The sequence below is a fragment of the Trifolium pratense genome, linkage group LG1, assembly GCF_020283565.1.
Source record: "Trifolium pratense cultivar HEN17-A07 linkage group LG1, ARS_RC_1.1, whole genome shotgun sequence".
NCBI classification, from domain to species: Eukaryota; Viridiplantae; Streptophyta; class Magnoliopsida; order Fabales; family Fabaceae; genus Trifolium; species Trifolium pratense.
The window spans coordinates 11,654,503-11,709,840 of NC_060059.1; the positions used below are offsets into that span (position 1 = coordinate 11,654,503).

A 55,338-nucleotide genomic window follows, 5' to 3' on the forward strand; every position below is an offset into this window, starting at 1 on the left:
GTAATTACATGGACTGATCACATATTTAAGCCTAAACTTTATTTAGGAAGAGAATTCAAATGACAGATACGTGATAGCTGACACTGCAAGCCTTCAGGCTTCATCATTACAAGCTGTTTTACTATTTTATAATTTTTCTTTTCTTAAAGTCTTCCTATAAGTATATGATACCGTAACAAATTAGCATAAAATGGGAACAAACAAAACTACTACTAGGTAGAGTATCCTTTCTTTTTCTTTTTTTGGGGAATGAAAACAATACTACCTTCTCTGTTCTTTTGAGGGATTTGCTAGGAACTTCGTAAAAAAATTGAATAGCCAACATTAGAAAAAATTTAATAGCCAACGTTTCATTAAGATTAACGCCAACGTTCACATATATTAATGCCAACTTTTCATAATATATTTTTGCCGCTAAAAAAACAAAACATTCACATAATTATAGAAGTTAAAGAAAATAATTAACGTAGATTTTGTTTAATGTATTAATATATGTACATATTTTTATTCATATATTAATATACGTGTCTATTTTTTTTATAATATCTACGGAGAGCTATATTTTTACACAATTTAATTCAATCCTATGCCATAAACTTTAGGTGTTGTTTAAGTTGTGATTAATTAAGTTTTTAGTTCGAAAATTATAGTACTACATTGCCCAAATAGACAACACATGACTTCTAATAATGAGTGACTACTTACTAACAGATTTCTTAACCACCCAAACAACTACCAACTAACTTAAAAAACTGAAAAACTATCAAAAGAAACACCATTATGTAACAACACGGTAAGGCATACAAATTATTCATTCTTGAGTTCAACAGAAACAAGCGATGAATCGTTCTTGAGTTCAATCGCACCAACTAGAGAGGATCTTGTACCCTTTAAAAATTGGTTATACCATTTTGCAGAGAGCTTTGGATATCTTCTCAACTCTTGATCATTCCTATCGACAAAGTACAGTCCATAGATTGATTTATATCCATCCAGCAACTCGAATGAATCAATAAAAGACCACACAAAATATCCCTTTATATTTGATCCATTTCTGAAAAAAATAAGATGGTGTATCAAAGCATAGCGTATAATTTATTCGATGATAACTTGCTTCAAAGACATTTTTGAGATCAAATTGTTCAACAGATAATAAGAATATAAGATGGAGTAGCAATCACATATATACCTCAAGGAATCCAGCACACTACCGATGTATGCATGCAAGTATTTCACCCTTGATACGTCATGGAGCGATGCATTGCTTGCTGTCCGTTGGCCTAACATGACAAACCCGATTTTTATCGATAATTCAATCCATTGGAACTTCTTATGAAACATTAATTTAAACAATGATATCAAGCGTGATAAATGTTTCACAAAATCATTGTTAAATCCCTTGAGGCTTAAGTTTACAATTCCATGCAAATGTTAGTATAGTTAGTATATTGTTAGAGGGGAGAGAGAAATGTTAGCAGCAGGGATCAAATCTTGGACCTCCGTCTTAAACTCTTTCAGCGTCCTAACCCTTTTACCACAGGGCTACACCTCGTGATAATGTTATTTGTCTTTCTATGACAAAGAAAAACCTTTGGGCCGCAATTTATTATTAATTCTATTAAATTTAAACCTCTATCAACATCCATATACCATTTTCCTAAAAGAATGTTGTAATCAATGAAATCTTGAATGAGAAGTAAACATACCATTTTCATGAATGAATATAGTTGGATTGCCATAAAAAATCTTGAATATATCCAGAATTTCTCGTAAAGCCCATGGTACGACAGGGTACTGAGTCAAGTCAAGTCAATAAAGATAGTTTGTATATAGAAGTAATCTAGTGATTGACCAATTAATTACGATGATAATCATAACTAGTTTTTTAACCGTTAACTCGTCCTCTGTAAGTATAGCCTCTACACCTGCAAAACCACGGAAAACATCAGAATCATAATGAAAAAGATGAGGTGAATGCAATAAGTACATCAGGTTTATATCACTTTAATATTTGAAATTTACTACACTTAAACATAATACAACACATACCGAGTAGCGTCGCAGCCGTGTCTGCAATGAAATCTCTCAGTTTTGACTTCAGCGCATCAGAATTGTCTGTGACATTAAATTTGGTGTAGTGAATTATGCCAATAAAGTCATAGGAACCCTTAACTTGTTCGGATTCATGACTTGTGAATGCTGGAATTCTTGCCCCTGCATTTGCCTTCATAATTTTGGGATAATCTCCGCGAATCAAGGGTTCCATAATCCTGCAACAAAACAGGCACATGAGAGATGAGACTGTCATATCCATATACAGTGTAGTCATAAACAGTAACCAAAAATATTAGAAGAGAAAATCTTACAATCAATGTTAGAATTAGAAACTTACCAACCGAGATAAAAATCGCGGATACGTTGACACGCTGCCCTGTCTTTCTCTGTATTTGTGTGAGGAACTAATCCAAATGTATAAAGAGAGATACCAACAAATCCGTGTTGTTCCTCCTGAAATGTAATTAGTCTCTAGGGAATCAACAAAAGTTTACAAGAAAAGTACTGGTGTGAAAAAAGATTAGGTGATATACCCTGTACTTTCTTCTATACAATCTCACAGCTGAAGAATGCGCTAACAAAACGTGATGAACTACCAAGTACGGTTCAAATGTTGAGTTGCCCTTAGTGCTCTCTATAACACAAAATGGAGGAGAACATCGCTGAGGTGGGGTGATTGCTTGATCATAACTACCTATGGCAAAGATATTGGGCTCGTTCACAGTAGTCCAATACTTGACTCTATCGCCGAACTCTCTAAAACACACATCTGCATAGTTTGTGAAGTCTTTTCTGCATCAACATTCAAGTCATAATTCTCATTTCTGTCAAAAGTTGCAATATAAGGATATTTCTTCCTAATAAACACATTATTTAGGATAAGAAATCTTCAAAACATTGAAGTGTGTTTGACGAAAGATCATATGAGCAAGTGAGGCGAGGAAAATCATAATATTAACTATAAACTCAAATTAAGATGATTAATCACATAGTGACCGACTTTAAGGGAACTAACGAGTAACGAATAGTCTTATTTTATTCCTTAAGATGAAGGTTTTTCCTAGATTTGAGGGTACCGCGCTATATTTTATTCATTATAATGTATACACTATAGGAGCACCGAACATACATGACATCACGACTAAGCCATCCTTCATATTCATCCTCAAGTGCCTGTGGGAGATCATAGTTGTGTAGTGTGACATGTGGTTCGATTCCTGCATAAGCGAAAGACTTGTATTACTTGAACAAACATAAATTTTGAATGAAATCTTAATTAAGGCATGTTTTATCTTGAATGAAATTAAGAAACTCGTAACTAACCATTGTTAATGAGTTCATTGATGAGATTGTTGTAATACTGCAATCCCTTGGGGTTGACAGGTCCTCTACCATCTGAGGAGAAATAAAAGCATTTTCAAACACATTCAGTCTTTACTGCAAAAGTACATAAAGAACATTAAATTTCATTGTTTATCACTGTGTACTAAAGTTTTAAGTTGAGTAGAATACTCGGTATTAATCTTGACCAAGAAATGGAAAATCTATAAGCTTCAAGGCCGGTTTCAACCATGAGCTGCACATCTTCCTGCATCAACAGATAAAGAATGTATCACTAGGAAAAATTAGACAGATAGAAGCTTTGTGTATTGTTTACCTTGTATTTGTGGTACGAATCGCAGGCTAAATCTCCATTTCCTCCATATGCAAACCCTTTGAGTAACAAAATGATAGCATATATGAGAAATGGTTTATAATGCTCAGTTGAAGTGAATGAAAAGTAAAACTTGCATGGTTAAGTTGTACTACTCCATCCTTAGTTACAAACAAAAGTTTACTTTTCTAATTGATTGAATAACTGATGTATCTAGTCTATATCGTCTTGATTATAAGCAAAAGTTTACTTTTCAGATTCATTATTTATTCGTTGAATCTAAAAAGTAAATTTCTGCTAATAATTAAGGCTGGAGGGAGTGCATGCAATATCCAAAAATGAAAAGAAGAAACAAGAAGAAAAGACTTAACCAGCATGAGCAAAGGTATCCCAAATGCTTGGAGTTCTTCCATCTTCATTAGCAGCTCCTTCTACCTGATAAGCTGAGGTACCTGACCCAAAAACAAACTCATCTGGAAAATCATATCTGCTATAGTTATAATCATCATATGCATCATTAGATTCATTACTCAACAACACCCCTATAGCTAAAGCCAAATTTAGAAGCAAAAACAAAACAAGGATCAAATATTTTTCTTGTTCCATTTTTCTTCTTCTTCTTTTATGTTTTATCATACACCAGCCACATAGTACTAGTACTATGTTGTTGGAGTAAAAGATAAGACTGGTGGTGACAAAATCCACGCCGCTAGAGGATAACAATAACAAACAAGATGCATGGTAAGATATTTTGGCATATATTCATTCTACCTACCTTTCTCTTTTATTTAATCATTTTTGCTTTTCAAGATCAGAAGTGCTTACATTAAATGCAATTGAGTTAAACAAGACAATACCAAATCCATGTCATTTTATTCTATTTCTAATTTTTTTAAAAAAATATAGGCTTAATTACTGTTTTTTTCCCTTAACTAATTTTCAAGTTTTATTTTTTTAATCCCTTAATTAATAAATGTTGCAATTTTGATCCCTTAAATTTATTTCTTTCTTTTTTGGTTACGCCCTTAAATTTATTTCTATTAGTCAAAAATGTCATTTTCATTAATTTCTAATCTCAAATGTATAAGTTGGACCAACGTTATAAATGGTCCACCATAGAATTTACTAATTATTTTAATTTTAACCATTTAATTTCTTTGTTAAAAAAAGAACAATTGAATCATGTAAGTCTATATTAGTATCATGTAAGTATATTCTACTTTTCATCATCTTCTCCATCATATTCATAAACTTATTCAAAAAAAAAAAAAAAATTTACAGTTTCATCTTTTTTTCACTATCCTCGTTGATTCTTTACAATCTATACTTTCAACTCACCCAAGTTGATTCTTGAGCTCTGTTGAGGTTGCATTTCTCAACAAACAGATTCATAATTCAACAAAATCAGAAAACAGCCACCCATATATCAATATATCAATTTTCAAAGTACATAAAAATTACACAATCACACATCATTGAACACAAATCAACAATACAAAAATAAATCTCAATTTTTTCCAACTCTTGTTATTTGATTTTGATTATTGATTGTTTTTTCTTGTTCAATTTTTGGGATTAACAGGACCTCTGCCATCTGAAAAAAAAAAGAAATAGATTTCAATGTTTCACATCATTTGCAAGATAACAAAAATAGCATTTAGTAATTAAAAATAAATTCTACTTGGTATCAATCTCGACCAGGAAATGGAAAATCTGTAAGCATCAAGGCCTGTTTCCACCATTAGCTGCACATCTTCCTGCATTGTATAGATTATAGGAAAATGAAGTGAAAGCAAGCATATGTAGCAAAATTACTCAAACAAGGGACCAAGATTAGAAACAAGTGATGGATCCTTCTCATTCTCAACAAGTTCAATAGAACTTGTTCTTCCCATCAAAAACCATTTGTACCATTTTGCAGAGAGCTTTGGGTATCTCTTCAACTCTGGATCATTGCGATCGACATAGTATAAGCCATAGCTTGCACTATATCCATCCAACAACTCAAACACATCCATAAAGGACCATGCAAAATATCCTTTCACATTTGATCCATTTCTGACAAAATTTAACATAACATTAATTAGCATTAGAGACGGTATTAAAATTCTTAGTAAGTCGGGGTTCAAGTCCTGACAAGAAGAAAACTATTTCAGAGATGAATTATCATACCTCAAAGCATCAAGCACTGCACCAATATATCCATGAAAGTATTTCACCCTTGACAAGTCTAGGAGTGACGAATTGCCTGCTGTCCGTTGACCATTTTCAAGAATAAATAGAGGAGGATTGCCATAAAGAAGCTTGAATTTGTCGAGTTCTTTTTGTAAATACCATGGTGTTACAGAATACTAAATCAAGTAAAAAGCTTGTTACTTATATACTATGCTACATTGAAATGATATTCTTAAAATTTCAAACATCTTTGTTTTCCTATATGCAAAATCTTCTTTTTTAATTCCTGTAAAAAATTTATGACTTTTAGTTCACAAAATATTTCCAATCAACACTTTTGGTTTCTAACTTTCTATACGGTTAAAACTCAAGCAACGTGGCAACACATACTCTCTTAATAATGTTGAAGGGCAAATTCTTATCTACCCATCACTGTAAAATGGGTAGAGTAGCCCATCTGAGTTGGCAGTATCAAGACCATCCATTTATTTTTCATCATTTATGTTATAAAAATTTTATAATTTACAATACTAGTAACTCAAAATAGTTTAATTGCAAAAACACCCACTAAATTTTAACACTAAATTTTCATTCCATCCATCTTCATGTTTGCAGCAATCAACTTCTTCAAACTCCTGGGTTTTTTTTTTTTTTGAACTAGCAAAATTTTATTAAAAAGCACTTTGAGTACAAGCAATACACAAAGGACACATGATAGGAACTGTTGGAACATGATGAAGGAATAAGAGGAAACTTGGTATTGAAGTAAACACATTTGTTAGAACCATGTGTAGTGTGAATTGAAAAAAGGCTCTTTGAGTCCCACATTGGAAAAATCACACCACTTGGTAGTGTTTATATATCACAAGTTGGCAATCCAAGGGTGTGCCCTTGGGGTACCCACTTTTGTAAGAAAGGGAGACCACACACAATGTCGAATATCACACGCGCGCGCCGCCGCCGCCGTCCGACCGGCCGGCCGGCTCGGTTCGGGCTGGGCTTGGGTGATATATTAATTTTTTAATACTAAGAAAAAGAAATTTAAATTCAAAATTTCTTTTAGTGTGTCCCTTAATTCGCACATGTTAAATGTGCTTAGACCAAGTCCTGAACGGATTTCTATCTGATAAACGGTCAAAGCCTGCGTGTCCTATTTTTTGGCCACGTTTTGAAATGTTAAACGGTCAAAAATGAGGTGTCCCACGTTTCCTATTTTTGTGCCACGGTTTTGAACTTGGACTGAGCAACTTCAGCTCCTGAAATCTCTCTGATTCCAGCCCCCTCCTTGCCTATAAATACCACTTCTCATTCTTCAGTTTTTTCACACTTTCTTTTCTCTGCATTCTGAGAACTTGGTGTTATTCTGACCGATACTACAGTGCAGTAATTTATCGGTATTTTTCATTAAAAACGGCTGTTTTATCCTGGGGACTTCGCGGTCGATATACTACAGTGCACTCCTTCGAGTAGTTCCGCGAAACGTCTTAAAGAAAGCGACCTAGTACGCGACTCAGCCAATAATTTAATTCGTTGCCAATTTTGAAAAATCTGTTTTCTGTTTTTTAAAAAAGTCAGTAAACCGTTTTTACAACAATTTTAAGACGTTTCGAAAATATCATGGCAAACGAAGAGATTATTGGTAATTCATCTGTCGGTGCTACCGAAAGGCCGTTTAAATTTGAGGGCAATCATTTCAAACGTTGGCAACAAAAAATGTTTTTCTTCCTGACTCTTAAAAAGTGTGCCTACGTTTTGAAACAGCCCATTCCTGTGGTTCCTGTTGAAGCTTCTGCTTCTGGAACTAATGAACAGACCGTTAACACCAACGGTGATGCTGTATCTGCCGAAAAAGACAAAGGCAAGGCCACGGCAGAACAGCTTAAAGAGAAAGCGCTGCAACTAGAAATAGATAGGCAGCTCTGGATTGATAATGATTATGTTTGCAAAAACTATATCATTAATGGATTAGAGGATGATCTGTATGATTATTACAGAACCTATAATACAGCCAGTGATGTGTGGGAGGCTCTTAGCAAGAAGTATGATACTGAGGAAGCTGGAGTGAAGAAGTATGCTGTGAGTAGGTATTTGAAATACCAGATGGTTGATGAAAGGTCAGTGGAAGTGCAGTCACATGAACTGCAGAAAATTGCTCATGAGATAATAACCGAAGGTATGCCTTTACATGAGCAGTTTCAGATTTCTGTTATTATTGATAAGCTGCCCCCTAGTTGGAAAGACTTTAAGAATCAGCTCCGTCATAAGACAAAGGAATTTTCCATTGAGGGTCTGATTACCCGTCTTCGTATAGAAGAAGAATCCCGGAAACAGGATATGAAAGAGGAAGAAAAGATATTGGTTGTTTCTAACACCAATAAAAAGAAATTCGGTGCAGCTCTGAAGCCTACGGGCAAACCTTTGAAAAATCAGAATCAGAGCCGCGTTCAAAACCGAGTTAAGAATGGTAACCCAGTTAGGGGCCATATTGCTAAACAACATCAGCAACAACCACCTCCTAGAAATGACGCTGTTGAGCCATTTTACTGCTTCAATTGCTGGAAAACAGGTCATATATCAAAGAAGTGCAGAAATCCAAAGAGGCCTAAACCGGCTAATCTTGCACATATTAATGTGAATGTGGCTGATGAGCCATATGCTGCTATGATCACCGAAATTAATATGGTCGGTGGTACTGATGGATGGTGGATAGATACAGGCGCTACCCGCCATGTCTGTTATGATCGTGCTATGTTTAAAACATACACGAATGCTGAAAATAAGAAGGTGCAGATGGGTAATGCTCATACATCTGATGTTGCTGGTGTTGGAGATGTAGTTCTGAAGTTCACATCTGGAAAGACTCTTATCTTGAAGGAAGTCCTTCATGTTCCTGAGATGAAGAAGAATCTTGTTTCTGGTTTCCTCTTGAATAAGGCTGGGTTTAATCAAACTATAGGGGCTGATATGTACACCATCACTAAGAATGGTATTTTTATTGGGAAAGGGTACGCCTCTGATGGCATGTTTAAGCTGAATGTTGATGAATTTATTATTAATAAAATTTCTCCTTCTGTTTACTCTTTGTGTGATTTTAATATTTGGCATTCTAGACTTTGTCATGTTAATAAACGCTCAATCTTGAATATTAGTAACTTAGGATTAATTCCTAAACTTAGTTTTAATGAAATAGAAAAATGTGAATTTTGTAGTCAAGCTAAAATAACAAAGAGCAAACATAAGTCAGTAATACGAGAATCTGAACCAATGGACCTTATACATTCTGATATATGTGAACTAGATGGAACCATGACTAGGAATAACAAACGTTATTTTATCACTTTTATTGATGATTGTTCAGATTATACTTTTGTTTATTTAATGAAAAATAAAAGTGATGCTTTTGATATGTTCAAAATTTTTGTGAAAGAAATAGAAAATCAATTTAATACGAAAATCAAGAGACTTCGTAGTGATAGGGGAACCGAATATAATTCTAGTTTATTTAATGATTTTTATAAACAACACGGAATTATACATGAAACGACTGCACCATATTCCCCTGAAATGAATGGTAAAGCAGAAAGAAAGAATAGAACTCTTACTGAATTAGTAGTTGCTATTATGTTAAATTCCGGTGCCGCTAAACATTGGTGGGGGGAAATAATTTTGACTGTCTGCTTTGTTTTGAATAGAATTCCCAAATCTAAAAGAAGCGAATCTGCTTATGAAATATTAAAGAAAAGACAACCAAACTTGTCTTATTTAAGAACTTGGGGATGTCTAGCCTATGTCCGTAAACCGGACCCGAAGCGAGTTAAACTCGCTAGTAGAGCCTATGAATGTGTATTCATTGGTTACGCAGCAAACAGTAAAGCATATAGGTTTTACGACCTAAATGAAAAAGTGATCATAGAATCTAATGATGCAGACTTCTATGAAAATAAATTTCCCTTTAAATCAAGAAATAGTGGGGGCACTGAACAGGATAATATTCCTGAGTCGAGTCACTTACCAGTGATACCAAATGATGATAGCAATGACGAAGTACAAAATGAACTTCGTAGAAGCAAACGTGTAAGAGTGGCTAAAGACTATGGTCCAGACTATGCGACTTTTACATTGAATGAAGATCCAGCAAATCTTCAAGAAGCCTTGTCATCGATGGATGCAGATCTTTGGCAAGAAGCTATTAATGATGAGATGGATTCTCTAGAATCTAACAAAACATGGCACTTAGTAGACTTACCTCCCGGTTGCAAACCAATTGGTTGTAAATGGATTTTGAAAAAGAAACTAAAACCCGACGGCACGGTTGAAAAATACAAGGCTCGCCTTGTAGCCAAAGGTTTTAGACAAAGAGAAAATATAGATTTCTTCGACACATTTTCACCTGTCACTAGAATAACGTCCATTCGAGTACTTATTTCAATAGCAGCTATTTATAACTTAATTGTACACCAAATGGACGTTAAAACTGCTTTTTTAAATGGTGACTTAGAAGAAGAAATCTATATGGAACAACCCGAAGGGTTTGTTATACATGGACAAGAAACTAAGGTCTGCAAGTTAGATAAATCTCTGTATGGTCTTAAACAAGCTCCGAAACAATGGCATGAAAAGTTTGATAACTTAATGATATTGAATGGGTTCAGACTCAATGAGAGTGACAAATGCATTTACTATAAAAGTGATGGCAACATTTGCACTATAATATGTCTCTATGTAGATGACATGTTGATATTTGGCTCAAACCTTTCTGCCATAAATAATGTGAAATCAATGTTGAGTAACAACTTTGATATGAAAGACCTCGGAGAAGCTAGTGTGATTCTTGGAATAAAAATCACTAGGTCTGAGAAGGGGATATCCCTAGATCAATCACATTATGTGGAAAAGATCCTAAAGAAATACGGTTACTTTAACTGTAAACCTGCCTGCACACCTTATGATCCCAGTGTAAAACTGTTTAAGAACACTGGTGATAGCGTAAGACAAACAGAATACGCGAGCATCATTGGTAGTCTTAGGTATGCCACTGATTGTACTAGACCCGACATCGCCTATGTCGTGGGACTCTTGTGTAGGTTTACCAGCAGACCCAGTAATGAGCATTGGCACGCTATTGAGAGAGTCATGAGATACCTGAAAAGGACCATGAATCTCGGATTACACTATCAGAGATTTCCAGCTGTACTTGAAGGGTACAGTGATGCTGATTGGAACACCTTGTCAGATGATTCCAAAGCTACTAGTGGCTTTATATTTAGTATAGCCGGTGGAGCTGTATCATGGAAGTCTAAGAAACAGACCATTTTGGCACAGTCCACTATGGAATCTGAAATGATAGCACTAGCAACTGCTAGTGAAGAAGCAAGCTGGTTGAGATGCTTGTTATCTGAGATTCCCTTATGGGAAAAACCTATGCCTGCTGTCTTGATCCATTGTGATAGTACTGCAGCTATCGCTAAAATTGAGAATCGTTTTTATAACGGTAAAAGACGTCAAATTAGAAGAAAGCACAGCACAGTGAGAGAGCTCATCACTACAGGTGCTGTGAGAGTGGATCATGTACGCACTAATGATAACCTAGCAGATCCTTTGACGAAAGGACTGGCTAGAGAGAAAGTCCAAAATACATCTGTCAAGATGGGACTAATGCCTATGAAGTGAATTACTTATGATGGTAACCCAACCTAAAAGACTGGAGATCCCAAGAATTAGGTTCCAATGGGTAAACAACAAGTTGTGAGTAATATGAGATGAACATGCAAATTGAGAAGCATGAATCCTGTAATGATAAAGGTTGAGTTAGCAAAACTCTTAATGGAATCTATACTCTATAGGAGTGGAGTACATCAGGAGTACTCTTGATAGAATCACCTATATGAATGTGGAACTGAGGCCGGTTTCTCTGGAATTTCGGGGCGAATTCCTAGAGCATTCATGAAACTGGGATAGACGTGCAGGGCCATTAATGCACGAGCCTTAGAAAACACCTTAAGAAAGGTTGTGTGCTGGTTTGAGGAAAATCTGAGATAGAGTTCCAAGACTAAACGTCACTCTTGCTTAATCAGGCTCTTACTGGCTACGTGAAGGTTCCAAGACTTAGCTCACCTTCGCTTATGCACAATCTTACTGAAACGTTTAACGTTATGACTGAAACAACTTTTTTAAATTCAAGTGGGGGATTGTTGGAACATGATGAAGGAATAAGAGGAAACTTGGTATTGAAGTAAACACATTTGTTAGAACCATGTGTAGTGTGAATTGAAAAAAGGCTCTTTGAGTCCCACATTGGAAAAATCACACCACTTGGTAGTGTTTATATATCACAAGTTGGCAATCCAAGGGTGTGCCCTTGGGGTACCCACTTTTGTAAGAAAGGGAGACCACACACAATGTCGAATATCACACGCGCGCGCGCGCGCCGCCGCCGCCGTCCGTCCGACCGGCCGGCTCGGCTCGGTTCGGTTCGGGCCGGGCTTGGGCTTGGGCTTGGGCTTGGGCTTGGGTGATATATTAATTTTTTAATACTAAGAAAAAGAAATTTAAATTCAAAATTTCTTTTAGTGTGTCCCTTAATTCGCACATGTTAAATGTGCTTAGACCAAGTCCTGAACGGATTTCTATCTGTTAAACGGTCAAAGCCTGCGTGTCCTATTTTTTGGCCACGTTTTGAAATGTTAAACGGTCAAAAATGAGGTGTCCCACGTTTCCTATTTTTGTGCCACGGTTTTGAACTTGGACTGAGCAACTTCAGCTCCTGAAATCTCTCTGATTCCAGCCCCCTCCTTGCCTATAAATACCACTTCTCATTCTTCAGTTTTTTCACACTTTCTTTTCTCTGCATTCTGAGAAACTGCTTTCTTTCCTCTCTAATTTTTTCTTTCTTCGAAAATTACTTTGTTGTTTCATATTGTGAACGGTTGTAAACCGTAGAATTGATATTCGTATATCAATTAGAGTGGTTCGAAATTTTCGACCATACTTGGTGTTATTCTGACCGATACTACAGTGCAGTAATTTATCGGTATTTTTCATTAAAAACGGCTGTTTTATCCTGGGGACTTCGCGGTCGATATACTACAGTGCACTCCTTCGAGTAGTTCCGCGAAACGTCTTAAAGAAAGCGACCTAGTACGCGACTCAGCCAATAATTTAATTCGTTGCCAATTTTGAAAAATCTGTTTTCTGTTTTTTAAAAAAGTCAGTAAACCGTTTTTACAACAGGAACAATTAGAACCCATCAGAAAAACAAAAAAGAAAGCAGTAACAATGAACCACCACACCTCTCCCTAAACACAGCAACCTAACAACAAGAGAAGCAAAAAATGGGTAATTTTCGTTTTAATTGTTTGTCAAAATTTCGAATCTTGATATGCCATAAACTGAAGTGAAATATTATAGAGGTTTTGTGGAGCATGATTTTACGAATCTAATGAAACAAATTTCGTGTTTTTTGGACAATCATAGAGGGAGAAATCTAAAAAAAACTTTTTCTTTCATGGAGTTCAAAGATTTACGAATTTCTCTGTAAACCTCACTTTTTCTATGTTTAAGACTTGATTATTTTGTGTTAAGATTATTAGAAATGTTATTTCGGTCGAAACCCACAAAAAATCATACGAAACGGTGCTGAAAAACGGATTATACATGTGCTGGAGCGCTACCCCGGATTTTGACCCGTTTCTGGTTCGTGGGTCGACCCGCTAGAGGTTGAAGATGATACTATTCATGTGTTTATCAAGCCTACTTGCGGATTAGAGAGAGTGCTAGAGAGTGTGATTGCTACAAGCGTCCGTTTTTTATGCCGTTTTTTGCGTTAGGTTCGATTTAACGAGCTTTATTTTAGTAATATTTTTTCTAAATTTTTTGTTGCGTCAAAGATATTTTTATAAAATATAACACCTTATATTTAGTTAATTAAATATTTTTAAAAAATAAATTATTATGAAAAAAATATGTTACAAATATAATACTCTCTCCGACAATTATATAAACAAAAATTCAATTTTTATGTTCATTGAGTAAGTGATATATCTAGTCTAATATATAGATAATATACATTAGGGTGGAGGGTTCGAACCTTGGTTATTTCACTTATCTATTTTAAATGTGAAATTTCTCACCACTACACTATTTGATAAAATAAAATAAAATAAATAAAGTATAATATTAACGAATAATTATCTTATAAAATTATTTGTATGGTTATAAAATATTTGTTATCTTATACTATATTTCTATTATTAAAATATATTTTCATAAACAAAATTATTTTAATATATATATATATATATATATATATATATATATATATATATATATAATTAAAGTTCTTTTTTTTTTTCTTCATATAATTAAAGTTCATGTTCTAGTAGTAGTCCCTTTATGGGCTAGAAGTAGCACTAATGTTTTATCTTCACCAGTCAATTAGCCATTCATTAATCATCGTGCCAATTAAAGTTAACTTCTATTTTAAAGATTAATCGTCTAGTAAAGTTAAATAATCCTCGTTAATTAATGATTTACCCAACAAAAATCATTTAATAAAACTCCCTCTCTTAAATTTTAAGTTACGTTAAAATATCATGTTAAAGAGTATTTCGGAGTATTTATTAAGCTTAAGCATGCTAAAAAAAGAAATTTATGATAAATTAATGCTAAAAAGATGACCTTTTTTTTTTTTTAGGGATGCACGAGTTTGAAGATATACTTCTTTATTACTCCCTCCGTACCACAATATGTCGTTTTAACCATATTGTACAAATTAAGAAATGTAATTAATGTTGTATGGAAAATAAAAAATTATGAGTTAGTATACAAAGTTGTCCTTCATTAATGGTATAGAAAAGATAAATTGAAGAATTGAAAAAAGAAAGAGTAATAAATAGTTAAGGATATAAGAGGAGAAATAACATTAAATATTTTATTTGTAATGTAAAGTAACTTATAATTTGGTAATGTAAAGTGACTTATTATTGGTTATGTAAAACTCCGAGCGGGGCAATTCCCGCGAGGATCCGCTCTGACGGATGCAAATTGACATCCCTAATGTGGCCTATAATTTAGGGCTTACCCGTTGGCCCCATGTTTTCACTATAAGAAAACATCAATTTACCGACAAAATTTATTGACGGTTTAGGCCCTCTGTAAGTTACTGGCGGCCTAAGCCCCCAGTAAATGAAACAAACCGCCAAAAACTTAAAAAAAAAAAATATTTAAGAAAAAGTCTTTAACTTACTGGTGGCCTTAACCGTCAAAAACTTATCAATTTTTTTCTTTAAACTTACTGGCGGCCTTAGCCGTCAAAAACTTATCAAATTTTTTATTCTAAAAATTGAGAGATACTAGGAGGGGAAAAAAATGAGAGGAGTTATTATATTTTTATACACGTTTCAGATTCATCAAGTACCCACCACCTCTCACAAACACACTCTCTCTATGCCAAAGTTACTCTACTGCAAGTCTGCAAAACAGGCTAGGCGGACCGAGCCCATTAGGCTAACGAAACTCATCCAGTCCAATAAATATATCTCTAAGAATTTTAACAGCCTGGAGCTAGCAAAATGGGCTATCCTGAATGGGCCGGGCCGTCTAGCCTGATTATCCCCGGGTTTGGGCCTTGAAAATTCTAGCCCGAATTGTTTTCGGGCTTTTTAGCCCGGCACGATAAAGTCCGGTTAAAATATAGGCTAGCCCGGATGGGCCATGGGCGGCCCGCAAGCCCAAATAAATTTTAATAAAAAAACTTAAAACATAAATATAAGTAACATGTTTTCGATGATTTGAACTTAGTTTATACTTTATATTATAAGAGTTTCTTTTGCCACCGTACGAGTTTTTCAAATATCATTCGTTACTTGAGTATCGAACGGTGTATTTTCCTCAAATTTCTCATTTTTACTACTTAAGTAGCGGATGAGTAAAAAAATAGGGCGCACGAGAAACTCGTAAGTAGCGAATGAGTAAAATTAGGGTCGCAAGAAACTCGTAGGTAGTGAATGAGTAAAAATACGGCGCACGAGCGTAGGTAGCGGATGAGTAAAATAAGGGCGCGCAAGAAACTCCTAGGTATGAGATGAGTAAAAATAGGGCGCGCGAGAAACTCGTAGTTAGCGGATGAGTAAAAATAGGGCGCACGAGAAACTCTTAGTTAGCGGATGAGTAAAAATAGGACGCGCGAAAAACTTATAGGTAGCGGATGAGTAAAAATAGGGCGCGGGAATTATTGATCATATGATTTGATCGGTTTGTTGCTCGTACTCCTTCGTGACAAAAAAAAATAGGTTGTTTAATAATTTCTCATGTGCTCTACTATGATTTACATTAATTTGATTTTCTAATTTTGGTATGCACAATATAGTGTAGTTGTTTTTTAGTTATTTATAATGTTGAGTTTGAGCACTAAAAGTAAAAATAAAAAATCGGGTCGGCCTGAAAGCCCGACAACCCGTAACATAACTAATTGAATCTCTAGTTACTATTAAAAGTAAAACTTTATATTTTTGATTAATTGAATAACTGATGTATATTATCCATATATTATATTAGATATATCACTTACTCAATGAACATAAAAATTGAATTTTTGTTTATAATAATTGTCGGAGAGAGTATTATATTTGTAACATATTTTTTTCATAATAATTTATTTTTAAAAAATATTTAATTAACTAATATAAGGTGTTATATTTTATAAAAATATCTTTGACGCAACAAAAAATTTAGAAAAAATATTACTAAAATAAAGCTCGTTAAATCGAACCTAACGCAAAAAACGGCATAAAAAACGGACGCTCGTAGCAATCACACTCTCTCGCACTCTCTCTAATCCGCAAGTAGGCTTGGTAAACACATGAATAGTATCATCTTCAACCTCTAGCGGGTTGACCCACGAACCAGAAACGGGTCAAAATCCGGGTAGCGCTCCAGCACATGTATAATCCGTTTTTCAGCACCGTTTCGTATGATTTTTTGTGGGTTTCGACCGAAATAACATTTCTAATAATCTTAACACAAAATAATCAAGTCTTAAACATAGAAAAAGTGATGTTTACAGAGAAATTCGTAAATCTTTGAACTCCATGAAAGAAATTTATTTTTTTAGATTTCTCCCTCTATGATTGTCCAAAAAACACGAAATTTGTTTCATTAGATTCGTAAAATCATTCTCTACAAAACCTCTCTAATATTTCACTTCAGTTTATGGCATATCAAGATTCGAAATTTTGACAAACAATTAAAACGAAAATTACCCATTTTTTGCTTCTCTTGTTGTTAGGTTGCTGTGTTTAGGGAGAGGTGTGGTGGTTCATTGTTACTGCTTTCTTTTTTGTTTTTCTGATGGGTTCTAATTGTTCCTATCATGTGTCCTTTGTGTATTGCTTGTACTCAAAGTGCTTTTTAATAAAATTTTGCTAGTTCAAAAAAAAAAAAAACCCAGGAGTTTGAAGAAGTTGAATGCTGCAAACATGAAGATGGATGGAATGAAAGTTTAGTGTTAAAATTTAGTGGGTGTTTTTGCAATTAAACTATTTTGAGTTACTAGTATTGTAAATTATAAATTTTTTATAACATAAATGATGAAAAATAAATGAATGGTCTTGATGCTGCCAACTCAGATGGGCTATTCTACCCATTTTATAGAAATGGGTACCCAAGTTGTCACCATGTTGAAGGTTCATATTTATCAACACGTGTTTTTATTTTATATGCAGGAACCGGGGTTCGAACCCCATATACTCCAACATTTATTCACCTTTAACATAGAATAATAATAATAATAATAATAATAATAACAATAAATATTGGGATTTAGTATTTTTTAAGATATTATTGTTACCTCTGCATTTGAAAACAGATCATCATCTGCAATAATCAGAAAATGTTGAGTAACTTATCCTGCTTGATCAATTGTTGAGAAATAGTGATGCATTAGCATTGAATAGATGCTAATTAAATTGAGTATGAATATAATTAATATGATCATTGTTAATCTTTGACCAAGTGCTTACAGATCAAATTTACAGCCATGTCTCCATTGAAGTCTCTGAGTTTGATGTTGAGAGCGCCATAATTATCTGAGATATTCATATTAATATAGTGAATTAAGCCAATAAAATCATATGAACCTTGAACTTGTTTAGATTCACAGCTTGTGAAGGTTGGAATTCTAGCACCAATATTTTTCTTCATGGAGATTGGATAGTCTCCATAGATCAATGGTTCCATAATCCTGCAATTAAGTACGCGTGTAAATTTAAATGACATATTTGAAGGCTATGAAGCATGGATGTCTCAACCTGCCCTAGGTATGACACTCTTAGGACACATGTCCGACACCCCCCATTTAGGCGTCCAAAGCGACACAAGAAACTGTAGTGTTACTAACTTACCAACCAACAAAAAAATTACGGGCTCTTTGAGTTGCAACCATGTCTTCTTCTTTATTTGTTTGAGGTGTCATTCCAAATGTATAGATAGATATACCAACAAATCCGTGTTGTTGGTCCTACAAATACAAACCAAATCATACCAACTGACGAAAGTATGTACGCAAAATAAATAAAGAAGTAAACATCATATAATATCAACAAGAAAAAAGAATTGATGATGTATCCTACCCTATACTTTGTCCTGTATAATCTGACAGCAGAAGAATGAGCTAACAAAATATGATGCACAACCAAGTAGAGCTCAAATGTAGAGTTGCCTCTAGTGTTGTTTGTTATAGTACAAAATGGAGGAGAACATCGTCGAGGTGGGCCATTTCCCTGATCATAACCACCGAATGCATACATTGGGTTCATTCACAGTTGTCCAATACAACACTCTATCGCCAAATTCTCTAAAACACACATCTGCATAATCTGTGAAGTCTCTTCTGCATTTACATATCCAATTTATTTAATTTTTTTCAAATCACTTGTCACTAATTTTAGTGACAGATTTTTCGGCCCCTACTTTTGAATTAATTGATCATGACTTAATTTCACTAATTTATTAACGCAATGTGCAAGAGATGAGGAATGTATATACATACATGACATCACGACTAAGCCATCCTTCGTATTCATCTTCCAGTGTTTGTGGAAGATCATAGTTATGCAGTGTGACATGTGGTTGGATTCCTGCATTTCAAAGGACGTGTGTGTAAAACTTTTTTACATTGATAATGTATATAAATTTAACGCATCAAAATATGTCTGATATTTTTTTATTTTAGTATAATGTTGATATATTTAACTAACCATTTCTGATAAGCTCATTGATGAGATTGTTGTAGTAATCTAATCCTTTAGGATTGACAGGTCCTCTGCCATCTGAAGAAAAATATATAGATTTTTCAATGTTTCTCATCATTTGCAAGATCGCAAAAATAGTGTTTAGTTATTAAAAATAAATTCTACTTGGTATCAATCTCGACCAAGAAATGGAAAATCTGTAAGCATCAAGGCCTGTTTCCACCATGAGCTGCACATCTTCCTGCATTGTATAGATTATAGGAAAATAATTAAATTCGTTATAATGTTTGAATAGCTTATGCCTCATTTTTTTTATTTTATAGTAAAAACTTATAAGACTCTGTTTGATTTTAGAGGGGAAAAAAAATCCTCAAATGGGTGATCAACAAATTAAGAAAGTAGTGTTGATTTATTAACCTTATATTTGTTGTACCCATCACAAGCTACGTCTCCATTTTCTCCATGCACAAAACCTGTTTTATTTAAAACTACTTAATAAGAGTCTTATACTACTAACTTAGAAAGAACGAAAGAAAAGCTTATTAAATACTTAATTCAGCCATAATTATAAGCAAAATTTTATTTTTTTTAAAATTTATTGAATAACCGATATATCTGGTATGGTGGAAAGGAGTATAGTTTTTAAGCAAAATGCATTCATAGGTCCTTTAAGTTTTCCGTTTGTATCAGATAAATCTTTTAAGTCTTTTATGTAATAAATAAGTCTTTTAAGTTTAATATTTGTAACAGATAGATCCTCAAAAAAATAGGACTTATTTGTTACTTAAAAAACTTAAAGACCTATCCGATATAAATGTAAAACTTAAAGGACCTATTTATAACTTAAAAAAACTTAAGAACCTGATACAAACGTAAAACTTAAAGGACCTGTGAATGCATTTTGCCTACTTTTTAACAAAAGTTCCAAAATCATCCATATCCATATATGATAGTATAGTATATAGTTAAAAGTTAAAACATATGTATCTGAAATAACTTATGTATTTAGTATATAATAATTAGTTAAAGAGATGATAAGAAGAAATGGAGGAAGAAAAAGAACCATCATGAGCAAAGGTATCCCATATGCTAGCAGTTCTTCCATCTTCATAAGCAGCTCCCTCCACCTGTTTGATTTTCTCTCTTTTTCTTATCGATGCCATGTTTCATAACAGTATAAAAAGAGTTATAAGAAAGAAAGAGGAAGCTGACCTGATAAGCAGATGTGCCTGAACCAAAAACAAAATCAGCTGGAAAATCACTTCTGCTATACTGATCAGCACCACTCAGAACTCCCAAAGGTGAGTTTAGAATGAGAAGTAACAAAGTCACCAAGGTAAAAGATGTTTGTGATTCCATCATCTTAATTTGTGACATCTTCTATATCAACTCATTCAAAAGTTCAGTTTTATTAATGTCTTTCTTTTTTTGGGTATATGCAATTATTAATTTGATGTTGACAATGCCGACAGAATAATGAATCCAGTAAGATTAGTTTAAATCATTGTGTGTGGAAATAGGCACCGAGAGAAGAGAAGGACCACTATAATAAATACTGCCAAGGACATTGTTTCTATTGAGTATTGGGTTTAACTCATCCTTACAAAACCGGCTTGTAAAGTGAGGATTGCCTCTAGTTTATAAACACTTAGTCAGGCCGTATCGCAACCGATGTGGGACTTCTTAACACCCCCGCTCGCGCCAAGCGCTATGGGCTTGAGGGGCGGATATGAATGGTGGAGGGCCCGATCAGAAACCTGATTGCAGGCGGCCCGACGAAATGGCCCAGCGAATCGTGGATAAACTTTGATATCATCTTATAATTGAGTATTGCGCATAACTCATCCTTACAAAACCGGCTTGTAAAGTGATGATTGCCTCTAGTTTATAAACACTTAGTCAAACTATATCACAACCGATGTGGAACTTCTTAACGGTTTCAAAATTTGGCTCTACTGTAGTCTGTATCAGTACTGACCCTGTAAGGTTAAATGATCACAAGTTACATAATTTTTGTATGGTTCATGACATGTTGACTAGTGTTTTTATGATAAAACCAGTAATTTTATATTGATAATAATATGTTTTATTTTTTTAATAATTTGATATTATAAATCTCAAAATATTTTTATTATTTTTCTTCTTTAACTAATATTTCAAGAGCACTAATTAACATTTTCTATTTTTTGTCCCCGTAAGCATAACTCAGTTGATAGGAAAATTGCATATAATATGCAGGTATTGGGGTTCGAAAACCTCGTACTACCACTAATTCACTTTAAAAAGTGAAATTCTAGTCACTAGGCTACTTGACAAAAAAAAACATTTTATTTTCTTTTATTTTTTTTAAAAGGGGAGGTGCAATGGATCAGGATTCACTGTTGTGGGATTTTCCCACAGTTTTCCACAATAATCGTAGCCATTCAATTCAGATAAGACGGACGGTCCAAATGAAATACACAGTTAAATAATCTGATCCGTTGATTCAGATCAGACGACCTACAGATGTAGTTGTGTAATGCAGTTATAGTAGGAACTAGGAAGTCCATTTCTCAGGTGCAAGGCACAACCCATCGCAATGATTGAACAGCATAAAATCTGATTACTTAAAAGTTTAAGAGTACTATAAGAGCATGGACCCGGATTACAGATAAAAATGAAGAGAATCAACCCTTTTAGTGGCAGCAACCTAGAAATAAAAGCCCCCTATATTATATGTAATGTTCAAGAAGTAAAAGCAAGCAAATGTAGCAAAGAACATCACTAATCAATGTTGTCTCGGATGCAAACAAAATTACTCAAACAAGGGACCAAGATTAGAAACAAGTGATGGATCCTTCTCATTCTCAACAAGTTCAATAGAACTTGTTCTTCCCATCAAAAACCATTTGTACCATTTTGCAGAGAGCTTTGGGTATCTCTTCAACTCTGGATCATTGCGATCGACATAGTATAAGCCATAGCTTGCACTATATCCATCCAACAACTCAAACACATCCATAAAGGACCATGCAAAATATCCTTTCACATTTGATCCATTTCTGACAAAATTTAACATAACATTAATTAGCATTAGAGAAGGTATTAAAATTCTTAGTAAGTCAAGGTTCAAGTCCTGGCAAGAAGAAAACTATTTCAGAGATGAATTATCATACCTCAAAGCATCAAGCACTGCACCAATATATCCATGAAAGTATTTCACCCTTGACAAGTCCAGGAGTGACGAATTGCTTGCTGTCCGTTGACCATTTTCAAGAATAAATAGAGGAGGATTGCCATAAAGAAGCTTGAATTTGTCGAGTTCTTGTTGTAAACCCCATGGTGTGACAGAATACTGAGTCAAGTAAAAAGCTTGTTGCTTATATACTATGCTACATTGAAATATTATCTTAAAATTTCAAACATCTTTGTTTTCCAAAACTTTTCCTATTTGCAAAATCTTCTTTTTTAATTCCTGTAAAAAATTTATGACTTTTAGTTCACAAAATATTTCCAATCAACACTTTTGGTTTCTATACGGTTAAATCTCAAGCAACGTGGCAACACGAACTCTCTTAATAACGTTGAAGGTTCGTATTTATTAACACGTGTTTTTATTAATTTCATCATTATTTTTTTTATATGCAGGAACCGGGGTTTGAACCCCATATACTCCAATATTTATTCACCTTTAACGTAGAATTTATAGCCACCGGGCTACATGACAAAATAATAATAATAATAATAACAATAAATATTGGGATTTAGTATTTTTAAGATATTATTGTTACCTCTGTATTTGAATACAGATCATCATCTGCAAAAATCAGAAAATGATGAGTTACTTATCATGCTTGACCAATTGTTGAGAAATAGTGATGCATTAGCATTGAATAGATGCTAATTAAATTGAGTATGAATATAATTAATATGATCATTCTTAATCTTTGAACAAGTGCTTACGGATCAAATTTACAGCCATGTCTCCATTGAAGTCTCTGAGTTTGATGTTGAGAGCGCCATAATTATCTGAGATATTCATATTCATATAGTGAATTACGCCAATAAAATCATATGAACCTTGAACTTGTTTAGATTCACAGCTTGTGAAGGTTGGAATTCTAGCACCAATATTTTTCTTCATGGAGATTGGATAGTCTCCATAGATCAATGGTTCCATAATCCTGCAATTAAGTACACGCGTAAATTTAAATGACATATTCGAAAGCTATGAAGCATGGATGCCTCAACCTGCCCTAGGTATGACACTCTTAGGACACATGTCCGACACCCCCCATTTAGACGTCCAAAGCGACACAAGAAACTGTAGGGTCACTTAACTTACCAACCAACAAAAAAATCACGGGCTCTTTGAGTTGCAATTGTGTCTTCTTCTTTATTTGTTTGAGGTGTCATTCCAAATGTATAGATAGATATACCAACAACTCCGCGTTGTTGGTCCTACAAATACAAAACAAATCAAACCAACTGACGAAAGTATGTACGCAAAATAAATAAATAAATAAATTAAGAAGTAAACATCATATAATATCAACAAGGAAAAAGAATAGATGATGTATCCTACCCTATACTTTGTCCTGTATAATCTGACAGCAGAAGAATGAGCTAACAAAATATGATGCACAACCAAGTAGAGCTCAAATGTAGAGTTGCCTCTAGTGTTGTTTGTTATAGCACAAAATGGAGGAGAACATCGTCGAGGTGGGCCATTTCCCTGATCATAACCACCGAATGCAAATACATTGGGTTCATTTACAGTAGTCCAATACAACACTCTATCGCCAAATTCTCTAAAACACACATCCGCATAATCTGTGAAGTCTCTTCTGCATTTACATATCCAATTTATTTAATTTTTTTCAAATCACTTGTCACTAATTTTAGCGACAGATTTTTCGGTCCCTACTTTTGAATTAATTGATCATGACTTAATTTCAATAACTTATTAACGCAATGTGCAAGAGATGAGGAATGTATACATACATGACATCACGACTAAGCCATCCTTCGTATTCATCTTCAAGTGTTTGTGGAAGATCATAGTTATGCAGTGTGACATGTGGTTGGATTCCTGCATGTTCAAAGGACGTGTGTGTAAAACTTTTTTACATCAATAATGTATATAAATTTAATTTAACTCATCAAAATATGTCTGATATTTTTTTATTTTAGTATAATGTTGATATATATTTAACTAACCATTTCTGATAAGCTCATTGATGAGATTGTTGTAGTAATCTAATCCTTTGGGATTGACAGGTCCTCTGCCATCTGAAGAAAAATATATAATTTCAATGTTTCTCATCATTTGCAAGATGGCAAAAATAGTGTTTAGTTATTAAAAATTAATTCTACTTGGTATCAATCTGGACCAAGAAATGGAAAATCTGTAAGCATCGAGGCCTGTTTCCACCATGAGCTGCACATCTTCCTGCATTGTATAGATTATGCCTCATTTCTTTATTTTACTGTAAAAACTTATCAATTAGAGATGAAAAAAAACCTCAAATAGGTGAACCACAAAGAAAGTAGTGTTGATTTATTAACCTTATATTTGTGGTACCCATCACAAGCTACGTCTCCATTTTCTCCATGCGCAAAACCTGTTTTATTTAAAACTACTTAATAATAGTCTTATACTACTAACTTAGAAAGAACCAAAGAAATCATTATCAAATACTTCCTCCGACCATAATTATAAGTAAAATTTTATTTTTTTAGAGTCATTGAATAACTGATATATCTGGTATAGTGGAAGGGCACCGTATACTATTTAATAAGAGTTCCAAAATCATCCATATCCATGTATGATAGTATATAGTTAAAAGTTAAAACATATGTATCTGATATAACTGATCTATTTGGTACTATAATAATTAGTTAAAGAGATGATAAGAAGAAATGGAGGAAGAAACAGAACCATCATGAGCAAAGGTATCCCATATGCTAGAAGTTCTTCCATCTTCGTAAGCAGCTCCCTCCACCTGTTTGATTTTCTCTCTTTTTAATCGATGCCATGTTTCATAATAGTATAGAAAAAAAAAAAAAAAAAAAGAAAAAAAAAAAGAGAGTTATAAGAAAGAAAGAGGAAGCTGACCTGATAAGCAGATGTCCCTGAACCAAAAACAAAATCAGCTGGAAAATCACTTCTGCTATACTGATCAGCACCACTCAGAACTCCCAAAGGTGAGTTTAGAATGAGAAGTAACAAAGTCACCAAGGTAAAAGATGTTGGTGGTTCCATCGTCATCTTAATTTGTGGCAGCCTCAACTATAATAGGAAGTCAAGTCAACATGTTCTATATCAACTAGCACGGACTTGTTTTAAAATTTGGCCCTACTGCTGTATTTGGATAAAATAATAGAAGTTACATGTTTTTTTATGGGTCCTGACATGCTGACTAGTGCTTTTTAGGGTCCTAGTTAAGAAATTAAAATAATTAAATTCTATATTGAAAATAATAATTTTTATTATTTGAATTACATGATTGCAAAAGTTTTGGACCAAATTTAAAATTTGAAAAATATGGACCAATTTGAAAATTTTCGGGGAAAATTTACAATTTTTTAAATTTAGGGTCAATTTGTAAAATTTTAAAAAATTATAGGGGTCAATTTGAAAATTATAAAACATATGGGTGAAAGGAATTTTAAATTCAAAGCTTTTAGGTGTCATTTGAAATTATTTAAATTTAGCTTGACAAAATACTTTATAAATTGTCGCCAAATCCATGAACGTACAAGACTATAAATACCAAATCCATGTTTTTTACTCGAGTAGTCTAGGGCATTACACCTTTAAACCTCAATTCCTATAAAATGTGATGTCCATGTCGAGTTGTCGACTGAACTAAGTTCACTGAGACAATATGAAATCCATATTATTTTAGTCTATTTCTAAGTTTCTAAAAATATATATAATACATTGAAGTGTTTTTATCAAAAATGAAGAGAATGTGGCAGCACCGTAGAAATAGGAACCCCCTTACTCAAACAAGTGACCAAGATCAGAAACAAGTGATGGATCCTTCTCATTCTCAACAAGTTCAATACTACTTGTTCTTCCCATCAAAAACCATTTGTACCATTTTGCAGAGAGCTTTGGATATCTCTTCAGCTCAGGATCATTGTGATCGACAAAATATAAGCCATAGCTTGCTCTATATCCATCCAACAACTCAAACACATCCATAAAAGACCACGCAAAATATCCTTTTACATTTGATCCATTTCTGACAAAATTTAACATAACATTAACTAGCATTAGAGAACATATTAAAATTCTTAGTAAGTCAGGGTTCAAGTCTTGGCAAGGAGAAAACTAACATAATATTGTAATATACTAACAACTAACAATTTGCCATTAAAAAAAAATCTTAGTAAGTAAAAATTATGATATGAGTGGTGACTAGCTAATGGTGGTGTCCCTAAACGCGTGCAGGCGCCACTACATATAGGGTTTATTTTGTTTCGGAGCACCAAAATATTAACTTAGTATAAGTGTGTAGGCATAAGTGCTTGTGTTACTTATGAAAATAATTGGATACAATTGATAATAATAATAATAATAATAATAATAATAATAATAATAATAATAATAATAATATATTATTATTATTAGACACAAATTTCATACTTTGCATAAGACACTGAAAATTTCAGAGATGAATTATTATCATACCTCAAAGCATCAAGCACTGCACCAATATATCCATGAAAGTATTTCACCCTTGAAAAGTCTAGGAGTGACGAATTGCTAGCTGTCCGTTGACCATTTTCAAGAATGAATATAGGAGGATTGCCATAAAGAAGCTTGAATTTATTGAGTTCTAGTTGTAAACCCCATGGTGTGACAGAGTACTGAATCAAGTAAAAAGCTTGTTACTTATATACTACTACATTGAAATAATATTCTTTAAATTTCAAACATTTTTGTTTTTCAGTTTGCAAAATCTACGTTTTTAATTCATGTAAAAAATTTCATACAAAAGTGTTCACAAAATATTTCCAAAAGTATCACATTCATGTTGTGTGTGTTGATTCAAGATATAAAGGACTTGCTCTCTCAAGCCAATGTTACTCTTTATCACACACTTAAAGAGGAGAATCAATGTGCAAATTTCTTTGCTAAACTTGGAGCCTCCTCAGATGCCGAATTCTTATTTATGTTTCTCCTCCGGAAGGTGTTCGTAATAATAAGAATCTTCTTTCTTCGTGAATAGTTTTTCTTTTTGTTTTGTGTTTTTTTCCTTTTTCTTTTTAGCTTCCTTACTAAAAAATAATTCCAATCAACAATTTTGATTTCTATACAGTTAAATCTCAAGCTACGTGGCAAACGGAAATCCACGCGAACTTTCTTATTATCGTTGAAGGTTTCTAAATTATTAACACATTTTTTATTAATTTCATCATTACTGATTATTTATAATTGAAATGATAATAATAATAATAATAATAATAATAATAATAATAATAATAATAATAAATATTGGAATTTAGGATTTTTAAGATATTATTGTTACCTCTGTATTTGAAAACAGATCTTGATTATCTGCAAAAATCAGAAAATGATGAGTTATTTATCTTGCTTGACCAGTTGAGAAATAGACAAATAGTGATGCATTAGCATTGCATAGATGCTAATTAAATTGAGTATGATTATAATTAATAGGATCATTTTTAACCTTTTGACCAAGTACTTACAGATCAAATTTACAGCCATGTCTGCATGGAAGTCTCTGAGTTTGATGTTGAGAGCGCCATAATTGTCCGAGACATTAATATTCATGTAGTGAATTACGCCAATAAAGTCATATGAACCTTTAACTTGTTTAGATTCCCAGTTTGTGAAAGTTGGAATTCTTGCACCAACATTTTTCTTCATGGAGATTGGATAGTCTCCATAGATCAATGGTTCCATAATCCTGCAATTAAGTATGCACGTAAATTTAAATGACCTATTTGTAGGCTATGAAGCATGGATGCCACAACCTGTCCTAGGTATGACACTCTTATGAGTTAGGACACATGTCCGAAACCCCCATTTAGGCGTCCAAAGTGACACAAGAAACTGTAGGGTCACTAACTTACCAACCAACAAAAAAATCACGGGCTCTTTGAGTTGCTACCACGTCTTCTTCTTTATTTGTTTGGGGTATAATTCCAAATGTATAGACAGATATACCAACAAATCCGTGTTGTTGGTCCTGCAAATACAAACTGAATCAAACCAATTGACAAAAGTATGTACGCAAAATAAATAAATAAATTAAGAAGTAAACAATATATAATATCAAGAAGAAAAAAGAATAGACGATAGCCTACCCTATACTTTGTCCTGTATAATCTGACAGCAGAAGAATGAGCTAACAATATATGATGCACGGCCAAGTAGGACTCAAATGTAGAGTTGCCTCTAGTGTTGTTTGTTATAGCACAAAATGGAGGAGAACATCGTTGTGGTGGGGCATTTCCCTGATCATAACCACCTAATGCAAATACATTGGGTTCATTCACAGTTGTCCAATAGAACACTCTATCACCAAATTCTCTAAAACACACATCCGCATATTCTGTGAAGTCTCTTCTGCATTTACATATCTAATTTATTTAATTTCCTTCAAATCATTTGTCACTAATTTTAGCGGAAGATTTTTCAGTCTCTACTTTAGAATTAATTGGTCACAAATTAATTTCAATAATGTTTATTAACACAATGTGCAAGAGATGAGGAATGGATATACATACACCACATCACGACTAAGCCATCCTTCATATTCATCTTCAAGCGCTTGTGGAAGATCAAAGTTATGCAGTGTGACATGTGGTTGGATTCCTGCATGTTCAAAGGACGTGTGTGTGTAAAAAAATTTCACATCGATAATGTATATAAATTTAATTTAACTCATTTAATAGTGTCAGATTATATATTTAACTAACCATTGCTGATAAGCTCATTGATGAGATTGTTGTAGTAATCTAATCCTTTGGGATTGATAGGTCCTCTGCCATCTGAATAAAAATATATAGATTTCAATGTTTCTCATCATTTGCAAGATCGCAAAAATAGTGTTTAGTTATTAAAAATTAATTCTACTTGGTATCAATCTCGACCAGGAAATGGAAAATCTGTAAGCATCAAGGCCTGTTTCCACCATGAGCTGCACATCTTCCTGCATTGTATAGATTAGAGGAAAATAATTAAATTCTTTATAGTAAAAACTTATAAGCCTCTATTTGATTTTAGAGGGAAAAAAAATCCTCAAATGGGTGAGCCACAAAGAAAGTAGTGTTGATTTATTAACCTTATATTTGTGGTACCCATCACAAGCTACATCTCCATTTTCTCCATGTGCATACCCTGCTTTATTAAAAACTACTGAATAAGAGTCTTATACTACTTTAGAGATTACACTTTTTAGCTTCACTCAATAGTCCACTATTAGCAGCATACATATCTATAATAGTATTATGAATAAATTGGTCTCTTCAAAACCATACCATGAAGCTGAACTCTATGATGGGCATCACCCATTTAGCACAAGCTTTGAAAATAGAAGGGTTCTAGAAAATTGTGGAGTTGAGGTTGTAGAAAAAGCTCTTATAATTGTGTTCCAAGAATAAAGATTTGGGTTTGGCATTCTGGTGAACAGTTTGTAAGCATAGTTAATGTTGTTCAGATAGTGAGGCACAGAAAGTGAGGACGCGTGTGGAACCAGTTTTGATGATGTGAGGGTAAATTTGGTGGAAGTGTTTGATGGTTGTGCAGTGATTTTGGAGCATGGTGAGACATGGGTGGTTAGAGATGAATTTGGATATGGAAGGTGGTAGTGGTGGTGGTGGTGGTGGTGATTGAGAAAGTGCAGAACAATGAGTTAACATTGTTTGGGGTAGTTGGTGTTGTTCAATGTGAACTACATCTTTGTTCAATGTTGCTGGTGCTGTGATGAGAAGAAGATGGAAAAATGGGTTTGTTCTGATCTCTTTGTTTGGAGGAAGAAGAAGGAAAAAAATATGTAATTTTTACTTTGATTATTTTTATTTTTATAAAAATGGGTTACCTGTTACCAAGGTATTTTTGTCTTTCATCTATTTTTTTTTTTTTTGTCTTTTGGGGACTTGGTCAAATCCATCCAATGTGGCACTGCCACAATGCCACGGTTTATTTTGCGGACAGATCTAGTCATAGACTAAAATCTATGGGTTTAAATTTTACACGCGCGTGTAACAAAAAAAAATTATAGGGATGACTCAACTTTTTTTAAAGTTTATGTAAATAGTTTATGCAATATAAATTAGATTTTATGCTATTTTATAAGTTCACATCAGTGAAAAATGTAATTTTATAAGCTATTTTATCATAAACTACCTTAATAAATTTATAATAATATATAAAAATTGCATAAGCTGTTTACGTAAGCTCTAAAAAAAATTGGGTCAAACGAGCCATAAAACCTAAATTTGCCAATTTTACATGAACTAAAAGCACATTTTACCCTTAAAGATAAGTGGTCAAATGTAAAAAAAAAAAAAAAAAAAACTTATTAATAATCAAAACTGTGCATTGAGACGTCTTAAGTGATCAAAAGTGTCACTTAAAAAAATTTGGAAGGAATGCTAAAGAGACTTTTACTATACTCTCAAAGAAAGACTTAACAAATACTATGTCCCGCAACAAAATTTCATTTTTCAGATTTATCGATGTAGCTAATATATTTAGAGAGACTATTTCTTATTATAGAAGTTCCAAAATCATCCATATATCCATATATGATAATTAGTTAAAACCTGTTTTCCAATATTTGAAGGCATACTCAACAAATTAAAACATATGTATCTAGTAGTAGTATAACTGGTGTATCTTATATATGATAATTAGTTAAAGATATGATAAGAAAAAATGGAGGAAGAAACAGAACCTGCATGGGCAAAGGTATCCCATATGCTAGCAGTTCTTCCATCTTCGTAAGCAGCTCCCTCCACCTGTTCAATTTTCTCTCTTTTTCATTGATGCCATGTTTCATAACAATATAGAAAAAAGAAAAAAGAAAAAAAAAGTTATAAGAAAGAAAGAGGGAAGTAGGGAACTGACCTGATAAGCAGATGTGCCTGAACCAAAAACAAAATCAGCTGGAAAATCACTTTTGCTATACTGATCAGCACCACTCAGAACTCCCAAAGGTGAGTTTAGAATGAGAAGTAACAAAGTCACCAAGGTAAAAGATGTTGGTGGTTCCATCGTCATCTTAATTTGTGGCAGCCTCAACTATAATAGGAAATCAAGTCAACATGTTCTATATCAACTCATTCAAAAGGTTGTGAGGGGTTTATTAGTTTAATGTCTTTAACTTTAAGGAAAGTGTTAATTTTTATGTTCACTATGCCGATCGAATAATTAACTAGTGTCATGAGAATGACCGCTATAATACTACCAAGGTCATTGTTTCAAAATTTGCCTCTACCGGTGGCGGTAAGGTTATGTGATCACAGTCAAATGATCTTCTTTTTTCTTTTTTTTTAATTAGTATTTTAGTCCCTTAAAGATATTTTAGGTTTCACAATGGTCCTTTAAAGAAAAAAAGGTCAGGATTGGTCCTTTAAAGACACATTCGTTTCTCAATTGGTCCTTTCCGTCAATTTTTTACAAAAAACGTTAGTTTTAGTAGACTGAATAGTGGATGTCATTAAGTGTAAGTGGTCCACCAAAAACCTTATTAATTTTTAAAATTTTAACAATTGAAATTTTTTGTTATATTTGGAGTTAAAATTTAACGTAAAGGACCAATATGACAAAAATATATGTCTTTAAGGGATCAATCCGGGTCTTTTTTTCTTTAAGGGACTAATCCGGATTTTTTTTCTTTAAGGGATCATTGTAAAACCTAAAATGTCTTTAAGGGATCAATAAACTAATTAAGTTTTTTTTTTTCAAAGGAGAGGTGCAAATGTGGTTAGGTGTGGAATTTGTGTATTCTACTTCATTAGACATTCCTTGTGCCTTTGAAATTTATTAAAATTTTGTATTTATGTTTTTTTTAAGAGAAAAAAAAAAGTCAAATGATTAAATTGCATAAGATCAGTTAACTTTTAAAGTTAAGAAGCTTTGATACTCTAAAATTGTTGAAGTTTCATTTTATTGCATAGGTAGCTAATTGAATTAAAGATTAAAGAAAATGAAGATTCATGGTTCTAATAAAGTAAAAAAAAAAAAACTAAAACATAACAAAAAAAGTATTGTGTTAGATACTGTATCTCATAGTGATATGTGTCTGATACTTGTTGACATGTATCAGCGAAGTATTTAGTGATTATATTTTATTTTTTCAATAAAAAATAGTATACATGTTTTTCGATATGTTTTTTTTTATGATGAGGATGAAAGCGAGAAGATTGAACCACAACATATATGACAGAACAGTACAAAACAAATTTTATGATAATGAATGTTTTTTTGTCATCATACTTGAAAAATATATGTTAATTAAACATATAATTTTTTATGTTATTTCATATTTATAAGCTAATTTAACCGTTAATTTTACTAAACATTATAAATTCAATCAACTAGTTTATCTTTGATAAACTAACTTATAAGTTCATTTGCTATAAATTAACTTATCAGTTATCCGTTATTTTTTTAATCAAACAGATCCTTAATAGGTAAGAAATCCATATTAAAAATGTTCTAACTTGATCCTACAAAATATTTGTATGAGTTTGAAATGAATTAGAAAACCGAATCTTTACAGATTTCCAACAACAAATAAATAAAATGACACCACATTTAAAATGTCAAAGAGATAGTTATAGGATGTCTAGAACAGTTACTAAATACATCTCGTTTTTATCAAATAAAGTTTATATATTAAACATTAGTATATAAATTCATTCAAAATTTCTAAAATAATTAAACAAACTAAAATTTAGCAAAAACAAAAAGAGTTTAATTGTTGTGCACCGTCGGTGTAATTTTTTTTTACACATACATCCAATGACATGTTGCCACATCATTTAATGAATGTGACACATCATGTGTTTTTAATTACCATACATGATGTGTTGGTATATTATTGAAAGAATGTGCAAAATAACTTTACACCGACTGTGCATATAAATTAAATTCAAACAAAAATCACATGATGAAAAGTTTCATAAGGACACAATATTTATAAGACGAAAACTTTATTTATTTAATACAAAAATATTTGAAAAAAGAAAAAGAAAAAAGAAGGGGGTATAAAACTCACAACCGTCGATGTAATTTTGTTTTACACATACATCCAATGACGCATTGTCACATGATTTAACGAATGTAACACATCATGTGTTTTTAATTAGCATACATGATGTGTCAATATATTATTGAACACATGTACAAAATAACTTTAGACTGACGGTGCATATAAATTATATTCAAATAAAAAGAGATTAGTCCAGTCCAAGTCCCCACCTTCCCTTCTTCCTCAAACAACAACAAGTAGTGGGAATGTGAATAACTTCCGCATACATCGCGCGTACTGTATCCACTTTCAAACAACCGCTATGATTTGTTAGAAAATAATCAAAGAAAAATCATTGACTTATAGTCAACCTCTCAACCGAGCTCACATGAACCCGCCCTTTCCTTATCCTCTCTCCCCACTAACCAAAATCAAAATGACTATGCCGTGACGTTGGAAAATTGAAAATTCTGTAAAATGCTTCTTCCCTAGTCACTCGCTTTCTTCACCAGGAGAAAAAGTACGAATACACTGTCATCGTGACGTTGACGGTAACAGTGACGGTTTCTTAGAATGGCGTCGCCACCGTCATCTCCGTCTTCTCCTCCTCCTCCTCCTTCGCCTACTCCGTCGTTATTACAGTCCAGTTTCTCTCATCTTCCTGTCATGTCTATGAGGAAGAAAATCGTTGATAAAATTCAACAAAATCGCGTCACTCTCATCATCGGCGAGACCGGTTGCGGTATAACTTCTTCCTCTACTGTTGATTTTTTTTCCGCTTGATTTATAATTTCGTTCTGCAATCTCTTTTGTCCTTTTTGTTTTAATTATTTTTTGTCTTTTTGATGTTGTTACTTGTGACCCTTGATATTTTACCGCAAATAATCAGAGTGATTAAATTTGTAGTTACAAAATTAATACGCTTGTGGTTTAAGAAAAATTACTTTTTAATCGTGGTCCATGAGTCCTAGTTCAACCGACAAATGTGGATATTGTTAGGTTGGACGCCTTTAACTGGTTTGAACCCCGGGACCTTACAGTTGCGTGTGTGAGTTTCATTGGTGTTCGCCAATCGCCACTATGTCTACGGACAAAATATAAATATTAACACGGGTTTTACTGAAAGTTTACGAAATGGAAATGGAAATTCAGTTTAAATTGTTGAAGAATTCCCAAAACTACTTTTTAATTGTTGCTGCTTTTGATAGTGTGTGTGCATATATTTCATGTTTGTATGAGAAGTTAAATTACAACTCCATGTCCATATTGTTGAATTTATTTTGTTACAAATTTAGCTATAGCTATTTTTAAATACCGCGTTGAAAAAATGCCATTCATTGGATTTTTATCCTGTACATTTTGACTTTATATGTATAAAAATCCTTATGTTAAATTTTGGTACTGTGGTCTTAACATACTCTAATTTAGTAGCTTCCAAATACTATGATAAAACCAAATTTTTGTAGTTACCATACCATAAATGTGGTTACTAGTAGTGCGGATTATTGGATATGATTGGCGTTTACTAAAAATATCAACGAGTGACGACTGCAATTTGTCTCGCAACATCGAGTTTTTTTATGGCTTCGTAAATGCGATTAAGGTTGCATCAGCTATATTTGTTGCAATTCTCCGCAATATTAAAGATCATGATGTGACTGTGATTTAAAACCTTGGATATGATGTGGTGTCAAATAAAGATATTTCCTAACACCTTTGAAATCTGTAGACATTGACAATAAATAAAATAAATAAATAGAAAAAAATCTACATGCGTATATTAGGGAAATATAAAATGTCAGGAAGGTTATGGATCTTTTGAAATACGCTGTTATGCTTTCATCCCTTCATCTAGTAAAATGGGTGCGCACGCAACTGAAAGGGTCGTTACTAGTTCCTTTCATGCACTTCTGTTCATTTACCCATATGATTGAAAACTACCTGGATTTTTTTGGCGAATGCCAGTTATCATCTTTCAATGTTGCGGATGTTTTAGCTTCCCTTTGTTTGCAGGGAAAAGTTCACAAATTCCTCAGTTTCTTCTAGAAGAAAACATGACACCCATTTTGTGCACACTGCCTAGGAGATTTGCGGTCGTTTCTGTTGCCAAAATGGTTGCGAAAGCTCGAAATTGTCAATTGGGAGAAGAAGTTGGATATCATATCGGACATTCACGGCACTTATCAGCTAGGTATTTTAAACATATTCACTTAAACTGGTTTTTTTTTTTTTCCGTCAAAAATGTGTGATAGTAGTTTGATGACTTCCTTCTTCTTATCCTTGGTCGTGTTTCCCCGTTGCTTTTGTAAATGTAAAGTCTTGCATATTTTATAGAGTAAATTTTGATCTGTATGTATCTGTTGGAGAGGTCCTTGTCTTGACATATTTTATTTATAAAAAAAATGGTAGAATAAAATGTTTGACCGGGACGCAAAGATATTATTATCCATTTATCATTACTTAATACTTACATGCATGCTTCACCTTATGAGAATAGAACTCTAATTATTAAATGCATAATGTGGCACTCAATTTAATTTTAGTTAAAAATCCCATTTTAACTAAGAAATTTGGCACTAATTTTTCTTGAATGTATATTTCTTTCGAGTGAAAGACATTCATACGCTGGACTAAAAAAAAAAAAAAGACATTCATGCGAGAAAGGTGTTATTATTCATTTATTATACTGACATACAATAATACAAGTTTCATGTTATAGCACATTATCTATCGACTCCTTACATGGTAGTATGTTACAGTTTGTCTACATTGTCCTCTGTCATAGGGAAGCCGTTTTAAGGAAGTGGCACCTATGACCTATCTTTTTCCTTTTTGAGTTCTTATCATCATCTCTTACCTGGTATGTATATTGCTGTGCTGCAGTTCACAGATTGTTTTTAAAACTGCTGGAGTGTTGTTGGATGAAATGCAAGAGAAGGGCTTGACTGCACTGAAGTACAAGGTTATTATTCTTGACGAAGTGCATGAAAGATCAGTGGAATCTGATCTTGTACTAGTGTCTGTAAAGCAGTTTTTGTTAAAGAACAATGATTTAAGGTTAGCATCTTGGTTTTGTTAGTGTTGAGGGGATATTTGGAAGAGTGAATTAAAGAGAGTTCTATGTGCATATTTGTAAGAAACTAATTTATATATTTAAAGATCTGGAGTGACATAATGCAATTGTTTGTTTAATTACAGTGACAGCATCTATTCCTTAGTCACTATGTCTTTCTAATTATCCAAGTAATAAGAGGATCCTAGTCAAGAAGTCCATTTGTTTCTGTTTCCTGGACTGCTAAGCGGGACTTCATTGAAATCATAACCTCTCTTTTCAATTTAAGAGGCAAGTGTATGTTATGTTGATCAAATATTATGCTTTTGCAGGGTGGTTTTGATGTCTGCTACTGCTGATATTTCAAGATATAGGGACTACTTTAGGGATCTTGGTAGAGGCGAACGAGTTGAAGTGCTTGCAATTCCTAGCTCAAATCAGAACATGGTTTTTCAGCGAAGTGTTTCATATGTTGACCAGGCATGTATATGTACTCTAAGAATTTTCTTCTCCTCAATTGAATAATGGCACCTTGTTTGTGTTATACATTTTGAATTTGAATGGTTTTAAATTTATACTTCACCTTCAGAATTTTTTTGGGCTCTGAAACATATTATGGACATTTGATATACTCCTGATCCATATGCTCATTGCTCACTTATGTACTGCGTGTTAAAGTTAGCTGTTCTCTGCAAAGATTACCCACTAACTTGGAGGATTGAGTTTCTGTGTGAGCTATGATACTGTTGACGATCATGTGATAAAAGTGATTATGGTGCTAATCTTCTTTCACAGGTAGCTGAATTGCTTGGGATAAGTTCTGAAATAATGCATTCAAAATATTCTTCGTGTCTTAACCCTTCCATGTCCAATGCTTACATTAAGTCTGAATTGCACATGCTTATTCATAAGCTGGTGTTGCATATACATGAGAATGAGCCAGATATTGAGAAAAGCATTTTGGTATTTCTTCCAACCTACTATTCACTGGAGCAGCAATGGAGACTTCTGAAACCACTTGAATCAACTTTTAGAGTTCACATCTTACATGGTAGCATTGATACCGAAAAAGCCCTCATGACTATGAAGATTTCAAAGTCACATAGAAAGGTCAGTTATTTCAGCAAGTAGTTTAGTAAATAGTAGAAAGTTTTTAACAATATGAAAGGGCATGTTTGTAGCGCAGTGTCACTAACTTCATGTATGGCAAAAAATATACAAAATTAATTTACAAATTTTAACTGGGAAAAAATGCTGTTAATGGCGAATTATAGTTTTGCAAATTGATTGTTGGTGTGTTGAATTATCATATTTACTGTATTGTAATCAAAGTATTCAATAGTTTTATGTAATATCATTTATGTAAAAGATATATTTTCTTTCATATTTGTTCTTTAATATTTCTTTTAGTTACCTTTGGCTGGGTGGAATGCTGGAATATTTTTTTCAGAAGATTTTTCCTTCTAAAATTATTTCCAAGATATAATTTCTTCTACAGTCATTCACAATATATGATCGTGGTTTCTGTTTGTCAGGTAATATTGGCTACCAATATTGCTGAATCTTCTGTGACAATACCTAAAGTGGCTTATGTGATTGATTCATGCCGATCATTACAAGTCCATTGGGATAAGTCCCGGAAAAAGGACTGTGCAGCACTTGTTTGGGTTTCCAAATCTCAGGTACAAATTATTTTATTTCCATATTTTCTTTTGTTTTTACATTTTCCTTAGTTTCATTTGACATGATATTGTAGGCAAAACAACGTAGTGGAAGAACTGGTCGAACGTGTGACGGCCAAGTTTATAGGTTGGTTCCTGGGTCGTTTTACAATGATCTTGAGGATCATGAGAGTCCAGTTATTCTTAAATTATCATTGAGGATGCAAATTCTTTCTTTATGTTGTGCTGGATCTAAGGCCATCAATGATCCCAATGGTAAGTTAGTTCATCCTGATTTCTCTGCCGAAAATAGTGTTCTACTAACACATCACTTATTCCAGGAAATTGTTTTTTAACCCATTAATATTGTGAATATTTGTGTTGCTACTAAAGGTAACTGCAATGTTAATAATTGTGGACATTGATTAACTAGGGGAGGCTATAAATTTGACGTAAAATTTATGTCCCTGTTTAAACTTTTATGTTTTTGTAAATTAAGAACCCAACTACAAATTGCCATCTCCATGATTTATGTCCCTGTTTAAACTTTTCTGTTTTTGAATAAGGAATAGAAAGATTGTATGGTAAATCAGTCTACAGACTCTACATGAGAGTATTTATAATCTGTATGACATTTAATACAAATGCATTCCAATTCTGATGATGTTATCTTGACTGATTGGTTTGATGGCAGTTCTGTTGCAAAAAGCTCTGGATCCACCTGATTCTCAAGTTGTTGAAGATGCATTGGATTTACTTGTTCAGATGCGTGCACTAGAAAAGACACCTAGGGGCCGATACGAACCTACATTTTATGGTCGATTACTTGCTAGTTTTTCTCTGTCTTTTGATGCATCTGTTCTAGTCCTCAAGTTTGGAGACATTGGTATGATACGGGAGGGCATCCTGCTGGGTATAATGATGGATACACAGCCTTTACCTGTTATCCATCCATTTGGAGAGGATGAATTGGTAATGTCTATGATTTGAATCAGATGTACTGTTTCCAAATGCTCTGATTCTTTGGTAATGTTGTGAGCCTCAACTCATCTAATTAAATCTTTGTATTTTCATCAGTTTGCGAAGTACATTGATTACTATTATGGTGACCGGACAATCTTAGCTGGTCGAAAGGAGATGGAATTCATGGCTAACTTTTGTGCATTTCAGTTTTGGCAGCACATTTTCAAGGTAAAACTGTATGGCTTTGCTGTCGGTGTTTGTACTATCAAATACATTGCCATTATTCAGTATCTGCATTAAAGTGTCTTAGTGAAAGGTGGAAGACTATTTTAAATTTGTAAAATTGCACTTATTCATGAAATTATTTTATGTACTGCTCACCAATAAATATTCTTCTCGTTGTGGGGAATAATACACATAATTAGAGGACTGCTTTCACATGGGTTTCTGTGAGACCTACATGCGAGAAACACCCAAAAGAGACTAGGTACTAGAAGCTGCATCGGGTCTAGGAATAAGATTTGCCTCTTCTGTCTGTACTGTAGCATTTGAGCTGTATAGGTCTTGTGAATTTATGGTGAATATATTCTTTAATGCGCAGGATGAGTATCGGCTTGAACATTTAAAGCAGGTTTTAATGTCTGTTGATGTATATCCTGACACACAGCTTATGCCCAAGCTTGAGGAAGATTGGTGTTCTTTCCATAATCTCTACCAATCATCTCTGCATCAGGTGTCAGAAATTTGTACGTATCTATATTATTTGTCAGAATATGTACACTTTTGGATTTCTTTTTTCAAATGGAAGTGTATCAATCTTTGTAGATGTAATTTAGTCCACTGTTTCTTAAAATGTTGATCTTCTAACAATCCTTATTTTGGATCTTTACAGATAATGATATACTAAATACAATCCATCGGTTCCGGCCAAAATTTTTGAGCTCCTTTCATGGTCTAATACCCTATTATGATCCTTATGAATTCAGTCATACATGCCTGTTCAAAAGGCAGCCAGATGGACATTCAGATATCAAAAGTCAGCCAGATGGACATTCAGATATAGTTTCTGTAGATGAGGAAGACTTTGAACTATCAAATGGAACAAAGAAATGTGTTGCTGTTCCGTATGTTACTTTGAATAACTTGAACAGTTATGAAGTGGCAAAAATGTTTGCTGTAATTGTAAAAGAGGTAGTATGCTTTCGAATCTTGCATGTAAAATATTCATTATGAAGTTAATTTTGTCTTTCTAAAAATAGGTGGGTTTTATTTTCTTGCATGAAATAGACAAGAGCTCAGTTCCCAGATGCTTCTTCTGGGCAAGCACCAGAAGATGCCGATTATGGTAATTTCCACGTCAACAGGGACATTTCTCCTTGTGTATATTTCATGCGTGGATCCTGCCAGAGAGGCAACTCGTGTTCATTTTCACACACATTTCAGGCTAAGAGACCACAGTGCAAGTTCTTCTTTTCCTTGCAGGTGACTTCATCATGATGCTACCATTATTAAGATTATAGTTATCATTCAAAATTCATCGTTTGAGTTTGACTACATTATGACACTACCATTATTAAGATTATGGTTATTATTCAATGTTCATTGTAATAGGGTTGCCGAAATGGAGACTCTTGTTTATTTTCACATGATACAGACCAATCAGCAGCGTCAGCCCGTCGAAACTCCTGCCTGCCAGAAGATAATGCCATGAATTCTGCATCCCTTCTGAATTTGTTTCCCAAATCTAGAGATAGATCCATTCTGATATTGGACGACACTTCTTTGCATTTCACCTCATCCCTTGCTTGCCACTATGATCCATCCAAAATAATTTCAACTACAAGTTTGTCAGAAACAACCTTTACAGAACCATCCCTTACAGGAGCCAGAATTTTATGGGGTCTATATCATCCGTACCAAACAATCATAGCCAAAGAAGGGAAGACTCTTATTCCTTGGAATGAAGTCCAATGTGTACTGTGGTTTCCTTGCTTCGATAGCTACGGTGAGGATTTGGCTGGAAAAAAGAACGTTGTGCAGAACTTCTTCGAATATCTAGCCATTCGATTTTTGGCTGATGATTTGCAGGAGGTGCAAGTTATCATAACCATGAATAATATCAGATTTTCCCAACTTCAGGTGATTGCTTGTGCTTGTGATCTCTTACCATTTAATGGTGTTATAAAATAATGTTATTTATCATTTCTGTGACCATGATTATCACTTGATAAATTCCCTAATTGGTCTGTGCGCTCATATTCAGAAGATAAAGCTTTCTGATAGATAGCATTGAAAACTAATATCAACGTATATGTTCTCAGAAATTAGTTGTCAACGAAAATGCACTTAAATCTTAACACAGCCATTCGTTAAGATGGTAGCAATAGTTATTGAACCTCTCAATCTACAAGATCCATAGAGGAAAAGTCAAAGAAAAGAGAGAAGGTTTGGTGAAGAGAGCAATGTTCTGTGATAGTTTTATACCTTCAATACTCTAGAGTGAATTACAAAGAGAGGCAACAGGCCTTATATACAATGAAAGAGATAACTGAAGGGCGATTAACTTAGTTAGATAACTAACTATGCAGCTGGTGTAACCAACTTCTGACACACATAACTGACTAACTAACTGAAAGTAAATTCAACTAACTAAATGCAATTTTGCGGTTTCAGGTAGAGAAGTTGGGAAGAGACTGTTTCTTTATCCTTACAGACTCGTTTGCTTTTGACGAAATAAGCTTTGGGATATTACAAGACTGTGTTACCAATCGGCGGCCAATGGTGGTGTCAAGGTCCATCTCATATGTTTTTAACCTGCAGCCTCCGAATGATGAGCTTTTCGGTGACTATGCTGCTACTATGAAAAAACATCTGCATAAAATTCAAAATAATTAATCATGGGCTTATGGTATGTATGAGCTTTTCTCGAGGCACAGCAATTCTAGGCAGATATGTCTATAGTTCTTTCTTGACAATTACTTTATGAAATTCTATACTAAGTTTCTATTAGTTTATGTTAGTAACATACTCATCAACATATATCTCGCTCTTTTTTATGGATGAAATCTACGAGTTCCGCTAAATTATTGGCCTCTCATGGTTTTTTTTTCTCCTCTGAATTTTACTTTTTTGCCCTTCAATGAATTTTTTTTTTCAAGGCAAAAAAAATTGGTTTTTGTTAACCAAATTTTTCCTGAATTTGAACTAGAAAAAATTTCAGTTTCTACAAACCGAAATTTTTATAAAGGGCAAAATTGGAATATTTGGAGGTATAAAAGATACATGAGGGGCCTAAAAAAAAAATCTCATATGTAGTATTTTTTTTTTTTAAGACGTGTTAGAGAGTATGTTAGCACTCGTTATTTAGCTCAGCTCATAGTTTCTTGTATTTTATCATTTTATTCTTATTCATTATAATTTTTTCCGTTATCAAAAAGCATGATGCAACTTTTTTTTTATCCAATTTTAAGCCTTACATTATCATAACCCGTAGGTTTAGGCTCCGTTTGGAATTGCTTATTTTTTAGCTGATGCAAGTTAATTTATAAGTTCTCACCAGCAAAAATTGGAATTTTTTTTTTCTACCCCAACAATTGTCAATCTACCCCAACGTTAATTTTGAATGGATGAATTTGCCCTCATATATAAACTAAAACCTTGAAGAAAAAAATTTGGTTACCGGAACACTTTGAAAAAAGTGTTCTGATATGTAAATTTTTTTTTTTACCTGAACACTTTGAAAAAAAGTGTGTAGGTATGTAAAATTTTTTCAAATTTATTTTGTTACCTACACACTTTGGAAAAAAGTGTTCAGGTATATAAAATATTTCTAATTTTTTTTGTTACCTGAACACTTTGAAAAAAGTGTGTAGGTATGTAAAAATTTTCCAAATTTATTTTGTTACCTACACATTTTAAAAAAAAATATGTAGGTACGTAAAAAAATAGGCTATTTTTGGAAATTTTATATACCTGAACAATGTGAGAAAGAATCCCTTCAATTGTAAAAATCACCGGAGAGAGAGCATTGTGTATCCGCATCATTAAAAAGGCATCTTTTCATATTTATTTTTTTGACTTTTAAATAAAAGGTCTAGATTTTACTAAAAAAAAATAATTAAGTGGATTCTCCTGAACGATCCGTTTTAAGATAATTTTTTAATTACTTGAACTCAATATCGGTAAATATATCTATTTTTTTTTTCTTATTTTACTTTTTTTTTATAAAATAAAAAAGTAAAATAAGAAAAAAAAATATTCCTTATATTATTAAGAATACGGTGGAGTATCTTTTACAAATTAAATACATCCTATTCTTTTTTAAGAACTAAAATGCAATCTTAAATTCTTAATCATATTCAACAATATTTTATTTGGTCATATATAAGTAAATTTTTTTATTTTTTTTTAAGATTTATTGAATAATTTATATATTTAATTCATAATATATTTTTTTATAAAATATTTAATTTATATTATAAATCAATACACAAATTATTCAATAAAATTTTTTTAAAAAAAATATATTCATTTATAATGAAACCCTGAGAAAGTAATTATTATTATTACTCCCTCTAGTCCTTATTATAAGGAACAGTTTAACAAAAACACACAGACCAAGGAAACCTATTTTTTTTATTAAAAATTCTAAAATGTTATGTTTAATTCCAAAACTAACCTTGGTCTTAATTGATTGTTGTCTCTTGTAATTATCAATATACTAAACCACTATTCTTAATTCCAATATAACTCCTCCTATACATGGTGGTAGACCATTTATGTGACTCTTTGTTTACTAAAATTTGCCTCCAATTTTTTTGTATAGGAAATGTGTGTGTAATTAATGTTAAACATTGGAATAGGTTATATTGGAGTATACCAATTCAATTTAATAAGGGTATAAAAGGAATTACTTATTTAATAAAGCATAGATTTAAGGAGTGTTTCTTATATAAAGGACCAAAAAAAATTCCAAACTGTTCCTTATAATAAGGACAGGAGGGAGTATTATTTTTTTACAATAGAGTTGAGGATGAAATCTAGAACCTTATTTCGTTTTTGTTTATCCCATGCATGTTGGAACAGTTGAATGGGTGGAGTGGAGTAGTGTCGGGCGTTATGGCGGGACCTATTTCTATGTCAACAATCTCGTAAACACACAATACTGTATCAATTCCGCCAACCACATTCAACCACCTCTCTCTCTCTCTCTCTCTCTCTCTCTCTCTCTCTCTCTCTCTCTCTCTCTCTCTCTCTCTCTGATCTGTTGCTGTTCCATTTCAACACCACACTCTCTCTCACCACCATTTCAACAAAGTCAACCTAATTACCCAAACAAAACAAATTCATTCTAGAATCTTCTTTTTTCTTCTTCTCATGACTCAATCCATGTCTCACAAACCCTCCATAGACTCATGCGTATTACAGCTTCGTACATGGAGACCCTTTCATCTCCATCACCAAACAACAACACCACCACCACCACCAACTTTAGATGGGTCCCACAACCTCAACAAACGCCCTTGTCTCTCCGACCGAACCACAACATCCTTTTCCCTCGACCTCTCCAAACTAACAATCGCCGACGATGATAAACAACCCAATTACAAAACCGCAAATTACCGTCTCATCGCTCGAAAACGACGCCGTCGCGGTTCCAGATCTGTTTCCGGCCGAAGTAGCGATCGTAGCGCCAATCGACGTTGTTGTTCAGTTGGGGCTTCTGCTGCTTATGGGACTTGCTCTGATTTTCCGGTGGCTATGGGGACTGATTCAAGTGGGGAACTTTTTGGGAATGGGGATGCTAATTGGAGTTCTGATGTTGGTGAAGCTAAGAATTCTAGGGATGGTGGGAGTGGTGAAAAGGAGAAGGAGAATGTGGGTATTGGGTTTGGGGTTAATGGGTGTTCTGAAGGGAATGGAAATGAATCTGGGTATGGGAGTGAACCGGGTTATCGCGGCGATGCTGAGTTTGGGTATGGTGATGAGTTTGATGAGGAAGAGGATGATCATAGAGTGTTGTTTTGGGGTAACCAACTTGGAGGAGGTAAAGTTTTTTTTTTTTTTTTTGCGTTGATTGCTCTAAAGGTTTAATCTTTTCTGCATATCTTTGATTCATTTCTGAGGGCATCCTTGTTTACTAGTGGGGTTTACTGTTGTGGATGATTTAACATCTCTGGTTGGATAAACAACTTAATTAAGTGCTTATATGTGCTCATGTATAAAGTTTTTTTATAACAAAAGATGAAATAAAGTCAAATTGTTTCATATCTATAAGTTGTTTTAATAAGCTATCCTAGAGAACTTATGGAAATAAGCTTAAAACAATTTATGACCATGGGCATTGGATTATTTTTTAGCTTATGTGAAACAACTTAGGCAAATAAATAAACTTTTATGTATTATTATAAGATTTTCAAGGTTGTTTATGAGAAAATAACTTATAAAGATACAATTTTTGTCGGTGAAAACTTATCAATTGACGTAAAAGTTTCTTTATTTGCATAAGCTATTTTCATAAGCTCAAAAATAAGTCAAATCCAAACGGGTATCATAAGTTGTTTCCATAAGCTTTGTCAATCAGTTTTGCAAGTGCTTATGCAAGTACATGAGCTCAAATAAGTCAATCTAAACAGGGTTGAAAAGAGAAATTGAGGTGTACAGTGTACCCAAGAAATTATCTTTTCATTACTGTTATACTAAACACCTCAATTTTTAGGAAACTGTACTCTTAAATTTCCCACATTATATACCCCCAAAGCAAACTTAGGCTTAATATTGTTCTGCCATTGGGGGGTAATGCTTGCATTCCGGCGTGCCATGTGATTTGATGTTTGGTGAAGCTTCTTACTGGTGGATGAAAGGATTATTAATCTTTGTATCAACTTTTTGAGTTACCTTTCTGTTGAACTTTAAAGTTACAACAACTTGCTGGCAAACACAACTCTTCCTCCCTTCTTCAATTGTATAGTGTCTGACAATGGAAATCTAGAACATATTTTGGTCGATCAGTCCCCTTTAGTCAGGCTTCCTATTTGTCTTTGTTTTTGAATGATACTGATTCTCACTTCCTAGATAGATACTCAGAGAGATGGTTGGAGAGTGTGCCAAGAAAAACATTGCTTGTAAATAGGTAGAGACCTGCCATACAAACTCAGCAAAATCATGTTTTAAGGTTTGAGATTTGATGTCTCGGTGAGCACAAGTGATGGATGAAATAACACAATCACATTGTTGTTGGTAGTGTTGTAAATTTGTACTTTTGGCTGGAGTTAGGAATTAGCCATAATGTGGTGAGTATTGTTGAGAGAGACATTTATCTAGAAGTCCTAATATGAAGTTATATGTTATTTTTTGTGCCAAATATTTAATTATGATTTTTGAAAAAAGAGGTTGTTTGCAAATGGCAATGGCATTTACTGTTTTTATACTAACTTTACGTAAAGAAAAAGTGTTATGAACATAGCAAGTTAATCACTGGAAATATCAGAAACACATTTAAAATATTATATAATAATATATATTGTATTTTTGCAATTTATATTTGTTCCTGGTGACACTTTTCTCCCTTGTTTGCAATTTAGATTTTCTGTTTCAAAGAAACATTCTTAAAATATTTTGAATGTCACTGTTCTATAGCATGTAAACTCAGCTTTATGAAGATGAAAATGTTAAGATGGAGGAATAATTAGGAGGGGAAAAAAGGGGAGCTTACATTGTAGAAAGAAAAAAAAAAAAACAGTAGAATCTAATCTTAGGTAGTTTTGGCTGTATCGGGTAGCTCCTTACAAAGCTATAGATCAAACCATTGAAATTTAGAGGTGAATGTGTAATATTTGAACTTATAAATGATAGATCGATAGGGATTAGGTAATCATGGGCCATATGTGATCTATATAAACTGACTCCATCCAGTAGGATGAGATTTTATTCTTCTTCTATGGATCTATAGCATGCCATGAGAGTTTAAATGGAATTTTCACTTAATATGATTTTCTGTCATTAGCATTATGTTTTCCTGATTAAACTTCTGTGATCCTCTGCTGTAAACTTTAAAGTGCCTGCTGAAACAAACCGTAATGGAAAACACTATATATAGCGAAAAATGCTTCACGAAAAACATCACGACACATATTGAGCTGCGTTGCACCCTTTTCACTTTTACTTGAACCCACCCATGTTTTCCTCTAAAGCAGAGATCTAACGGCCACAAATTATTCGCAGTGATTTCGTGATAAAGTTGTTCGCTGTAAATAGCACAGCTGAACCGTAATATACAAGTAAAAGCGGATGATTTGAAAGTCTCTATATTTTTATTGTCTTGTCTGATTATAGTTTTGAGATTTTGTACAATAATATCTTCAAGCCATTATCTACTAAGGCCTTTGTTGCATATAAAATTTAGTACTGTAATTGGCATTTTTCAGAGATTAACTTGAACCTTCATTGTACCAGCTGTAGATTCTAAAATGGAGATGGTTGGGGAGAACACCTTGCTAGATCAAAAATCTCATCATAGATGCCGTCGTAGAAAGAATGATTGTAGAATGATTGATGCTCTTAGGTGATGATTGCACAAAATTCTGTCTTTCCTTCAAAAGGAGGCTGGGAGTGGGACTGGCTTCTTTTGTGCATGAACCCCTGACTGACTATGCGGCTTTTAGAGTATCACCTCATCCGGACTCATTCGCCGAATCAATATCCTGAGTATTTTAGATACCATATGATATAGTTTTGGGATCATTCATGTTCTTAAACATCTGATCCAACTATTGAATTGATGTGCTTATTATAAGGACGTGCGAGGAGAGGAACAAGGAATGACGACTGAAAATGTCGAGCTTTGTTTTGTTGTATGAGATGTGTTACATGTGTACCATTTTTAATCTCAGCCATACAAATTCTCAAATTTGAAAAATGAAAATCAAAGTATGCTCAAGTTTGGGTACGTCCTTTGTTTTCAGCTATTTGCTGCCTGATATTTGATTGAACATAAAAAATTGCAATTTTCAACTGCGCATGGATTCAAAATATCAACTTTTGACTAAGGTGTATTTGTTAAGGTATACTTGGAATCAACTACAAAAACAGACCTTGCTATTTTTCTCAAATATAAACATAAGATTAATATAAATTGACTTTTCATTTTCATACTGATTCTAGAACCAACCAAGAGCTTGGCGCCCTCCGAATTTCTAAAAATATTTGCTCGGATTTTAGAATTCGAGTGCTCCCAATACATGTGTTACGTTTGGATTCTAGTATCTGAAATTTTGTTTTGATTTCTAGAATCCAAAACCTATTCTTGTTGCACAATTCTATTTTCTTAAGTTATTTATGTTATTTCAAATATGAATATTAAACCTAAAAAGAGATTAATTTACAGATTATAAATGGATGGTTTATTATATTTGAATTAAATGGAAGTGTTCTAAGAGTTATAAGGTCCAGGTGAGTTTGTTCTAATAAAAATGAAATTGAACCAGACAACTTTAGTTGTATTGTATTTAACTTGAAAATTGTTCATAGGATTGGATAAATCGAGGGCAAGAGATTGAACAAAAATTGAAAGTTTTGTCCCTCATTAAACCACATAACAATTTTTTGTCTCAAATATAAATTGTCTAAAATATGAAATATCACAAACCACATAACAATTTTTTGTCTCAAATATAAATTGTCTAAAATATGAAATATCAAAAGACCATAAATAAGCTTATTAGATAGGTTGAAATCCGAATTTCTCACTTATTTACCCTAAAGTGTGTGAGTTTAGATTAAAAAAAAATAAAAATCAAAGGCACCAGATTTGATCGAGTGGTAACGGGTTTGAGTAGTAATGCAAAGGTTCGATCCTCAGCTCCGTCGTAAACAAAAAAATTAAAAAAATATATTTCCACTCTAATTTTAGGTTTAACTACATATTTGGTCCCTTACGTTTATTTTAGGTGTCAATTTGGTCCCTTACGTTTAAAAAGTATCAATTTGATCCCTTACGTTTATTTTAGGTTTCAAGTTAGTCGTTTCCGTTAGTTTTGCCACTAACACCGTTTGAACAATACACGTGTCAGTGTGTCCAAATGTCACGTGGCAGTCCACATATGCAAATTGGCTGCCACATGTGACAAAATTTACGGAAAGAACTAACTTGAAACCTAAAATAAACGTAAGGGAACAAATTGATACTTTTTAAACGTAAGAGATCAAATTAAAACCTAAAATAAACGTAAAGAACCAAATGTGTAGCAGTGTAGGTAACCCTAATTTTAAAAAATAAATTAAAAATTGAACAAAACAATACTGAAATAACGACGTCGTATAGGAGCAGCATTAGACTACTACCGGTAAACCGAAACGAAGAAGAAAAAGTGATCAGCGGAAGAGATGACGAAAGGGAAAGTTCTGAGTGCATACCGGGCACTGTTAAAAGCCACTCGGAAATCATTCGCCGGCGATACTCCGATGCTGCAGGGATCTGCGGTAGAGGTTCGTAAGAAATTCGAAGAAAACAAGAATGTCACCTCCGAAGCTGAGATCCAGAAGCTTCTCGCAGAGGCCGACGAGGCCGCCGTTTTCATCACTACCATGATCGTCCAAGCACCACTCAATACTGATACCAGCAGTTACTGTACGGTTTCTTTTCAATTCTCTCTTTCTCTTGTTCAGCACTCCACCTGTTTGATAATTTGTTTCTGTTAGATTTTTATGTAGGAGTTAAATGAAAGAGATTAATTGAAATTTAGAAGATTAATTTCAGCTTATACAGGAAAATCTATAGTTTAGAAAATGTATAGTATTTCCCTTTCTATAAGTACTTGTTGAGAAGTTTAGCCAAATTGGTTCTTAGGCCTTGTTTGGATTAGCTTCTAACTTATTAGAGCTTCTTAATTGAATGAGTTTATAGTTATTCACTTACAAAAGAATATCCTTATAGGATTAGGATTATAAGGGCTCGTTTGGCCCAGCTTTTTTTGAGCTTATGCAAACAGTTTATGCAATATAAATTAGGGTTTATGCTATTTTATAAGTTCACACTAGTGAAAATTGTAATTTTGTAAGCTATTTTATCATAAACTACCTTGACAAACTTATAATAATATATAAAAATTGCATAAGCTGTTTGCATAAGCTCTAAAAAAAGCTGGGCCAAACGAACCCTAAGTGTTTAAAGAGAAGTTAGAGAGTTTCTGAAAAATAAAAGATACAGAAGCTGATTTTAACATATGCAATAGATTGTTGATTACAAAACTCAATATTATTACTAGGTTTTTAAAAAATATTCTTCATAAGTGGTTGTTGACAAGTTTATCAAAACTAGCTCTTACTTGTAAGTCATAAAAACTCTTATAAGTTCAGAACTGTTTTTTGAGAAGCTAAATGAAAGTTATGAAAATTGAGGTGCAAAATTTTATTTAAGAGAAACTATTAATTAGAATATTATAACTATTGTAAAATAATAACTTTAGTTATTCTTTTTGTACGAGTGTTAGTTAAAACTTCATCCAAACTAGTTCTAATTTTTTTGTGTTAATTTTGCAAATTTATTGTTGCAGTAGTGAAGCCTAGTAAAGATCATGCGGGAGCAACCTTTGAAATTCCTTCTGAAGAAATTATTCAGAAGTCAGGGTAAGGATAGAAGCGAGGAGGTTAGAACGAAGTGTTTTCTCTTCCCGATTGTTTATTTTTGCTTAGGAGCAATAAGTAATGATTCTAGTGTTTGGCAGTACTTGAAATTTTCGCTTAGATTTCTTCATTTGGTAGTTTAAGTCTACCTTTTAATCTGATGTATGATTGTGTGATGTAGCTCACCTCTTTTAATGTGTTTTATACTCATTTGGGTTTTGGTCCCCCACACATAGTTTGTCAGCGTTATAGTTTTGTCGTGAGGACCAATCTGTCGTGAAAAAATGGTGACTTACGAGGATTGAACCCTGATGCATGAAAAAATGAGGATTTATATACCTTAATTATGAGGAGCCAAAACTGAAATGGGAGCAAATATAGTTACTCATAGTCTCGTGCATTTAGAATAACAAGAACAGAAAAAACATTAGAAGTACTAAAATTCAAGTGGGTGAAAGCTGGAGGGATCTTTAAACTTTTCAAATTTAAGGGTCTGTCTACACCTCCCCTCCCCTGGGGTGGCTCGAGGCTTTGAGGTGTGGTTGTGAAGATAGAACATATAATTATTGATCTCCCTGGCTCCCTGATACTTTGTAAAAAAATAAAATTCAAAATGCACTCCATAACCAATGTCTACTTATCATTTGTAATAATTAACAGTCTTACTTGATTGACTTTTCAAAACAATCAATAAACAGTAGTGCATATGTGGTGGTGATTGCTGAATTCAGGTTCAGACTCGAAGTGTCAGTATTCAATTTTGGGAGTTATATATGTGTTAGAATTATACTTTAGCTATTTTTAACTATAGATGTTGCTTAGGTCATAATATGATAATAAGATCGGTGTAAAGTTACTGCTGCGATCACCAAACTTAAGATGGGAGTTTATTCGATGACAAGCAAATGTGGTTGATTAAACTCTAATTTGAAAATCCATTTCTTTAGCTAATTCCCGTTTATTTGCGAGTATTCCTAGTTGTGTTGTATTATTAATATTAATGAAATAGAGTTTGCTGTTGTTTAAAAAAATATAGCGTAGGTCATAAATAGAGTTCCCAGTTTTGTTGTGAACCAACAACCTACATTCTCATGAGGAACAATCACATGCCCTCGCTGTACAAATTGCATATACCATAATCTGACTACTGACTAACTATTTGGTCCTTGTTTACAAGTAATTTGCATAAAAGTGAGAAAATATTGCTATCACAGTTGGTTTTTTTTTTTTTCACGCACTATCACAGTTGGTTAAGAGTGTGTAATTCATGGTTTTCTGCTGTAAGTTTTGCATTACAGCTCTTTATTACTGTGAAGAATAAACATAGGATGAAGTGCTAACTCGAGCCTGTAGCATTTCATAGATTGTCACTTGTTCAAAATACCGTGAAATGTGAAACAATGGGTAAGTTGGCCATGCCAGATTGAAACTTCTGTTAGAAAAATATCATGACGAACCGAATTGATATCCAGAATAGGAAATAGTTGGAAGGAAGTCATGTTGCACACTATTGATGAACTGAATATCCACTCTATTTAATGACATTAATTGAACCTCGTTACCACTTGCTTATATATAATATATGGCCTGTGATAGGGTCTAATTTTTGGCTTTTAAGTCAGGCAAATACTAATCAATTTTTATACTCATTTTCTATTTTGTAGAAAAGATGCAAGCATGAAAAGAGACCTCGTGTATTTTAAACCAACACGAACTCTATGTGCTATAGTATGTAGTAAGATCAAAGGCCAGATTTGGATGCTTAAGCGTCGACTTCTTTTTATACTTATCTTATCGCGACTTCATTTTCATTGGCCTTTTGGCTTACTAGTTAAGATACAATCGGTGGCAATGGGAACATCTTCTTGTTAGCTGAAAGTTATTTGTTTCCATAGGTGCAAGGAATAGAAAAGTTACAGTTATTCAAATAATTGATGTCATTGATATCGAACAATACAAAAATAGTTGTTTCATATTTATTTATGAAAACTGTTACTATGGGATGAAAGAAAACAAATGATAAATAGGAAAAAGTTTAAATATGTTGCTAAAAAAATTAGATATCTTAATCTTACATCATTTAAGAAGTAAAAAATATCCATAAATTTAACCAAGGTTTATCGACACCGTTGGAGAAGATCATCAAGGCCTATTTGGCTTCGATCACAAAGCTTGTTTTATTAAGAAGCTATATCTATATGTACTGTGCATTGATTGTTAAATAGCAAGCAAAACAAAGACACTGGTAAAACAACTCTATTCTATTAAAAAAAATAAAAAATTAGGTTGTGCATTTGTCATCAAACAAATATAATGAACAGTTGTGTCTTCCCGTGAGTATAACTCAGTTGGTAGGAAAATCGTATTATATGGTCAGAGATCGAACTTGAAATTCTCCACTTAATTAGTCACCTCACTTATTCACCCCAAGGATGAAAGTTTTAACCATTAGACTATTTGACAAACAAACTAAACAGTTTTGCAATTAACCTTTTATGTTGCACTGTTTACTTGTGTTGTCTGTAATGTGTTTGAACACAATTTTTGTTTTTATGAATTTTTTTTGTTAGCAGTAGCAAATTGATGAAACTTATTGCAATTTTAAATTATCCTTCCGAATGAACTGTGCAGAAGCACTCAGAACATCTCCAATGCTAGTTGCTTGTTTAGTTTCTTCAGCTTAGGGTTTCTTATTCTGTTTTGTCAATGGAGGAGGATGAATTGACAAAAATCATGTAATGTTGCTTAAATAAGAAATGAAGAGAGAGGATTGCTTATGACTTATGAGGGAGCAATGAAGAAATATTCGAATAAATCTTAAACATGGGAACCAATTTAATATTTTAATTTAAAATAAACTTAAATGTGAATATTATAAAGTATTAAAGTCTGACACGTGAAGTCACCGAAGAGATCCATTTTAAGGAATCAAAAATTGAATTAAATTAATCAAGTGTTGCTAAAATGTGATAAGGCATATGAGGACCACTTAAAAGTTTTAACAGAGACTTATACTATAGGAGATTACCATTGGTGATGCTCTCACAATACTATAAAAATGGAGCATATCTTGTTCTTATCCCAGATTATATTTATGGAGATACTTACCTTCTTTTCTAATAACATGCTACTTACTTTTTCCACCTGTCTATTTCAAATCACCTTCCATATACCTTTTTTAGTTGAACTCACTGGTTTCTTGCCTATGTAACAACCTACCTCAGAAAAGGTGCATTAATGTGAGACATAACAACCACAGTATGCATATGCTTTGAAGGAACCTATCTTTATAAACCTCATCATACAGCTCTCTAATTCCACTAGAACTCTACAAGGTCATTCCTAACTTCTCCATCCTCTTTTTGTACTGTTAAGTACCAAACTAGCACACAAATACTTCTTCTTTGGTCTTTCGCCGAAATGGTCAGAAGAAAATCACACCTTACTTTACTGGTTACATTTATTTTTCTTTCATACCTTGCAAATACTAGCCAATTGGTATTTGCAAAAGAGAAAGACAATGTAAAAGATGCTTGCAAAGTAACTAGGTATCAAAACCTTTGCAAGCGCTCGCTAGCACCGTTCTCTAACAGTGCTGGAAGAAGCCCCAGCAAGTGGGCAAGGGCAGGAGTTTCAGTTACAATCGGCGAGGTTGAGCATGTTCAAACATATCTGGCAAACTTAAAGAGACACGGGCATTTAAGAGGAAGAAACAAAGTTGCGCTTTTAGATTGTGTTGAGACTTTTGCAGATGCCCTTGATGAGCTTCATAGGTCACTGAATGTGCTCAGAAGACTTAGCAGAAACACATTTGGTACACAAATGGGGGACCTTAATTCATGGATAAGTGCAGCACTCACAAATCAAGATACTTGCCTCGATGGATTTCAAGGCGAAAACGGTAGGAAAATTAAATTGCTGCGAAATAAGGTTGTACAAGTCTATTATATAACCAGTAACGCTCTAGCTCTCGTCAACAAACTTGCCACTACAGGACTAGGAAGCATTTCTGATCCATAGAAGTTATAAATAAGATGTTTCTTCAAGGAGCTATAATAAGCTTATAAGTTGTTAATAGGTTAGTGATAGTCCTCTCAGCAAAAGAAAACAAATGGTGCAGACACTCCATATGCATGCTGCTAGCTATTTTGAGTCTTCTGCTATTGGTATTTCGTAAATCCTATAGGTGTTTATTGTTGAATAATTCGTTGTGATCAATTTGTACTATGATGGTGCTTGCTCTTTGTAATTATCATTCATGTTATACAATCCTAAGCAAGGTTGTTAAAATTGTACAATTTCACGAGTCTAAGTATCAATTTCAAATTGACTCGGTTGTTAATTCAAATTTTAGTAAACTCGAAAACGAAACCGAGTTTACTCGGCTAGACTCATAGTGAATTCAATAACCGAGTTTATCTTTTTCCTTCATCTTCACATTCGGTTTATTTTCTTTGTTATCTTGAGTTTTTCATATTAGTTTTTCGCTTTATAATTAGTTGAAAATTTAAATTATTGATACATTGATATTATATAAGTATATATGTCAATTCCGTAAAAAAAAAGTATATACATCAATTGTCATATATCTTATTTTTAATATGAAGTAAACTTGTACAGCGATTTCACATAGACAATACAGTATGAGTTTGCTTAAACACTTGAATTTAACAACTTTGATCCTAAGAGT

The 55,338-nt window shown here is 33.4% G+C and overlaps 5 protein-coding genes and 2 pseudogenes across 10 annotated transcripts; 4 read left to right on the top strand and 3 right to left on the bottom strand.

Moving 5' to 3' along the window:
- Positions 1-587: 587 nt before the first annotated feature.
- On the bottom strand, positions 588-4,478 carry LOC123922823 (annotated as a pseudogene).
- Positions 4,479-5,113: 635 nt separating this feature from the next.
- On the bottom strand, positions 5,114-20,624 carry LOC123922892 (annotated as a pseudogene).
- Positions 20,625-21,710: 1,086 nt separating this feature from the next.
- Positions 21,711-31,527, bottom strand: LOC123923282 (hydroxyisourate hydrolase-like). 4 transcript variants are annotated; one of them, XM_045976000.1, is made up of 12 exons: positions 31,223-31,469; positions 25,052-25,115; positions 24,679-24,734; positions 24,487-24,562; positions 24,331-24,402; positions 24,115-24,202; positions 23,696-23,957; positions 23,456-23,571; positions 23,074-23,294; positions 22,902-22,927; positions 22,287-22,465; positions 21,711-22,172 (listed from the first exon to the last, which is right to left on the bottom strand). In XM_045976000.1, the coding sequence occupies exons 1-12, from the start codon at positions 31,373-31,375 to the stop codon at positions 21,926-21,928; spliced, it is 1,560 nt and encodes a 519-aa protein (XP_045831956.1). In that variant the 5' UTR covers positions 31,376-31,469; the 3' UTR covers positions 21,711-21,925. The 4 variants fall into 4 exon arrangements, with proteins under 4 accessions (XP_045831956.1, XP_045832081.1, XP_045832018.1 ...); XM_045976125.1 differs by lacking the exon at positions 31,223-31,469 and adding an exon at positions 25,229-25,481; XM_045976062.1 differs by lacking the exons at positions 21,711-22,172; positions 22,287-22,465; positions 22,902-22,927; ... (6 more) ...; positions 24,679-24,734; positions 25,052-25,115 and adding exons at positions 25,884-26,363; positions 26,813-26,991; positions 27,654-27,682; ... (6 more) ...; positions 29,436-29,491; positions 31,050-31,113 and having other exon boundaries at positions 31,223-31,527.
- Positions 31,528-33,570: 2,043 nt separating this feature from the next.
- LOC123922711 (DExH-box ATP-dependent RNA helicase DExH8) lies at positions 33,571-42,045 on the top strand. Of its 2 annotated transcripts, XM_045975463.1 has the most exons (15): positions 33,786-34,092; positions 35,364-35,541; positions 36,234-36,407; positions 36,735-36,882; positions 37,198-37,512; positions 37,938-38,084; positions 38,159-38,339; positions 38,758-39,035; positions 39,141-39,254; positions 39,628-39,772; positions 39,919-40,047; positions 40,078-40,217; positions 40,314-40,508; positions 40,638-41,165; positions 41,700-42,045. In XM_045975463.1, exons 1-15 carry the CDS (start codon positions 33,924-33,926, stop codon positions 41,919-41,921), a joined length of 3,063 nt encoding a protein of 1,020 aa, XP_045831419.1. In that variant the 5' UTR covers positions 33,786-33,923; the 3' UTR covers positions 41,922-42,045. The 2 variants fall into 2 exon arrangements, with proteins under 2 accessions (XP_045831387.1, XP_045831419.1); XM_045975431.1 differs by having other exon boundaries at positions 33,571-34,092; positions 39,919-40,217.
- A 2,028-nt stretch (positions 42,046-44,073) lies between these two features.
- Positions 44,074-47,958, top strand: LOC123923701. Its single transcript, XM_045976454.1, has 2 exons — positions 44,074-45,072; positions 47,481-47,958. The coding sequence occupies exons 1-2, from the start codon at positions 44,403-44,405 to the stop codon at positions 47,591-47,593; spliced, it is 783 nt and encodes a 260-aa protein (XP_045832410.1). The 5' UTR covers positions 44,074-44,402; the 3' UTR covers positions 47,594-47,958.
- Positions 47,959-49,341: 1,383 nt separating this feature from the next.
- Positions 49,342-52,608, top strand: LOC123923877 (mitochondrial zinc maintenance protein 1, mitochondrial). 2 transcript variants are annotated; one of them, XM_045976717.1, is made up of 3 exons: positions 49,342-49,653; positions 50,579-50,671; positions 52,313-52,608. In XM_045976717.1, exons 1-2 carry the CDS (start codon positions 49,410-49,412, stop codon positions 50,653-50,655), a joined length of 321 nt encoding a protein of 106 aa, XP_045832673.1. In that variant the 5' UTR covers positions 49,342-49,409; the 3' UTR covers positions 50,656-50,671; positions 52,313-52,608. The 2 variants fall into 2 exon arrangements, with proteins under 2 accessions (XP_045832673.1, XP_045832613.1); XM_045976657.1 differs by lacking the exon at positions 52,313-52,608 and having other exon boundaries at positions 49,344-49,653; positions 50,579-50,980.
- A 1,125-nt stretch (positions 52,609-53,733) lies between these two features.
- LOC123923783 (pectinesterase inhibitor 6-like) lies at positions 53,734-55,085 on the top strand. The gene has a single exon (XM_045976552.1). It carries the CDS (start codon positions 54,069-54,071, stop codon positions 54,666-54,668), a length of 600 nt encoding a protein of 199 aa, XP_045832508.1. The 5' UTR covers positions 53,734-54,068; the 3' UTR covers positions 54,669-55,085.
- The last annotated feature ends 253 nt before the right edge of the window (positions 55,086-55,338 follow it).

Excerpts from the sequence above, each read along its gene's own strand:
- LOC123923282 (XM_045976062.1), bottom strand. The coding sequence starts at position 31,375 with ATGACGATGGAACCACCAACATCTTTTACCTTGGTGACTTTGTTACTT. Across the intron at positions 28,338-28,455 it reads TATACAGGACAAAGTATAGG|GACCAACAACACGGATTTGT; the intron begins GTAGGCTATCGT and ends TTGTATTTGCAG. Across the intron at positions 26,992-27,653 it reads ATCTGTTTTCAAATACAGAG|TACTCTGTCACACCATGGGG; the intron begins GTAACAATAATA and ends TACTTGATTCAG.
- LOC123922711 (XM_045975431.1), top strand. The coding sequence starts at position 33,924 with ATGGCGTCGCCACCGTCATCTCCGTCTTCTCCTCCTCCTCCTCCTTCG. Across the intron at positions 39,255-39,627 it reads TTTGGCAGCACATTTTCAAG|GATGAGTATCGGCTTGAACA; the intron begins GTAAAACTGTAT and ends TTTAATGCGCAG. Across the intron at positions 39,773-39,918 it reads GCATCAGGTGTCAGAAATTT|ATAATGATATACTAAATACA; the intron begins GTACGTATCTAT and ends GGATCTTTACAG.
- LOC123923701 (XM_045976454.1), top strand. The coding sequence starts at position 44,403 with ATGACTCAATCCATGTCTCACAAACCCTCCATAGACTCATGCGTATTA. Across the intron at positions 45,073-47,480 it reads GGGTAACCAACTTGGAGGAG|CTGTAGATTCTAAAATGGAG; the intron begins GTAAAGTTTTTT and ends TCATTGTACCAG.
- LOC123923877 (XM_045976717.1), top strand. The coding sequence starts at position 49,410 with ATGACGAAAGGGAAAGTTCTGAGTGCATACCGGGCACTGTTAAAAGCC. Across the intron at positions 49,654-50,578 it reads TACTGATACCAGCAGTTACT|TAGTGAAGCCTAGTAAAGAT; the intron begins GTACGGTTTCTT and ends TTATTGTTGCAG.
- LOC123923783 (XM_045976552.1), top strand. The coding sequence starts at position 54,069 with ATGGTCAGAAGAAAATCACACCTTACTTTACTGGTTACATTTATTTTT.